Consider the following 72,089-nt stretch of genomic DNA (forward strand, 5'->3'; position numbering starts at 1 on the left):
TCATGTTTGTCCTTTTCCTTTTCCTTTTTTTTTTTTTTTTTAAGGAGAAGCCACAGAAAAGCAAATTAGAAAATTTATTTTAAGTAATAGCTTCATTAATTTGTGTGGTCGTTGTTGCCTCTTAATTTGAAAATGTTCCTCAGATGCTTAGTCAGGTCACACAAGCAAATAAAATCTGATATGCACAAATGTCTGGAAAAAAAACTGGGAAAAACTCTGATCCTTTTATTTTGTTTTCTCTTTACTCTTCCTGTCTTTGATTAGCATTGTGCAATTATAACTCCACAGTATTTCCTCATCCCTGGATGTTAGTTGATTAATCTTGATGATAATGTATCAAGAGGTGGGTTTAAAAATGGAATATAAGAAGTCTTTTATTCAAGAGGGTATGACTGATCTTTTTAAACATCCTTGACTTATTTGGCAATTATACTGTTTCTGGGAGGTGAGTACTTAGCTGTTGCTATTAAAAACTGTGGAGTAGATGAGTGAGGGTTTTTTACTCCAGAAAGTATCAGGCATTTGGAGTCTGCAGGTGAGGGGTTCTGTGTTAAAACATATCTTCCCTGTTCAGTGATGAGAAGGAATGTGATTTAGTTGGCTGGAGTTTGCTCTGCACCAAACAGGAGACAGAGGTGCACCACCACTGACTCAGAGGACTTTGGATGGAATTGTCATTAGCCCTGACGCATATTTTTGAGTATCTGAGGGGTAAAGAATTTCCCCTCCTGTTTTTTCTGGACTTATGTGAAGCAGGAAACATAGGAAAGTGAGTTGACTTTTCAACATTTTTCACCTTAATTATGGCTCCTTTGTAAGAAATGAGAAAAGAACCTTGAAGTGGCTGAGAAATTTGATCCACCCACCATATGTATGTATGTGCTTAACCACATTTGAATATTGGAACTGTTCTGTCCCTCCTCCTTGTCTTTTTAAAAATGATAATTTCTCATACAGGAATTTTGCAAGGCCTGATTCAAAGCCCACAAATAACAGTGGGAAGTCTGCCCTGGTGATCTGGTATCCCAGTTCATGATATATTAAAATGTACATCCGACAAAAACTTCATCAAATTTCATTCTGAATCACAAAATCACAGAAACATTCAGGTTGGAAAAGACGCTCAGGATCACTAAGTCCAATCATTAACCCTACTCTACAAAGTTCACCCCTAAATCATATCCCTAAGCACCACATCTAAATGACCTTTAAGCACACCCACAGGTGGCAACTCAACCACCTCCCTGGGCAGCACATTCCAATGCCTGACCACTCTTTCCCTGAAAAAAAATGTTTCCTAATGTCCAGTCTAAACCTACCCAGTTGCAGCTTGAGGCTGTTCTCTCTTGTTCTGTCACTAATTCCCTGTGAGAAGAGACCAGCAGCAGCCTCTCCACAACATCCTTTCAGGCAGTTGTAGAGAGCCATGAGGTCTCCCCTCAGCCTCCTCTTTTTCAAACTAAACAGCCCCAAATTTGAACATTTGGGTTTTTCTAATGCACAACAACTAAAATTGAAACAAATATCTGGTTACCTTATTTATGAGTTAAATCCGCAGGCAGCTGAGTTATTGAGGTGGGACACTATCTTTATTTTAGTTTCTTATGGTTATTGAATTGTGCTAACTTGCAGGGAAAGATGTAATGCATCTTACAGTTGTTATCATTTCCGTATAGGTGTAGAGGGATTCTTCACAAGTTAGAGCTGAATTCATATCCTCACAGGCAGCATCACATTGCTGGAAAGCAAATTGTACTTTTTTTTTTTTTTTCATGTATCACAAGGTTTTATGAGTTTGAGAGACCTAAATCAGAGTAAATTGATTGAAAAAATCACAGAATAAAAATAATAAAAATTATAATAATTGCTAACAATTAGGCTAATAATCTATGCAGTAGGAGTGCATCATGCAGCCCAGTAATTGCAGGGTTAAAGCGTTCATTTTGCACATATCATGAAATATCTGCAATAAATTCAAGTAATTATGCTATTAAGCAGTTCCTCATCTATTGAATTAATTAAACTTTATGTTCACTTCATAACCTCTTTAGACACCCTCAGTAACTGCACATTTTAATCCTCTTTGAACCTTTCTATATTTAGTTTTCTGAAGACTGAGTAAGACCAATCATTCAGAGCTGTAAGGAGGAGATTGTTTTCTCACTTCATTTTCCTATTCTTTTCCCACAGGTGTCACCTCTTTTTTGTACCTTGGGTTGTGAAATCAGAAAACTTATGTCAAAATCTCCCAAAGGTCTGTAAATGGCCAATCCATATGTATAGGAGGTTTTCTCACATTGCAATCTATTGTTATTGATTTGAGTTTTTTCCTTTTTATCTTTTAAGGGCTGTGTCATCTTCTTGCTTAGCATCTTCCGAGATTAATCTCAGTAGTGCGGTTAATTGGAATTAAAAAAAAGAGAATTAAAATGAGCTGTGCCTTCTCTTCTAAAAAGGCAACAAAGCATAGATTTTACCAATAGTTTGCTGTCAGTACAGCTTGCTAGGACTATTCAGTACCTAAATGAAAGCTGTGTTTGTGTTTATACCTGATGGAATCAAGCTTATTTAGTTGCCTGACTTTCAGGGCCCAGGTTTTCACTTGCTGGCATCCATGAAAGAAGTAAACATCGTTTTGTCTAGCCCTGAAAAAAAAAAGAGATTATGATACATTGTCTGAAGGCAAACAAAGAATCCAACATGTAAGTGACCTCTGACATTTTGCTGTCTTGACTCTCTACAACATTATTCTTTTCCATTACCTGCTGCCCTGCCTGAGGAGAAGAATCAGTGCTCGTTATGGAGGGATAAAGATTTCTGAGACAAGAAAACTGCACAATCTAAGTCTTTTTCCAAAAGAGAGAGGAATTCTCTCTGCATCTTTTGCAATATGAAGGCCACAGCTACTTCTCTCTGGTTCATTGTGTTGGAAGTAAGAGTAGGCATTCAGCACAAGTTGCATAATTACTTTTATTTGGGAGGAAAGATGGTGGCTATAAAACTAAACAAAAGTTACAGTACTGGAAATAAATAAGTGAGAAACTGAATCTGATACTGAGTTTCTAAGTACAATTAATACAGTCATACTGTAGTATCCCTAACAAAGAAATCAAAACTTAGTCAAATAGCATCTTTTCCTGTGTCCTTCAATCTATCTTTATTCAGCATTCTGCTAGAATCATGCACATATATTAAATATTGCAGCATAAGAATAGAAAGCTGACGTCCTCACAAGCTCTGATTTGTAACCATTCTGTATTTTCAATTCCCTAGGAGCAAAGCACATACCTTAAAATGTGCTGAAATGAGAAGGAGATTTTTATTTGCTATACTGTAATTCAGAGATGACTGAAGGACAAAATTCAAAAGTCCTGGGTAATCAAAAAAAAAAAACCAAAACAAAAAAAGGCAATTAAAGACTTTAGAGAATCTTCACTATTAGTGGCAATAGATTTAATGTTCTCTTTATTGCAAAGAGAGCAAAAGTGACCCCACAGCATGCTGTTTCCTTCACTAGCCACGTTACAAAACTCTTGAGTTCTTTACATCAAGCTGTAAGCAAATGGACAGGAAACACTTAAGAATACTTTTTTTTTTTTTTCAGTTTCTAGAGACTGACTCAATATTTTAATCATTTTGCCTAAACTTGTGTCAGTAAAGATTTACCAGATGCCAGGGAGAAATTTTAATTAAACACAGAACTGAGAAATATAAACTGTAATCAGTTTTTGGCAAAGTGTCTCATTTCCATAGATTGTCTAGCATTTCATTTTTCTAAAAACTTCACTCCTCAGGCCTTGAGGACCATTTTTTATGTCGTAGAACACTATTTCCTGACACCTTCTAAATCCTATGCTTATCAGGTTTGGGTTCGTTTGCATTAAAACTGTTTGTTTACATCTATGTGGTGATTAGTTCCTGCAGGCTTTAGATAACTTCATGGCATGCTGTCTACTAATTTATTGGATTCCAGTTTGGGCAATTTTAGTTACTGAAGATGTTGTAATTCTAGAAAAGAGCAAAGCAGGCAACAAACAGTGACCAACTTGTATGATCTTGGAGAGATACAAACTCAATGCCGCTTGTATCTTATGACAATTTTCTGTGCTTATTGTGGCTTCTTTCCCAGCATTACATCAGAAATGGACCTTGTGACAGCCCTGGGAAAATAGGGTCACAAAATCCTGCTTAGCCTATGATGTTCTCTTATTGGGAAAGGTATCACAGAATCATAGAATGGTTTGGGTCGGAAGGAACCTCCAAAGGTTGTCTAGACCAAACCCCCTGCAGTCAGCAGGGACATCGTCCACTAGATTAGGTTGCTCAGAGCCTTGTTGAGCCTGACCTTGAATATCTCCAAGGGTGGATCCTCAACTGCCTCCCCAGGCAACCTGTTCCAGAGTTCCACCACCCTCATGGTGCAGAACTTGTTCCTAACATCCAATCTAAATCTGTTCTTCTCTCATTTCAGAACATTGCCCCTCACTGCATGCCTTTGGAAATAGTACCTCTGCAGCCTTCTTGTAGCCCCCTTCAGGTACTGGAAGATTATTAGGTCTCCCTAGAGCCTTCTCTTCTCCAGGCTGAACAACCTCAACTCCCTCAGCCTGTCCCAGCAACAGAGAAGCTCCAGCTCCCTGTTCATTTTTGTGTTCCTCCTCTTGACTCACTCCACCAGGTCTGTGGCAAGGCCATCAAGTTGTACATTAAACAAGAGTGGGACATGTTATAGGAACAGGCAGTGCTGAAATAGCTGCAGCTTTGCACAGTTACACAAGTGGTGAGTTAACACCACAGATCTTCATTTCACATCTAGTATCTTAATCAATATGAGAGAAAAATCTCTAAATCATGGAGTTTTCTTGTGTCTAATTAACTTCACTAAAGCAGGCACTTGACAAATTGCTGGTTTTGGGGCAGGATTTCTGTATCCAGATGACAGATCTGAGTCTTCAAATGATCACATTGCAACCACAATTTAATCAGAGAGGTCCTCAAGGAGACTGAGTATCCAGGCAACCATGCAGAAAAGAAGCAGCAAAGGAAATTGCTCAGCTCTGTAGTCAGATAGAGAAGACCTTTGGAAAGTTGGAATTAAAGCAGCCAAAAAGTCAAACTGCAGCTTTTCAGCTCTATTTAGGTGCAGGAGGCTGTGTGCAGGAGCTGAGGGACTGCTTCCTGCCCAGTGTGCACAGATCTCTGCTAGAAGGTGCAACGTCCTCCCTTTCTGCCCATGTCTTTCAAAGCCCATAAGGTAAACTTCCCCTTGCTCTTACTCAGCTCCTCTGAACTCAGATGTCTTTAATCCCCTCTCTTTATCCAGAGTGAAAGCTGGAGCAGAGACCTGTGGCATACTACCAAGGTCTGTATCGTCAGCAGCACTTTGGTAATTCCCTCACAGTTTAATGGGAATTAGGAAATTCACAGCCATGTGTGTCTTTGGTAATGTCTCTCCACGATGATCACAGTAAAAAGGATTTCACACACATACCCAGCTAGCATCTGGAAATGTCTAATTCCACAGTTAACAGAACTTTTTCTAGCATGGAAAAGAATAATTGTCCTATGCTTGTTGCCACTCTTAGATTTCCAACAGTGACAGCAGTGGAACAATTTCAGGTTTACTTGAGCGTTATTTTAGGGAATGATTTAGTCCACAACACCTGAGAAATTGTCTCAGAATCTGCACTGATGGATTAAATCCTCAAAGTAGAATATAAGCCCTCTACATCACAGGAAAGTATCCCTTAGTTAAAAGGTCTTCTTCAAAGCTTTGTTGGGAGGTAGGATATTGAGTCAAAATATTTGCTGCTGCCAATATAAATCCTCTGTCAGTATCACTGTTAGATAAAATTCTTTCCTCTCCTATCTGATTTTCTAATCTAGGGAACTGCCTTATGAAATGCAAGGTACAAGACTGACCTAATAAAGGAAATTAAGCTTATTTTAAAAAAAATCTAAAAATTTAGACCATTTGTTCTGTGTTCACAAGGGAAACTCTTGATCTGACATAACACAAGCTGTAGACCTGTAAAGTCTTGTAAGGGGTAACAGTAGAAATATGCACTGCAGCAGGCTGACTTCCCTTGCTTGGTGACATTTGCAGCTTTTTGAGAAGTAAGGTACTGAGATTGTCTTTCCAGCTGACAAGAAATCGTTTCAGTGGCAGACACCTCCAGAGAATCAGTTTATTCCTGATCTCAGCTGGGGACCATCCATGCCAATTTGTACCTAAGCTTGGGATATTTGTAGTGTCTATGTTAATCAGCCCGGGAGTTCTCAACCAGTTCTTCTGTTGGCTCTTGAAATAGGCAAAGAGGAGCAGAAGCAGATGAAGAGCAGTAAAGTATGGCAGGAATGTGCTTTGAAAGGAAGATCAAACCTGTGGTGTGACAGGACTGCTCAGACAAGTTTGGGACTGATAAATAGTAAGAAATCTTGGCAGAGTGCCCCGTGTGCTGTAAAGAATCAGGTTAAAGGATGTACTTAGCAATATCCTGAGTAAGGAAAGGTGAGGAAGCTCATGAGCAGGTGCACAGAGTGGAAGAGGCACTGGGGAGAGAAGGATGTGAGGAAAGGGACGAAGCACCCATGCTCTGTGTCAGTCACAAGCTGAGGGACCTGTGTGTTGAGAGTGGCGTTTGAAAGGTGTCCTGCTGGCACTTTCTGGATTCCCCATGCTTCAGCTCTCCATTTATCAAGTTCAGGTGCAGCAGTGGGCTCACATGTTCTAGTCATGTCTCCAAGCCTGCTAGATGTGCTGAACAGTATTGTGTCCAGTGCCTTCTACTTTCAGCTGCAGTAGGCAGCTCCACACACCCAGCTGCCTCCTCTATAAACAGACAGTCTATAAATAACATGATTATAGCAGTGACAATGACAGAACTTCCATCTCCATGCCAAGTGGGAGGAGGGGTTGTCGGGATTTTGGAGAATAATTCTACCCTCTAAGGAACATGAGCTCTTTGCTAATAATTTTCATCATCAAAGATGTTTTAACATGAAAGAGTTCCCACTGCACTGTTGTATTATTTTCTAGTCTAAGTGGATCTTAATGACAGTCTGTGGTCTGAGATGTTAAGGAAACTCCACTCCGTAGGGGAGTGGTGGTGGCAAATTGTACTGTCATGTAAAAACCACCTGGGCTTTCTGCTGTTTTGTTTAGTGGAAAGACAGTGTGTAGACTGCTCATAGAATGTCAGGGGTTGGAAGTGACCTCAAAAGATCATCCAGTCCAACCCCCCTGCCAGAGCAGGGGAAACAAGAATGCATCCAGGTGGGTTTTGAATGTCTCCAGAGAAGGAAGCTCCACAACCACTCTGGGCAGCTTGCTCCAGGGCTCTGCCACCCTCGTGGGGAAAAAAATTCACTTCTGTTCCTGTGGCACCTCCTCTGCTCCAGCTTGCACCCAATGCCCCTCATCCCTTCATTGGATATCACTGAACAGAGCCTGGCTCCACCTTTCTAAACATGAAGGAGGGCATCTCTCAGGCTCCTCTGCTCCAAGCTAAAGAACCCCAGCTCCCTCAGCCTGTCCTCAGCAGGAAGAAGTTCCACTGCCTTCAGAGCATTTGTGGCTCTGTGCTGGACACATTCAAGCAGTTCCTTGAGGTCTTTCTTGAACTGAACATTAGTTCATCATCCCTGTGTACTATTTAGCAAGTAACCCCTCCTCATAATTGTAAAAACAAACTCTGTTTTTACTTTTTGCACTGAAATCCTTTTCCTTCTTCAAACACTGGTGCCATTCAGACCAGGGCTGGTTAGTAACAGATCTGTGGTGAACCAGATCAATCTGCCATGAGGCTCTTCAGCAGTGAAAGGTGTCTTCTCGTGTGAGAGGTGTCAATGTTAAATCATTAACTCTGTGCATCACTATTAAAGAATGAAAAGGCTGATTCTGTTATTCTTATCCTATAGCCCTTCAGCAGCATTTAATGGCAGAAATCTGCAATGTTATTTATTAGCTCCAGTAACCCAGGGCTTCTTTTTCATTTTAGTCAGCAAGCTGTGAATCACCTACTGGACACCTGACATGTGCTGCAGGATTTCAGGGGTTTAAGACAAATTAGACTCAGCTATTAGAGTCCCATCTTAGAATCTGTGGTTTTTTTATAGGCTACTTAGTAACTATGAGTAGAGGTTTACAAACTGAAAGTTATTTTCCATGTGCATAAACCACAACTTTACTAAAATAGATTGGTTAATGAAGTTAGCTCCTGGAATTACTCTAACTACTGAAAGGCAGAACCTCCTTAATTGTGCTAATGAGATACTTGATGAGAGTCAGGACACCTCTTGAAGCACAAGTGAGTGTTTTAATACCATGAGTATGTTTGCTAGAATGGTGTGCTCTTGAAGCAGAAATAGTTTCTCCAGGCATTTTCTGTTTGCTTTGGCTCTGCCTTGCACAGACTTTCTTTTTCACAGCATCACTTAGGGCTGTAGCAGGCTTAGGGTCTGTGAGGAAGGTTGGTGATGTGCTGGGTAGATGCTAACAAAACCAGCTTTCTTTTCATGTCACCACTTCACATTGAAGGATTGTAATGGAGGAAAGTTTTTTGGTTTTGAAAGTTTAGCATATTTTGAAAGTAGAATCAATTATGGAAATGATCATTCTTTAAATGAACATATAAAAATTAACCTGACTATTATGTTTGACTCTGCCAAACTTCTGTCCTGTGGTTATTGTAGATTAATGAGTTCAGACAGGCAGCTTTTTAGGATCCATGAGTTACCTAAACAACTGATTATTCCATGGTGTCTATCAGGGAAAGGCAGTGTTTGAAACATGTAGAATATGTGCTGCTAGACATAGCTATAATAGCTTTGTGGCAACTGAAATTCCTACTGATACACAACACAAAGCTTTGGATGAAAATCTTTCTCTCCCACTTCTAAAAGGCAAATTTTCTAACTACAGTGTTTGTTGCACAGAGGTATGCAACAGAAGATAAACACTGCCAATTTTCATTTTACTAAGCAAAGACCTGGCAAGGAACATGATTTTCAAAATACAATTACTATGATGTATATTAAACTTATGCCTAAGAACCATCATAAAAGATAGCTTTCTTCTGCTAATAACAGGTAACAAGGGACACTTGCTGCTTCACAGACCTTCAGAGGCAAGTGTCAAACAAAACATAAAAGAGGAGCTGCGAGCAGAAATTACACAAACAAACCTTGAAATAAAATCTCACCAGTGTTGAAAAGACTGCAGGCTTCTGCCAGGCCTTTCCCTAAGCAGTATTCTCTATGGCAGAAATAGCAGAAAGCCTGATGTCACCCTGGGTATGTCACTGTAGGGAGCCATAAGGAGCCTCCTTGTTGTCAGAGTCACGTTTTAGACTGATAACCATGACTGGGAAACAGTGCTAGAAGCCATGCAGAAACAGCAGATAAACAGCAAAACCAGACACAACTGTTGAGCTCTGCATTTTCATTTTGGTACATAAAGAACAGTAATCCTTCACTCAGTGTCCTGGTGACAAGATTTATTGCACGGATTGCAGGCCACCAAAACGGTTTGGGGTTGCAACATTCTGAGAAATAGCAAATGAGATGTCTCAAGTGTATGAGTGAAGTAGATGAGAGATTGGATTTAGGTTAGACATTGGGAAATAATTTCTAGCTGTAAGGACGGATGGGTGCTGGGATTCATTGTGAGCATGTCCTGTGCAAGGTCTCTCCCTGGGGATATTTCACAACAGGTTTGTGGCAGTTTAGGCTGGGTGCCCCCTGCCACTGCTACATAAGATACACCTCTGGTGTCCTGGGTGCCCACCCACAGGGGTGGACACAGGAAACGACGTATTTCTACCCATAAATCCTGCACCCTATAAGGCCATCTGCAGAGTCATTCTCTTCCTCTTTCTTCCCTCTCTGCTCCCATGGGAGATGTCCTCTCTTATCGGGTAATGCCGGGGGAGTATCCTCAAGGCCTCTTAGGCCTGTCTAGGCCTAATGCCAGGAGGAGAATGGAGGGGGGGGGGGCAGTCTCAGACCTGGCCAGCCTGAGACTTGCCTAGCAGCGGGTGGGGGAAGAAAGAGCCCTGGGGGGTTTGGGTTTACCCTCAGGTGGGAAGAAGGGAAGGATTGGGAAGCCTTTGGGAATTCTGTGAGGGGTTCTGTACGCTTTGGGATACTCTTTGTCACTATGCTTTGTAGTTTGTAGTTTTTTGTAGCTTCACCAATTGCTTTTCCATTTAAACTTTCCATCACTCTCCAATCCGTTTGTGTGAGTCTCATTCTTTTGTCCCTTTCGGGGCAAGAGATGATCTGTCTGGCCCCAAACCAGCACAAGGTTAGAGAAATGCTGCCAAGAATTGTTGAGGGAAAGCTGAGGATCCTCTTAGGGGAAAGGTGGACGGCTTAGATGATACTGTCAGGTTTATTTCATGAATGATTTTAGGCTGTGGCATGCAAAAAGGTGATAATGGGAAATATTCTGGTTTTCTTTGTGCCGTATTTACAGAAATTCTGAGTCTGTTTTGAAGATATGACTAGGCATTGCAGACTGCTTTGTGGTGCTACTAGGACTGAAGCCTTGTGATGGCACATGCCACTCATTTCACCAAGCAAATATGTTCCTATTCAATGGAACATAAATGTTCCACCTCTGCTAATTTCCCTATAATCATAAAACCATAGAATATTTGAGTTGGAAAAGACCTTTAAAATTGTCTGCTTCCAAGCCCTCTAGCATGGGTAGGGACATCTTTTCTCAGTTTTCTCAAAGCCCCATCCAACCTTGAATACTTCCTGGGATAGGGCAACCACAGCAGAATTTTATGGACAGTTTGGCAGATTCTCACTTCTTAAAAAAAAACCCTACAGGTCATGTATGAAAAAGGAGATAATTTTCTCAGCTGTAAACTCTTTCTTTCTCATCTTGAATCATCACAGATTTACAGCCCGTGATTTTCACTTCATGTTCTTACATCTTAAAGCAGAACTGAGTTGAACTGCCAAACATCACCAGCCTTTATAGCAAATTATTTTGATTCTGACCCATAAATTGGTAGTTCAAAGGTTCATCATTTATATCAAATTACTTGAAAGACTGGTCATAGATTTGAGTTTGTCAGGAAAAAGTAAAGTAGAAGTTACACAAAACTGTTTTGAACATCTCTCTGGAGACAACCTACTTATATTATTTGAAAGAATCACCAAATTTCCAAGGCTTGATTTAACTTTGGTCTTCAGGAAGGCAATATAAATCATTCAAGCAGTTCCTCTGCAGAGCTGCACTGACTTTACATCCATCTAAGGGAGACCAAAATCAGCTGTGCTGCACATTAAAAAAGTGAAGTAAAACAAAACAGCTACCAGTGGTAGTACACGACTGCAGTGTGTACAACTCATACACATGAAAATATCTTCTTTTATTCTCATAGAATAAGAGAATCATATCTTGAGTTGGAAGGGATTCATAAAGAGCATCAAGTCCTCTTCCTTGTTCCTTACAGGACTACCTAATTCTAAGCCATATGACTAGAGCATTGCCCAGATGCCCTTTGAACTCTGCTAGCTTGGTGCCAAACCACTTCCCTGGCCAGTGTTCCAGTGACCAACCACCCTCTCAGTGAAGAACCTCTTCCTAATATCATTTCCCCAATGTATTCAAAATGTCTTTGCTTTCAGAGACTCAGATGTTTCATTGTAGGAGAGGAGACCCAGTAAGATACTGCCACAGCTGGAATGCTCCTCTGTAGCTGATTTAAACACAAAACAAGATAATGACCTTTGCATGGTGAGTGTTTCTGACCTGAACTTTCTCTCCACAGGTATTTAAAGCCTGCCAGACTGAATCTTGCCACCTGTCACCACGAATATGTGGCAGACATCCAGTTAAAACAAATATCATTGTGTGCTGCACGATAACAAAGGAGGCTGATACTCGTGACAATGGCTAGTTTCTGTTGGATGCTTATAAAAAAGCAGAGCTGCTCCAGATGATATCTGAAGGCTTGCTAATGTACAGCTAATTACATGCTCTTCAGAAATGTCAGCCTTTTCTTTTAGTCTTTGCAAAAGCTCTATCAGTGGCAATATTTGTAAAAGACAAAATGACACAGAAGGTGACCACAGCCCTTTAGAGAACCCTCCTTGAAAGAACTAAAAGGACAGTCACTACTGGCATGTTTGAAGCAAAGTTAGCCAAATTTGTCCCCTTTGGCCTCTGCATTTTTTTATCCTAACCCTGCATTTTTTGTACTAACCCTATGACTTAGAGCAGAGTTGTTCTCATAATTATAACAGACCTGATCAGAGGATGTGAAGCTAATTTATTACCTTGCTTTGAATTATCTGTACTGGACTCAGAAACAGCCATTTACCTGCTTTGCACCATTTGTTTAGTGCTTAATAAATGGTAAAGCAGGTTCATGAAAGGTGCTGTGATTGATTACAGGAAATGGTTTCCTACAAAAGCAATATTAGTCTGAGGACATCTTGAGAATGAGCAATAAGTATAGATGGGGAGATGTGGGTTTGAGCTCTGTAGGGCAAATCATAAACTCCTGTTTGTATGGAGAGAATCCAAATATCAGCACCCTATTTCTGTGCAATTAAAATGAATACCCTTATCTGCTTAATGGAAATTGTATTCCATAAAACCTGCAGACTCAAATGCAATTGTAAGACTGAGGAAGAGCTGAAGATAAAGATTAAAAATACACGAACTTAAATTTTGTTACTGAAACATGGATTATATACTGCTGCAAAAATATATAATAAATTTAGGGTAGGTATTATAGAGAAGTCTAAAAATCCTAAACCCCAGAGATCATCTTCATTTTATTAACATTTTAAATTCTCACTCGTGAAAATTACACAGAATCATAGAATGTTACAGGTTGGAAGGGACCTCAAAAGATCATCCAGTTCAACCCTGCTGCCAGAGCAGGATCACCCAGAGCAGGTGAAAAAAGAATACATACAGGTGGGTTTTGAATGTCTCCAGAGAAGGAGACTCCACAATCTCTCTAGGCAGCCTGCTCCAGGGCTCTGTCATTTGAGATGGAACCTTCTGTGTTCCAGTTTGTACCTGTTGTTCCTTATCCTATCACTGGGCACCACTGAAAAGAGCCTGGCACCTTCATCCTGACACCCACCCCTCAGATATTAATGGACTTGTAGACCATAAATATGGTCTTGATCAGATCCCCTCTCAGCCTTCTCTTCTCCAGACTAAACAGTCCCAGGGCTCTCAGTCTTTCTTCATGGCAGAGATGTTGAAGTCCTGTGGCTATCCTTGTACTCTCCATTGGACTCTCTCCAGCTGATTGCTGCATTCTCACTGAATACCCCACAGGGAGCACTGGGCATAATGTCTGCTTCAGCAGGAATTTGAGGTCATGTCATGTAGGTGGGATTTGTCACCCATTTGGCCAGATCCTGTCAGTAACATGACTCAAAATACTGAGGTGGGAAACTTTGCTGCATCTTGCTGTTTAGTGAAAGAAAAGTGCAGTCTCCTATTGCATGATATATACAACAGAACAAATTGTAAGGCAGAGGGGAATCCAACTCCCTTTTTGTTAGAGCAGGCATTCAATATTCCTCTTGGCCTGTTCATTACATTGGTCTTTACAACTGGTATTTGCTTTTCTTATTGTTAAGAAAGGAGGATTTGCTCTCTGGTGATTGAATTCATCTGTCTGCATCATACAGAGTGCTCCTTGTGGGCAACAGTCAAACTCAGTGCTATAAGTAAAGTTCCATTCACAATTCCAGCTCCTCAGCAGTGGCTCATAGGTGATGTCAAAAAAACCCTTGTGATCTACATACAGAAATAATGGAGACAAGGCAAATTGGCAGATAATGGACAAATACAAATTGTCTGCAGTTTCTCTCTGTATCAGCTGAGTATAGCTAAAAAGGTTGTGGGAAAATTTATACCTCAAGCACATGTATGGACGGGCAATGAGCAGATGGAGAGCAGCTCTCTAGAGAAGGACCTGGGACTGTTGGTTGTTGAGAAGCAAAACATGACCCAGCAATGTGTTTGTAGTCCAGAAAGCAAATTGCATCCTGGGCTGCAGTAAAAGAAGCATGACCAGCAGGACAGGAGAGGGGATCCTGCCATTCTGTTCCACCCTTGTGAGATTCCCACCTGGAGTACTGCATCCAGCTCTAGAGCCTTCAGCACAAGACAGACATGGACCTCCTGGAGCAAGTCCAGAGTATGGCCACAAAAATGATCATACAAATGGAATGTTTCTCCTATTAAGACACCTGCGAGAGTTGGGGTTGTTCAGCCTGGAGAAGAGCAGGCTTGAAGGAGATCTTATAAGCAGCCTTCCTGTACCTGAAGGGGATCCACAAGAAAGCTGCAGAGGCACTTTTCACAAGGGCATGGAGTGACAGAACAAGGGATAATGGCTTTAAAATGAAAAAGGGTAGATTTAGACTCAGTGTAGGGAAGAAGTTCTTTACTGTGAGGATGGTGAGGTCCTAGAACAGGCTGTACAGGGAGGCTGTGGATAACCCATCCCTGGAAATGACCAAGGCCAGGTTGGATGGGGCTTTGAGCAACCTGACCTAGTGGAAGATGTCCCTCCCCAAGGCAGGGGGTTGGAGCTAGACGATCTGTAAGGCTCCTTCTAATCCAAAACATTTCTACAGTTCTATGATTGTATTACGTGTTTCTACATGAGAAGGAATAAAAGTCACAGATGACACCTAGCCTGTGGTCCTAGGAAACAGGAGGATGGGGAGCTCTGTATATCCATTAGTAATATTAAGATAATTGCTATTTAAAAGCCTGTGTAAAAGTGCCTCATAATGCTGTTTCCATTCTCTCTTTTCAAAAGCCAGCTGCACTTTTTACCTTACAACAAATATATTCATAGAACTAAATGGCCAAAAAGACATTTTTGTCCTCTAAAAAAAAAAAAAAAGAAGAAAAAAAAAGTGAAAGTCAGTTTACTTTTTTTTACCAAGGCAAGCTAAACCTTAATTATTAAGCTAATAAAGTTATGGAAAAATACAGGAAGTAAGAGAAGCAAACTAGTTTTATTTTTGTGTGTGCCACTTCGACACAAAAGCTGCAAGCCTAACAGTAAAATAAATGAGGGGAAGCTAATGCTATTCAGTTTTGCACAGCTGTAACAAGTCCTGCAGTCTTATTGCAGCTGATATGCTTCTTTAGGCAGATTAGTACCTTGTTCTTCTTCCAGACTACCATAAAACTGGTCTAACTTCACAGACTTCTACAGAACTGCCAACTTATACTGGATGTAACTGAGCTTGGAATTAGAAATAAAGCAGAGCTTCTCTGTCCTTCCTCCTTTCCCCCTCTTCCTACCTTGCAGTGATATTTTCATTCAGGTTAAAGGGCAAACTGGTGAAAATGAAGGATCCCTGATTCTCACTTCCTTGAGAAGAGTTGTGTCTCACAATGAAATTGAGAAGCTAAGCCCATAGCCCCAGAAGCAAATCTCTTAGTTCATTTTACTGATAGAAGTGTGTTTCTCTGTGCTAGCTTTTGAGCCCTGATCCTGTTCACAGTTTGGCAGTGTAAGGTGCAAAATCTTGTTCAGACTTGCCTTGCAGTTGGTGCTAATGTCTCAGTACCAAAGTGTGTGCTGAGAGAAGAAAGTTAACATGACTTATGTTTTATTCACTACTTCTCCAAGCATTTGGGAAGTGATTTTCACTTCGTTGTTGGTAAGTTATGAAGACACAGTCAGATCTTGTGATCATTGACTCAGTTTTATCACTTAAATAAGGTCTGAATTTAGACTGTTAAAAGAAAAAACCACATTTTTATACTCAGGGACTTCAGCAGTGGAACTACTGGTCTCTTTTCTGTCATAAAAGCCTCTGTGGCAATTCAGAAGGAAAACTTCATTAGCCTGAATTGCTTATACCCTAGTTACAGATATCACTTCCTATTTTGGTTAATGCTGAGAGACTCTGATCCTTTGCTTTTTCTCCTGGGAAATCTTCATTGTAAAGTAGGACTCGAAAGTGAAGTCAAAGTCATTGAAGTTTTAAAGTCAACAGTACAACAAGGCAGTTCTTTTATCTGTAGAATAAGCATCCGATGGTTACATTTAGGATAAATAGCAAACAAAAATATGCAAACCAGTGAAATCAGTTAAGTACCAACGTTCCTATAATCCTTCCAGGTGGATAATCCCTTTTGATTCCATGTAGATCCACCAGAGGTGGATCCATCAGAGATGATCTAGCTGTACTTTCACTGATAATCTTGCAGTGCAGAGTCAGATAGTGTTGGCCAGAGTAAACCAGGCAGTTTGCATCCCACCCTCCTCAACAGACATGTTTACAATACAATTGGCATGTTGCTTTCCTTGCTCTGAGGCATAAACAGCCTCAGTATGCTTCCTGAGTTTAAAGTTCCATGAGAGGTTAGCTACCTCTTTCTCTTTCTCAAATACTATATTCTATGTATTAATGTAATTAAATACCAATTGCTTTGAAAAATAATTTCAGACCGAGAGGAAAATTTCTTTTTCAAACATCAGGCACTCCATTATAACTTGAATTTGGTTTAGTGTGTTTGCTTCTATTATCTCTGAATGGCTTGGGTTTGTTTTCAGATGTTTTACAGAGACTTTCAGTATCTCCTTGGTATTGTTGGTGACTTTTACTCTGGATAAGAAAAGTTTGACAATAATATTCTGTCCAATTGTGCTGCTGTGGCATGATGTCACACCAGGTATTTTAGTTGTTCAAATCTGTATTTACCTTCTGCTGTATTTGCATATATACCTTTGGTGGTAAATGCTAATTGGAAATGTCAGAATTCTCCTTCCATCTAATTAGCATAATTGCACACAGAAAAGAGTAAAAATCTCTTTTAATTTAAATAACATTTATTAAAACTGCCCAGAATACCATTGTTGTTGGAGTTTCCTAGGTAACCTTAAGCATTTCAGCTGTCATCTTGCAGAAGAGCTTGACATCTGAAAATTCCTGCAAAGTCATACCACTGGAAGAAGGGCTGCCTCTGGGCTTCTTGATTTCATGGACTGCTAGAATAGCTCAGGTTGGAAGGGACCTCAGAGATCATCTGCCCCAACCACCCCGACACAGGCAGGGGCACCTCTCAACTAGACTCTGCTGCTCAAGGCTTCATCCAACCTCCCTGGCATCCACAAACTCCTAGCTTATTCTAGAGTCTCACTGCCCTCCTGATGAAGAACTTCTTTCTAAAATCCAGTCTAACCCTGCTGTTAGCTTCAAAATGTTCCCCCTTGTCCTGTCTCTAGACAGCCCTAGGAAAAGTCCCTCTCCAGCCTTCCTATAGGACCCCTTTAGGAACTGGAAGGCAGCTCTAAGGTCCCCCCAGAGTCTTCTCCAAACTGAACAACCCCAGCTCCTTTTATTTATTCCCATTTTACCTCTTCTATACAAAACAGATTAGATTTTTAGAATTTTCTTCTTTTGATGTTTCTCTCTTTGCACTATGTGCTTTTTGCAGACTGACAAACTCACTTGGGAAATGCGGTCCCTGATCCACTATAGCCACAGAGAATGAGAACCAGTTCCCTGTGTGCTGATAGCAGAGGCAATGCTAGGTGGATGTAGCTGCTGAGCAGATTTCTAGTTCTATCAAGTAGATCTGTCAGTGGAGTTTTCTCCCATCAGAAACTTAGGAAGCAATTGGCACTGGTGCTTCGTGGCATGTGTATGAGTCAAGTGAAGAATGGTTAAGTGTGGATTTCAGCAATGACATGTGAGGTAGGCTGGGAGGCTCTGCTGCAAACATGTATGAGACAATCCTTTTACTCAGTGGCATGCATTCTGCAGACTCCCTGCATGTCCCACTTTATTTTAGGTAAGCTGTTTCTCTTCTGCCAAATTTCCTCACACACGGCATTCGGAAAGAAATTCACAGGATTGTACAAGAGGGAAAGGTTCTCCCAGGGAGCATGGAGAAGCCATAAAACTTTCCTTCCCAGTTAGTGCTTACCTACCAGAAATTCAGATCTGCAACAGAAGATGCACAAGGAAGACTAAATCATACAGTGTCTCCAAGACCTTTACACCTTGAATTATACTTTCAACCTATGTGCTATATCACTTTAAAGGAAATTAAAAGGTGTTTGCTGAAAAGGTTTGGCCTCTACTGCAGGTTTTTCTTTTTCACTAGTAATAAAAGAAAAATATTGCTATACAGCCTATGTTGTGAGCTAAAGAAATTAGCTACTAAAATTTGATAACATAATGAAGCAATAGGTTCTGCTGTTGATGTCCCTGCTAGGAGATAATGGATGGCCAGGAGTGTTATATGTACTGAAACTACATTTATGGCACATAAAGCTGCAATGTCCTATTGCTGTTTGGTAGAGCCTTCAGAGGAATGGATCTATTCATGAAGCACAAGGATATCTTTGTTTCCTAATTAAGTTAAAAAACTGTCTCTGATGTTTCTCTTGCTTGAAGCTTTATGATGCTTAAAGTCTGGATTCCCTCAGAACAAGAAACCAGAGTAGGACAACATGCAACTCATTCCATGTTGCTCAGAGCAGAGATCATAGAGCATCTGGAGCTTCCAGAGCAGGTATCACTGGATGAATTTCATCAAGCAAATTGATAGGAGCACAAATGTTTTATGCAATTTCAGTGATTTAACAACAGGAGCCATGCTTTCAAACCAAAATTTGCTAAAAACCTTTTGGATCAAAGAAGGAAACAATGAAGATTCCCAGAGAAATTGCTAAAAAACCTTTGGATCAAAGAAGGAAACAATGAAGATTCCCAGAGAATTTGCTAAAAACCTTTTGGATCAAAGAAGGAAACAATGAAGATTCCCAGAGAACTTTTATTTCTTTATGCTATGGAATATCCAGTTCTCTTGTGAGGCCTGATGCACTGTTTTGTTTTAAATTTATTTTAAAATACCAACCAACCAAAAGACATTAAAATGACATCTCCTTGGATGTCAGTGCTGTTGTTTGAGATCTTCTCTGGATCTGAAGTAGCAAGAAGGCCATAAATATCTTTCAGGATGTGTGTGGTGGACATAGACACTATACATCACTAGAGACAGAGCATTTTGATTAGCCTGCTAATGTTTAGAATCATAGAATCATACAGTTGTCAGGGTTGGAAGGGACCTCAAGGATCATCTAGTTCCAACCCCCCTGCCATGGGCAGAGACACCTCACACTAGATCAGGTTGCCCAGAGCCATATCCAGCCTGGCCTTAAAAACCTCCAGGGATAAGGCTTCCACCACCTCCCTGGGTGGGTGTTTAAACAGTTACGGAGGATTTTGTCAAGAAAGCAACATTCCAGCAGCCAAGCAGAAGTCCTCTTAATCTTGTTCTGCCTGCAGGTGAGGTTGAGCTCTCTGGTAGGACTGAGACATCTTACCACCATCAAGAAAAACCCAACATACTTTGGAGTGGAGGCTGAGGAAAACCAGTGCTGAGGCAGCTGGCAGTGGTACTGCAGATGGACAGGTTTCTGGAAGAAGAAAGGTTCTACCTTCCAGAAGGTCTGATTTTCACAAAATGGTTTATCCCAGCTGGAGAACACTAGAACAGAATCACTTCAGCTGATTCCTTTTCTTGAATCTGAACTTTTTCTACTGTGTGTCATTTGGAGTCCCAGGAAGACAGAACAATCCCTTCAAGCAACATTTGTGAAGGTTCTTTAGCTCTGGGGCTAAATATACTTCCAGAGAGTTTAGATCTATTCTTTCCTTTTGAAATAATTAAAAAGAGGAGTCACAGGAGTATGTTTCTGGAATAGTCTTACATTACACATTCAGTAGGCAAAGCTCCATTTTTTATATCCAAAAACATGGTAAAGTTTTGTACAGAATTGCATGATGTGGTTGTGTTTGACAGCTACATGGAGGAAGGCAGAAGAGCCTTTTGAAACTTAACTCTTCACTTAATTCTTAACTCTTTAATTGCATCAGGGACTGGGTTACCTGTGGTAAATGAGTGGGTGCAATAAACTTAATCTTGAGATTAAATACTTAGTTTATAAAGGATTTGGGGTTTTCTCCATCTTGTGTATTTTCTTCGTGTCTATTTCAAGATATGATGGGAACAGGAACATGGGAAGGTAACAGTGTTAATGTCATGTTGAGGATATGATTCATGACATTTTCATGTCTAGGAAGCACATATGAAAATTCTACTTTAGATTAACATTAATGTTCCCTCCCAATATTTGTGGTGGCATATGTTGATTGTGTCTAAATAATTGAGAAAGTACTCAAAAAAAAATCAATTGGGAGTTCCAGATCCTTAGTGCAGGGAAACAGCTCTGAAGGGAAAACAACAAACCAAACCAAACGAAACCAAACCAAACCAAAACAAACCAATCCAAAACAAAACAAAAAAAAACCCAAAACCAAACCCAGTTTTAACCCCCTAAAATAGAAACTGATTTTCTGGGTTTAGTAGGGGTTTTCTTGGCATTGCTTCTCTGTTTCTTCAATAGATAGACAAAAATAATTAAGAATATGTATTCCAAATCCTCTCATGTTACTCATTTTAATAACAGGAGATACAGTAGCATATCTTGCAATTATTAACTGCCTTATCCTTATCATTTCGTTTTCATGCTGAGCAATATGTTGCTGCGTGATTGCTAAAGGCAAAATAGAGTAATATTTTTAACAGCATGTACCAACTTAACTGTAATATTCAGCAGCCAAAGGGTCATCCAGAAGAGATGCCTTTGTAAAAAATCTAAATTATCAAGAATTGGTTTATTATGATAATGTCCTTTCTAGGAAAAGGACTATTTTGCTCTGCATTTGTGAGGTGCATGGGCAAAGGAAGGTGTTGCTTACATCAGCTTGAATAAGAAATAACTCCTCTAAAAATATTTCCACATATTACCAAGGTTTCAGATCATTCTTCAGCTCCAACAGGCTGTCCAGATCCAGGCTGTAGCTCAAACAAAGAAACAGGTAGAAGTGGGAGAAAATAGCACAAAATATGTGAAGAACTGTGGCAAGCTAAGCACTGAAGATTTCTTCTATCCCAGTCTATTAAGTGAGAATTAGTTGTGCCCTGAAAAGCTGAGCGTAGGAAATGCGTGGATGCCACTCAACAATTCTTCCAAAACAGCAGCAACTATCCAGAGCAATGTGAGGTCTCCACTATGTCTAAACAGTCAGTAAAGATACCTTTGTGCATGCAGGCAGCTTTCAGATCCTGGGAAGATGCACCCTCACCGTTCTGTAAAGAGGCTTTCCTTTCACAGATGAATATCTAACAGCTTTTGCCTGGGAAGGCAGAAGCTCACAGGCTAGTGCAAGCATTTGGCTTGTTGCAGATGAGTTAAACACTGAGAAGGCAGAGAATTTCTCATTCTTGAGTGCATTATAGAGACTCAGAGACAACTCATAATGCACAAATGAGATTTCAAGAGTGCTGGTATTGATGGGACATTAACCACTGACCAGAGAAACAGGATCCTCCTCAGCCATATGAACTTATCAGGGGACAGAGTAGAATTTATGGCTCAGAGCTGAGCTATCTTAAGCCTGGTGACTGGGCAGAGACAAAATTTTCTTTTGCTCTTGAACTTGTACCCTTCAGTTTCTTTCTTAATTAGAGGCATTGTACTGTACTGTACAGTACACTGGAGAGTCTGTCAGTCTCACCATTTCCCTGCAACCTCAAGCTGTTATTTTTGCAAACAGCACACTTCAGAAACAGTCTGTATCTTTATTTTAAATTGGTAGAACTTTTCTCACTTCAGCACTACCAAGATGGGGCCTGGCATGGCCGTGAAATGCAGAGAACTCAGATTCATCAGTGAAATAGTTCCTAATGCTTACACTAACAAACTGGAAAATGAATGAATGAATAAATAAATAAAGACACAAACAGAAGTAGACCAATTCCTATATTATCAAGCTCCCACTAAAGATCATTTCAGTGACAGCAACTTCAGATCTTAATTATAAAAGAGCTGAGCCCTTGAAAATCTGAGTAAATGTCTGCTTTCTGAACTTTTCAAGAACAGATACTGATCAGAAAAAAAGTTTGGCAGAATCAGATAAAGGATTAAAAAGATGTGTTCTTCAAAAGCCTGCTACACTGGATGCTCCAGACTGAGAGAATCCTAAATGTTTTTTTTTTTCTTTTTCCTTTATTCTTCCAGAAATTAGCTTTTATAGAGCACTTTGCTCTTGGTATAATTTATAAATCTGAGCCAATACAAGTAACTGTAAACCAGCCTTTACTTTTCATGCAGCAAGGAAATAATTTCTTCCAGATTGCTTTCATAAAACACCAGGAGATCATTAGTGGAAATGCAACAAAGATGAAAACTCTCCGTTCTTTTTTATAATTATAAACAAGTGGCTTTATTTTTGCAGATTTTCTCTTTGCAAAGATGTGTAATTTTTATTGAATTGCAGGTCTGTGTGGGCAGACAGATTGCCTTGAATTTTCTAACAGATTCTCCACATATAGAGAAGTATCCTACTCCCCCACACCTAAGAACAGAATATTTAGTAGCAAAGGTGTTCCATAGGGTGTTGCTTAGTTAAGTTTAAGATTTTAGACTCCAACTGCAGAAATAAAATCATATCTTTTGCTGACCCGATACGCAAGATTGTATACATTTAATATAATTTGTGTACCTTTAAATTAATGATGCTTACTGATGCTGGGTGGGTAGTCTTATCTACCTCTAGTTAGAACATACACATAAATATCCTTTAAAGATACCCCTTTTAAAAGCACTTTGCTGCATACTTTTTAATAGCTGGATTTGAATAGGACACAGAGCTGCTGGAGCAAGTCCAGAGGAGGACCACAAAGGTGATCTAAGGGTTGGAGCACCTCTGCTATGAGGATAGGCTGAGGGAGCTGGGGGTGTTCAGCCTGGAGAAGAGAAGGCTCTGGGGGGCCTTAGAGCTGCCTTCCAACACCCAAAGGGATCCTCCAGGAAGGATGCAGAGAGGCTTTTCATGAGGGTGTCTAGAGACAGGACAAGGGGGAAGGGTTTGAAGCTGAGGGCGAGTAGAGTTACACTGGATCTGAGGAAAAAGTTCTTCAGCAGGAGGGTGGTGGGACTCTGGAATAGGCTGCCCACGGAGGTTGTGGCTGCCTCCTCCCTGGGGGTGTTGAAGGCCAGGTTGGATGAGTCCTTGAGCAGCTGAGTCTGGTTGAGAGGTGTCCCTGCCCATGGTGGGGAGGTTGGAGCAGATGATATCTGAGATCCCTTCCAACCTGAGCCATTCTGTGATTTTATGAAAATGATTTAAATAAAGCCTTAGAATAGAAGGTTCAGTTATTTAATATGGGAGGAGCATAGCTCTTTTTTCCCCTCAATTTTTTTTCCAGACATTGTTGGTTACCATCTAAAATTTTTTACCCCTACAACTGTGCTTATGATTGGAAGCCAAATTGTTGGCGTGGTCTGTTCAATATGGAACATGAACATTTAAATGATTTTTTGGGAGATTTTTTTAAAGAAGAATTTATAGAATTGGTTATTTTTACTCATTTGGGCTGGAGGCCAGTATTGTGTCAGCTAATGTTGAGTGTATTTCCCAAAATGCCAGTACCCTATTGACACTGCAGAAGTTGTGCTCTGTGCAAAAATCCAGGCATTGCCTTCAGGTTACACTTCTAGTTTAGCTAACTGGTGTACAGTCAAAACAAATATCTGAGTTTTATGGGTTAAGATCATGAAATTTGGCCAGTGCATGAATACTTTGCATTATAAAGAACACTGATTTTGAAAAGAAAGTTGCAGGAAAGGCTTAGTCTGAGTGCCCTTTGGAAATGTCTGTCCTGCAGTGTCGATTTCATCAGTGTTAGAAATGCTTTTGCCCTGAGTGCTTCTTCCAGTCCTGGTTCTTAATTGTTGTTATTTGACAGCGTGAAATATTGATGACATTGGTCAAAAAGATTGACAGCTGCATGAATTGTTATTAACCAGCCTGTTGGTTGTGCTCAGAGTTCAATAAACACTGAGATGCAGTAGAAGCCTCAGGGAGTCTCTTTTTCTGCACAACTGGAAATTAACTCTTTGATGTCTTTATAAGCCATTTGTCTTTCCCCCAACGTCCTCCCAAATGATTTTTGACACTAAAAATAAATGTCTGCTTTGGTCATGCTCACTTCCAAGTACTCTCTCATAACTGGGGATCATGCCCCCTTCCCCACCCAGAGGGAGGCAAACACCAGACAGTACAGGATTTGTGACTAACCTGTCCACTGTTCTTACTGGAATTCATCACCACAATAAAGAGAAGGCAGTTCCAAGGTCCCCCCCCAGTGTTTTCTTTTCTTTAGGCTGAGCAACCCCAGCTCCTTCAACTTATCCTCATAGCAGAGGTGCTCCAGCCCTTGGATCATCTTTGTGGCCTCCTCTGGACTCACTCCAACATCTCTGTGTCCTCCTTATGCTAGGGACAGCAGAACTGGACACAGTATTGGTATGCATCTAGTTAAAGATCATCTAGTTCCAAGCCCTCTGCCATGAGCAGGGATAAATAACGTTATTTACAATTTCTGATTTTTTTTTCACTTGGGTATCCTTTTAATAAAACAAGAAAATTAATTGTATGCTAAAAAGAATTGATAAGTAACTTGTTTAACCAATGGTTACAATCTCCCTGTCTTTGTTCTCAGCATCTGTAGCAATGGAACCTCCTGCATTTCCTTGCTGACATTTAATCAATGCATGTAAATCACCTTGCAGGCCTATTATTCTTGTATTCATTAATCCAGTCATGCAGAATGTGAGCATGTGGGACAATTATCTACAAAGTTTTTGCAGCTGAGGTCAAAAAATGGTGTGTGTAGGCTTCTGCTCTCAAAGTTCCAAAGTGCTTCTGGCAAATGGCATGGAATCATAGAATCATAGAATCACTCAGGGTTGGAAGGGACCACAAGGATCAGCCAGTTCCAACCCCCCTGCCATGGGCAGGGACACCTCACACTAGATCAGGCTGGCCAGAGCCTCATCCAGCCTGGCTGCAAACACCTCCAGGGATGGAGCCTCAACCACCTCCCTGGACAACCCATTCCAGGCTCTCACCACTCTCATGGGGAAGAACTTCTTCCTCACATTCAGCCTGAATCTCCCCACTTCCAGTTTTATTCCATTCCCCCTAGTCCTATCACTACCTGATATCCTAAAAAGTTCCTTGCCAGCTTTCTTGTAGGCCCCCTTCAGATATTGATATATATATATACACACATATATATATATATATATATATATATATATATATATATATATACACCACAATGTATCCAAACAAAATCAATAAGACTGGTGAATTAAGTTTATTTAAATTAATTTTTGGGTTAGGGTTAAGGGTTAAGTTTAGGTTTAGAGTTAGGCAAGAAGCCAGTCCAAATAATTTCCAGTCATAGAATGGTATCTTCACATTTTCAACTCTGTGTGCCCTGAGAATTTGGAGTTGCTGGTCTTTGTGAACATTTATAACCCACTGGAGGTGAGAACTGTGTTTATATTTGAAGGGAGAGCATCAGAGAAAATAGTGAACAATGAACAATAATGACCCAGCAGATGGGCATGTCTGGTACACATCTACATTTCTGCATATGCAAGAGTTCTCTGTATCCCACCACCTTGCAACAGAGTTCCATTTATGGCAGCATCCCATTCTCAAAATAAACATGACATCTGGAAGCTACCTAAGACACAACCAGTTTTGGCCTATCAGTACTGGGCAGAGAGTCCAGAACTTGAAGGTGTCCTGGTACCAAAGGAGCAGACATAGGAACACCTGAGGGGCAGGCAGAGCAGTGTGATGCTCACCTGCCTCTCAAGTAACTTCCTCCATTGAATGGTAACTATGGCAACCCCTGGGAGAAATCTGGAAAGGAGAAAACACTGAGAGCTGCAGAAGAGATGGGCTTTCTGTTCTTCATTAGCATCCAGCTTGCCATTCCACTTTTGTTTTCCTTCATTTCTCATGAATGATCCTTTTAACACAAAATTTCAGACTGAAGCTTTTTAAACCTTCAACAGAAATAATTTTGAAATACTTTATTTTATCTGTTAAAATGCAAAGGTATTGAATTCTAAGTGAAAAAAACTTCAGAATTCAAACAGGAGATTGGTAACTCTACATTTTTCTTTTCTTTTCTTATTATGTGAACAAGATCTTTTTCTCTGACAATTTCCACCTTAGGAACTCTTTTTTTCTCAGTTTTTATTTGTTAAACACTTTTGCCGCAAGAAATGTTAAGTGTTAAAATTATTTGGGAATGGTTTGTTCTGTGAGAATAATGTTTGAGAATTATTATTTGAGAATTATTTGGTTTATGTCTACCTAATGATGATATACTAATCCTCAGTGGCCTTAGGATATGCCTAGGATATATTAAGTCTTGTGTTGCTCTGATCTATAAACAATGAGAATTCAGCTGCAGAGGGGCAGTCAGTTTTGATCATTAACCAGGACTCAATAAATCATATCATAAAGTAGCCAAAACATGGAGTTCTAAACCATTCAAACTTCTGAATCATAGAATCCTAGAATGGCTCAGGTTGGAAGGGATCTCAGACATCATCTACTCCAACCTCCCTGCCACAGGCAGGGATATCTCTCAACTAGACTTGGCTGCTTAAGGCTTCATCCAGCCTGGCCTCAGGGAGGAGGCAGCTACAGCCTCCCTGGGCAACCTATTCCAGTCTCTCTACCCTCATGCTGAAGAACTTCTTCCAAAGATCCAGTCTGACCCTGCTCTCCCTCAGCTTCAAACCATTCCCCCCCCCCCCCCACCCCGTCCTGTCTCTAGACACCCATAGAAGAAGTCCCTTTCTGCAGTCTGCATTCAAGTGGATGCAGACATGGTATCTTTTTCACACAGGGATTGTGTTTAATGCAATATAGCTACTGTTTCTGTGATCTGAAAGGTCAGCTTGCCATCTACCATGGGCAGGCACATCACATTTTATGCTGCTTTGCCCTGCCTTTGCCAAGAGAAAATGTTAATGCTACTCTTACCCCAATACCTGTGCCCCACTCATCATCATTCAAATGAGAAAACACAGGCTTAGTGTCAGACATAAGGAGGTCCTGTGGTCACAGGCCCAGGTTATGCACCACTCTGTCAGCTCACTGTCCCCAGACATACCACTTAACTCTATGAGGAAAGATAGAAATGTCTAACATTTTGCTGTGCTTTTTTTCCTCTGCTGGAGACCCAGGTAGCAGAGATCCCCAGCACCGAGCAATCAGCTGAGAGGTTTTCCCAGTGGTACTGGGGATTGAATCCTTTTTGCATGGTGCAGTCAAGAAAGGGAGATTTAACCTGCAGAAAACTCTAGCTTCCTCACAATGGATCTGCTTTATGTTATCTAAGCTCAGGCTGTGATTCGCTGTGGGGAAAAGATTGTGAAGTAAGGAGAGGAAAGGGTAAACCAGACAAAATAAATGAATAAAATGGAAAGGGATTACATATACAGTCTGGTGATGAGGTCTTTGCCATTACAGAGCCTATGTGACCTTTAAGACAGATTGACTTGACTGGTTGCCTGAACAAGTTTCCACCCTGCAGTTCTGAGTCCACTTAAATGCTTAGTAGCTCATTTTAAAACAAACCTGCCATGCCCCCAGCCTCTGAAGCTGGTGTGCATGCTGGGTGAACAGACTGTGCCCTGGAGGCACCCTTGACAGTGACCTGCTTTGCAAGCAGGTCAGAATAGTTACCTGCCCAAGAGGCACTGTCTCATTGATTCATCTGCCTCTAAACAGATGTACCAGATATCTGTTTGAGAAGCACCTGTTCTTCAAGCATTGAAAACTGAACAGATATTTAGTTCACCTGGGAAGCAGTCAGCCATGGATGATGACTTTAGCTTCCAGCAGGTAGGAGCATGTGAATCTCTCTGAGGAGCAATGCAGACAAAGAATCTACTCCTTATGGGGATCTAAGGCAATTATTAGAGACACTTCTAAAAACTATGCCCTCCAGGCACCTGCCCACACACAGGCCTCATTTTTCTGTTTTGTTTCCAATGTTTTCTGTTAAAATGTTACATATATTAACATGACACTAGTGAATGTATGCAGACATTAATTTTCATAACTAGAAACCCACATCATTGTTTTTGTTTTGCTGATCTTTTGCTCCTTGGGCTTCAAAGATTGTATGATGATATATGAAAGAATTTGCCAGCTTCAAAGATGCACCCAGATATTCCAAAGGATCTGGATCCTACTGGGCACACAAGATTCTGAGAAGAAAATGAAACAATTGAATTAGAGCCTATGAATGGTATTAGCTACAGCAACATTTGTTCTAAAACAAAACCTGAATTTTACTTTGGGAAAGCTGAGACACTGAGCCTAGGTAGCAGAGATGTAAGAGTCTGCTGCTGCTGTGGCATGGAGGATAAAGTCAGAGGATTAACTACCGAGTGTGAGTATGGCAGAGAAGCCCAAGGAAGTGTCATGCTTCCTCATACAAAAGAGGCTGAGTTGCTGAAGTTTGAACTACTTTCTTTCAGAAGATTATGTATTTCACAGGACCAAAACTGGTTGTCTCTGCTATTTACTGAAGAGCAAATCCAAAGTCTGAGTGACTTGAGAATTCCTTTACTGAAGTTAAGAAGTCTTTGATGATCTGCAGCTAAAGGATTCAGTGTTTAGCCATCAGACTTATAATAGTCTTGAAAGAAAATAAGTGACAGAGGAAGCCAAGCTAGACTTCTGTTCTGCTTTTGTGATCTTCCACTAAGGTTTAGTCAGCTCACATTCTGCCTAGGGCAGCCCTTGGAACAAGCCAGCCACATCCAGATGTGTTGCCTTCTTTTCTGTGGCCCTGAGCACAGAAAGGACAACCCAATTCTAAACCATTTATGAACTGCTAAAAACAGCTGGCAGTTTGACCCCTTTTATCCTTGGCTTTTGGTTTCTGCTATGACAAAGGGCAAATAGAAGAGGAAGATTAAGTCACACACATTTATATGTGGGCTATATGTAAAATGAGCAAATGAAATCTCTGAACCTAAGGTTCTTCTGGCAAATGATGACTGTTCTTTGCAGAATCAAATGTGTGCAAGCTGATTTAAAGAAGGCTTTTGTTAAAACTTAAAATGAGAAATTGTTGAAAAGTCCAAATCCTGTACATAGAATAGAGGGTAAAACATCAAGCAAATTGAAGTAGAAGCTTCTCATTTATAATCAGTTTTAATCACATCCAATACTCTAAATCAGATTAAAACTGGACATTAATGGTTTCAAATTAAACTATGCTTCCCTCCATCCCACATTATCAGGTTTGAAATGTCATTGTTTTGGTCACACAGCTGTGTGCTCTATAAGAAGGGAGATCATTCTGATGCAAAGAAGGTCGTTCATTAATAACAGTGATTGCAAGGGACAGGATCAGCAGTCTCTGTTGTTGGAAGCATCAGAGACAAAAGGATGCAACAAAGTCTCTGTTTCAGAAGTAAGAGGAATATACCCAGCCAACAAATGCCTCAGTACCTCTTCCCATGGCTGTTTCTTGGGACAAGGCTATACAACCTAGCACAAAGAGAGCAAAATATTTTGACTAGAAGTATATGAAATAAGCTTTGTCCCTCTAGAAACAAACATGTTTGTGTCTACTCTGCAGGTTTAGCATTTCCTCTTGCTGCAGTTATCATAGCTTTGGTCTAGAAAAGAACACTAAAGTGAAGAAAAGCCTTCCAGTGTCAGCATAGGGGGGAAAAAGGTGGATCTTGTTCATGTTTAACATGGCAAAGATTTTTTTCTCATCTGCTTTCACTAAATCAGCAGCTCTGCCATGAAGCAAGTAGTACCTAACACAGGTTCTGGGTGCTGGCATGCAAAGCTTCTCATGGTTTCCACACTGTTCTTGCATCTGGCAGAAGCAGTCCTGTTGATTATAGAATCATAGAATTGTTTCAGTTGGAAAATACCTCCAAGATCACCCAGTCCAACCATCAGCCCAACACCTCCATGGCCATTAAACCATGTCCTCAAGTGCCATGGCCACAGCTTTATTGAACACCTCCAGGGATGGTGACTCCACCACCTCCCTGGGCAGCCTGTTCCAATGCCTGACCACCCATGCAACAAAGAATTTTTTCCTAATCTCTAACCTAAACCTCCCTTGGCAAAATTTCAAGTCATTTCTTCTCATTCTATCACCTGATACTAGAGAGAAGAGCCCAGCCCCCACCTCACTGCAACCTCCTTTCAGGGAGCTGTACAGAGCAATGAGGTCTCCTCTCAGGCCCCTTTTTTCCAGGCTGAACACCCCCAGCTTGCTCAGCTGCTCCTCACCAGCCCGGCTCTCCAGACCCTTCACCAGCTTTGCTGCCCTTCTCTGGATGCACTCCAGCAACTCAATACACCTCTTGGATATTGAGGGACCCAAACTCAATCAAATATTCAAGGTGCAGCCCTGAATTGCGTTTTATTTTCTGAAGTGTTGATTGAGTTTGTTCATTTTTGCGTGAAGGCCAAGCAAACCATGAACTGCAGTTGTGCATTATGAAAGATTTATGGAAAATAAAGTTATTTTAAAATCCCCTCCTTTCACCACCACCTCCTCCCCTTTCCCACCCACTCTTTTTTCCCCTCAAATCCCAGAGCACCTGGGCTCTGTTGGAGTCTCCTCCCACCCCAGGTGCAGCCACTTTGCCCTCTCTGGCCACTGCCTTTTTTAATCCCTGTCAGGAGAGGCAGAATCTCCAAGCTGAGCCCATCTGGGCTGAGGATCCTCTTCTCATCACTGGTGAGTCCCCATCTGACTTGGGGGGGGGGGGGGAGATGACAAAGGCTGGGGGGCCTGGTGGCCCCCCAGCTAGGTAGGAATAGGGTTGATGATCCATCCAATATCATCAATGTGTGCTGGCTGATCCTCCTTACTAGGGCTGAGCTCCTCTGTGTGCTGTCTTGGCTGGTGGAGGGTCTTGCTCCTGGTTCTGGGATGGGTGTAAAAATGGTGGAGTTGGAGCCTTCCCACAGCAAAGTGCTACAGGGGGTCATTTGAAATGAAGGGGAAAACCATGCCCTGTGGTTTGTCCTGTAGTTCCAGTTACAATATATGTGTGCTGTAAAAATTCCCGAACCACAACGCGGGAGTGTTTTCCTCTAGGCTCTTTCTTTAGTATGAGATGTCAAAATTGCTACCAACCAAAAGTGAAATTTATTTCTTTTAACATATTAGCTCATTTCTGATGGACAGCTTGCCTTTACATTGAGAAAATTAAGATGACAGGGACAAATCTCTTCTTCCTTCCACTTTTTCTGCTCTACAGAAGGTAAGAACTGAGTCCTTCTTGCTGCCACCAGGACTCATGATCCAGTAAACATACCTGTTGCACACATTCACTGAACAGTGATGTCCAGATATCAAGAGGACTTGGGCACTCCATCTTTCCTGTAAATCAAGCCTTAATCTTCTACAAGTCATTTGATGCATCTCCAGTATTGTGCACTGCTGCCAAAAGACAGAATTATTTCCCAGGACTGAAATGCTTACTGCAAAATCTATTTTAATTTTAGTTGGGGATCATGGAATAGTTAATCATTCTCTTTTTCACTTTCACAAAACATTTTTCTTATTTCTTTTTTCAAGTAATGTTCAAGAATTTCGCACCTGGAACTTCCTGAAGAAACAAGAATGACTAAATTCTTTGTATATTGTTTTATTGGGGTAAGTTTATTAAAGCAATCTAGACTCTCCAGTTTCAAAGGTCTTAGATGACAACAAATATTGTCTTATCTCTTTGGCCCTGCTGTCTAGAACAATACATTTCTTTGCAGGGATTATACACTGTTTTCTATCTCAGTGTGAGAGTATCACCCAACTTCATACAGCACTTGTCTTAATCAATGTCAAAAGAATGAAAACATAACAGAATCAATGACTTGTCCTTCCTAAAGGGCTCTCTTGTTTGTGACAGTGTTTCCAGGCATATTTATTCTACCTTATCTGTGAGTCTATGGCAAGAGTCAAGAGAAGCATTTGTCAGGAACAATTTATTACCATTAACTAAGTCAAAGCAATAACAAGAAAAATATCTACGGCTGTTGCAGAGATTCTCACTGGCATTTTGATTCCACAGCAGTTCAATGCTTTCCAACATTTTATATATTTTTTTTTTTTCCTTTTCTGTGAATATTGTCTTACAGAGGCAGTTTCTGTTGAGTTTCTGTATGAGAGTGGTGGGACTCTGGAACAGGCTGCCCAGGGAGGTTGTGGCTGCCTCCTCCTTAGGGATGTTGAAGGTCAGGTTGGATGAGGCCTTGAGCAGCCAAATCTAGTTGAGAGGTGTCCCTGCCCGTGGTGGGGAGGTTGGAGTAGATGACTATAAGGTCAAAACATAAGTCAAAGCTGTAGGAGAAAGTGAATGGCCCAGCTTCCAAGTCAAGGAATTCCAACATGACTACATCTCTGAACTGAAATATCTCCAGTGAAAGGGAATGAAGGGAAGCCATCCAGCTGATCTGCAGGAGATTCAAATGGAAGGTGCAGGTTAAAATCCCTTCAGACTAATGAAGGTATGGAATTAAACCCTGCTGCATGCTTGCCAAATACTCTGACATTGAGATAGAGGAATGAGAAGGAATGATTTGCATGTTCTAAATGAAACCATTCATTGCTATTTTTTTTTAATATCCTTCTGATCATAAATCAATGGATTCACAGACAAATAAATAAGTAGAGCAAGGAGAATATTCGTCCAAACACAACAGGTTCTTCTTTTTTAAATTATTTTTTTTTCCATTTAAGAAAAATATGAGTGGAAAAATAAGCTTAGTTGCAGTCAAAATCATTTTTTGGTCTTTTTCTGGAAGTACCTGTTAAGTCTGACTATTGTTATGAAAACACATCAATGGACCTGCCTGAATGGAAGCACTTTGCCCTGAGCAGCCTAAGGCTTGCTATAACAGGGCTTCGAAATGATGCCACTTTGGAGAAATATTGTCACAAAAGACCAGCCTCAGCTCTGAGAAATATTCACAGGACATGAGATCTGTCACATTCTTCAAAACAACACAAAGGACAGGGTTATTTTTTGAGACATTGTAGGCATTAATATTTTCCATATTTTCTGTTTTTTTTCGTTTCCTACAGGAAGAAAGTTCTCTAAGGTGGGCTAGTGTAAGAATTGCTTCTGGAAAAAAAAAAAAAAAACCAGCCCTGAACAAAACAGAGTCCTAACTTACAATTTTTTTCCTACCTTGTTTCTTTCTCTTTCCCCCCTCCTCTTTCCTTCCCCCTCCTTTCTGCCCAACCCCCCCCCTTCCCCTCAATGAGGAAAAAGGTTAGGATTTGAGTTAAGAAGCAATTTTGCTTTTAGAGTCTGTTTCAGCTCCATACTGTGATAGTGAAGAAACAGATGAGGAAGCAAGCAAGAAGAAAAGGAAAAACCTGAAAGAATGGAGAAATTTGAAAAGCCAAAATGCACACAGGCTGGAAGAGTTGGTTGGCATTTAACAGAGCTTTAAGATGAGCACAGGGGTGCCATGTTTGACTGCCTTCACTCATTTATTTGTCACAAAGGCATTACATTCTTCCAAGAGAGCTTTGCCTTCCTAACAGGTTGCATCCCTAGTCCATTTAAAATGCAACTGGGTAATGACAGCAATTGTCTCCACCCACCTGTTCTGCACTTAGGCCACAGGATCCATCCCCCTCTAGAGGCACTGCAAATGGCAGTCTGTCCATTCCTCAGATCTCATAGGTTGCAATTTGACACATTAAATTAAAATGCCATCCACTTCAGTCTATGTTAACACAGCAGGCTGTGATGTGTGTGACTCAGAGCCCTACCATGATGATGATGCTGCTCTAAGCCTCAGCTAGCAGAGATTTTATTTTATACAGCTTGGAACTCAGTTCTTAAAATGGCCATTTCTATGTCAGTTTTACTGGGCAGCTTAATTGAAAAAGCATGAAAGCTTTGTGGCACGAAGCATGCTTTTTTAACATCCATTTCATATTCCCTTCCTTTGCACAGAAGTCAACTTATCTGCACCGTGCACCCAGCAGTGCTTATGAATGGCAGAAAGCAAACAGCTGACATCAGCCACCAGTAGCTGACATTGTCAAAGATACCAGAGATCATCAAAACATAGCATTTCCCTGCCAAGCCCCTGCCAAATGCCTACTTGGCTTCTTATCATCTGTCCTCCTTAGATGTTCTCAAACAGGATATTGAGGTGTTTAAACTCACTGCATGCACACAAGCTATTTTAAAGAGGAATAGGAAATTCTGCTTCCAAAGAGGTTCTCGCTTGTGCTGGAATCCTAGTAGAGCCCTTTCCACCTTCCCTTGTGAATATTCTGCTATTCCAGCTGAGGAAACTGTGTTAGCTCCATTCCGCCTACTCTTAGAAAACTACAGTGTTGAAAGGAGCTTGCTTAGATGTACACTGATGAGTTGCCTCTATTTTTGAATTTCTGGAGTATACATATGCAAGGTTCAGTAGCAGCATTTAGTGAAGCTTCACTTGCTTTGCAAATGAAAAAATCTTTCCTTTAACATGGTGTTGAGCTTCAATGCAGAAATACAGGACAAAGGAATATGTATTACAGAGTATCTTATTTGGTAATTATATCATTACACACAATCACAGGATGCCAGGTTGGAGGGGACCCCAAGGATCCAACCTTTCCAGGAACATGCAATCATCTTAGAATCCTAGAATGGCTCAGGTTGGAAGGGACCTCAGAGATCATCTACTCCAACCTCTCCACCATGGGCAGGGACACCTCTCAACTAGACTCAGCTGACCAAGGCCTCATCCAACGTGGCCCTCAATACCCCCAGTGAGGAGGGTAATAGTACAGAAGAAATGAGCTGGCTCAGCACCCTATTAAAATGAGTCTGAAAACTGTCCAGTGTAGGGGAATCCACCACTTCCCTTGGGAGAGGATTCCAGTGTCTGACTGTCCTCATGGGGAAACATGTTCTTCTGGAGTCCAGTGGGAATCTTCCCAGCAGTAACTTGTCCCCACCAGCCCTTGTCTTTTTCATGGGACTCCCTGTAAAAAGGGAGTCTCCATCCCCTTGGTATCTACCCTTTATGTACTGGTCCATGGTAATAAGGTCTCCCCTAAGCCTTCTCATCTCAAGGCTGAACAAACCCAGTCTTCAGTGACATAAGGTTGGACCTTCAGTTGACCTTAAAGTTGACTCATTTTAGACAATGGTTCAGTAACTTGTGAAATGGGCAGCAGAGATTGGGCATGTGGAGTTAAGAAAAAAAACATGCACTCTTGAGCTCTTCACTGAGGCTTCCCCCTTAAATCCAGCCTCACATCCTCCTTAGTGTATTCACAAACAGTCTCAAGTTGCAGGCTAGCTTGCTACTGCAAAAAATGTATTTATTGGTTTCAATAGCATATTCATTTTAGCATATTTATAGGGCTTCTTGCTATACAGGAAAGTGTAATCATGGCTGTATATGCATAATAAACCAATAAGAATATGCAGTTCATCATTTGGCTAAGATAACCATTGCTCAAGGATAATATTCATTGGTTATCTTAAACACCTGTCTTGCAACAAATTCATTGTTTGCATATCGGTCCCCTGAAGGTCACTGGGCTATAAAACTAAGACCTCACACTCTACAGGGGCATTTTACAGCAGATATTCAGCACAGTACAAAATGACAGGAGGCTCACAGTGCTCACACAACTCACCTGAATATGCCCTGTGAATAAAAATGACAAACCTGAAACAAAATAATGGCATAAAGGTCTTCTAAATAATATCCTAAAAAGGTCTGAAAGCAAATTAAAGGTTTTTTTTTATTGTTTCCCTCTTCAAGATAACTCTACCACTAGAGCTGCTCAACTGAGGCAGCTATGTTAGCACTTATAAGCTATATAACTCTGAAGACAACTCCTGGGAAAGCTAGAAGACTTCTGCACTCAGGGCACAAGGATGAGACCTTTTTCTGCTGTAGACCTCTTAGAAATATAGAATTCAGCACTCCAAACGTTACAAGAGTCAGCAGTAAATAGGTAGCTAATATAAAATGTCTGTGCAGACTGACAAGGTCTGGATCCTGCTTGCTGTCTGCTTTTGCTACTACCAATGCTCTCCTCCTTTCTTCTCTCTTCTTGTTAAAAGGCTGTTTAAAAGGCTGTTTAATAGCTGCAGAAGGAAACGACACTCTCACATCCTTGGATCTACAGCTGCCTCATTTCAAATTCTCCAGCAAAGAAATTCTTAACTGTTCTCTTCCAGCTGCTTTTATTCTTCTTTATTATGCTAATGCTCTGTGAAAAGATGTCATGCAGGATCAAAGAATTCTGTGCATACAATTTATACTAAAAATAGGTTTTTTTTTCAACTTGAAGTTTAAAGTAACTTTCCCCTTGCATTAATGTACAAACTTAAGAGTGAGAACAGCTATGTGACTGCATGTGGGTGAATCCAAAAAAGGGACAATGCCACAGAGGACCAGAGAGGTGCTTCTGGTTCAGGTTTCAGCTGTGGCAGAATTGTTACCTAAAACTAGCAAAATCTTTGATTTGGATAAGGAATCTGAAAATATTTCCTTAAACCATAAGGATCTCCTATTAACCAGCAGGCAGGGATGGGAAACAAATTTGTTATCCTGGAGAAAAACATGACAGTGGAAGCCAAGAGAATAAAAGCAAATGAATCCTAAAGATGGCAAAATGTTGCTGCATGATAGTTGACATGATGTATTCCAGAGGCAAGGTAGTGACTCCAATCAAAAAATATATTAAAGAATAATTGAAAAAAAGAAACCAAAAAGAGGAAAAGATAAAACTCTGGATTTCTTGACCCATAGAAGCCAAAATTTTCTTTGCCATGTTTTAAAACATTCTATGGAATAATCTCCCCCCACATTGGAAATAAAGATATCTCTGGAAGTTATTGTGATTGCAGATTATTGTCACTGCATAAGTGGGGAGAGTTTGATCACTGAGAGCTCAGTCTCATGCTACTATCACATGGAACATATTAATCAATTTTTCTTTTTTTTTTTTCTTTTTGTGTGTGTGTGTGTTGGTTTGGCAGAGGGTGGGTTGGGTTTTGATTGTGTTTTGTTTTCCTTTTGTTTGGGTTTGGGAATTTTTTGTTTGTTTTTTTGAAACTAGTGAAGAACTTCAAAAAGCTTTCAAATAAAAGGAGAAAAGATGATGAGGAAGGTGGAATCAGAGAACAGAATTGTAAAATTGGTTGGAAAAGAACTCTAAGATCAGAGGCCAGAATATTTGTCTTCTGTGTGTTGAAGGAGGATGAAGGGAGCTGATGGGGGTGGACAATAACTGCTAACATGCATTGCAATGAAATAATTGTGGCAATAAAGCACTTTGGTTGTTGAAGAAGTCAGTGGTGAGGGTCGGCTTCAGTATTTCTGCTATGAAGGAATGTGCAATACTGACAAAGGGAGTTTGCAGCAGAGCTCATCCAATCTTTGCAAAAGCTCTGAAGGTGCCACCATTGAAACACCACAGCTGCTTGAACATTGCTATAAAGGCCAGGTTTCACTGCCTGAGAGCTGTTAAAAGCAGATCTCTCTGGAACTCAGCCACTGTAACGGTCATAAGAAGGCTCAGTCCTTCCACAAGTATCGTATTAAACCCACAATGATAAGTCATAACTTAAATTTGATATCACAAAGGGGCAATAAAAAAATGACAGCTCTGAAATCCTGCCTGTGAAACAGGTATTTTTTTATGGTTTAAGAGAATGAGGCCAGTAACAAAATTACAATAAACATCTGATGGCTACATTATCTTTACACAATAAGCATGGGACTATTAAAATTACCTGAGGGCAGGGGAACCACCTAGCTTCAGGTTTAGAACTAATTTTGATGTAAAAATAATGTTACACTGGGTAACCTTATAAAAAGTAATACATATACAATTTACTCAGGGTGATACCCTGGGGAATAAGTCTATTATCTGCATCTCTGTAAATATCAGGAGTCTGTGGTTTAAACTAAAGTGCAGTGTCAGATCAGTGACAACCCTTCATGAGAATAAAATTAATCAAAAAACTGATATATATATATATATATGAAAGCATCATTCATATCCACCATAAAATTCTGTGTCTGCAAAATCTTGTGGATATATATGGGAAAAAGTCATAGATCTGATGAGGACCCTTAGCAAAGAAATTTGGACTACACTGCTCTTAATTACTTTCCAATTATGATCATTGCACAAAATGAAATGTGTTTTTTTCTCTAATGGTCTTTTCCAATGTTCTTTCCCAAATATGTTAAATCATAACACACCTACCCACAAGATCTTAATTAAACTCTTGACTATTTACTAGAGGAAGGGAATGTGCCCAGAGACAACTATGAGAAAGATTTATTGTGCCAAAAGTCATTCTTGTAGAATGGCTCAACTTGGAAGGGACATCAGGGCTCATCTCCTCCAACCTCTTAACCAGACTTGGCTGCTCAAGGCCTCATCCAACCTGGCATTCAGCACCCCAGGGGAGGAGGCAGCCACAACCTAGGAATTTTTTTTACTGTGTCTAATAAATGGCTGCAAGAGAAGCTGAACATAAATTTTGTGGATGCGTGTGAATGTTTAAAGATCAAATGAAGTACACTCTTTACTTTTGTGTAGCTTGTGGGAAGGAGTAGAGGGAAATGAGAAATGAGATAATAGTTAAAGATAAAAGTTGTTATAGTTACAAAGTATTTAGCAAAAATTTGCTAAGACTGATTTTGTTATTAACGCAGTGGAGTGGTGGTTAGGGGAATAAAGAAAGGCAGGGCCCTTGATTTATACAAATGTGAGCTGAAATGTAGCTCTGAGATGATCATATTTCAAGACTTCAAATCTACCTTAGAGGGTTGCCTGCCTGAAGTAGCACATACACATCTCAAAGCTTTTTGCACGCTCTAAAGGAAAAGATGCCTCTTTTGCTATTTCCCTCATGTTCATTGCTTCATAGATTGCTTTAGATTGGAAAGGACCTTGAAGATCATCTGGTTCCACCCCTCCTGCTACGTTCACTAGACCAGGTTGCTCAATGCCTCAGTGTTGTTGGGAATGTTGCCCTCAGTATTGATAGGAATCAAACTCAAAGTTTACTTTGTTTATGGAAAAAAGAGCCACTACATATATTGAGCAAAAGAACTTGCACTGCTGTCACCTATGACCAGTAACTAATGTTAAAAACCCTTTTTCTTCTGTGATGTGCAGTCCAAATAGATCTAACAAGTTTTGTCTAGCATCTGTCTTTTGGAGACTTGCTCAAACCAGATCTACAAGTCATTATTATATGCTAAATTATCTGTTAAATATGACATGAAATCAGCATCTGGGGAGAACCTGTGACTGGTGAAGATTTGCTAGACTTTGTTGAATGTTCCTTGCCAAAGATTCAGTTTAAGACATTGACAGAAAAAAAAAAAATAAAAATGAATGAACTCACTGTCTGGCATCCATTATTGCAGATTATGAAAGTCACATATTTTGTGTCTATTCTGTAAGCTTAGATTTTCACAGAGTTTAATTACTCTGATTCATCTACCCATTTTCACTTGGTTACTACCAGATGCTATCTGTCTCTAGATCAGCTAGAAGAACTGTGAATTAAAAATTCAGAGGGAATTGGATAATCATTATTTTCACAGTTGTGGCTTGAATGAATTAAAGCAGATTGGCTGCTATTTTTACAGTAATTTTTACATATCTTTCATTTTGGTAGTCTATATAACTACCAGCACTACTTCTGATTAGGAAATAAACATTTTTCCTCTCTCCATCTTTCTACCTGATCTAGAGCAATACTTTAACATCTCCTTGACTTTGTGAGTATAGAAAGAGGATTGAGTATGAACACTTTGGATTTGTAATTCAAGATGTGTCCCTATGGTTGGATTTTTCTTCCATTTTGCCAGATTACTGTTGAAGCAAGGGTTCATCTTGAAATAAAATAGTGAATTGCAGGATGTGAGGCTGACACATGACTTGTGCTAGATCACACAACAGTCATTCAAGAGATTGCAGAAGGCATTAGCCTGCTCCACACCTCACCCCAAAGTTATTGCATGGTGCTGTCAGCAGAAGGGAATGACATTTGTCCTTCAGGCACTCACTTCAAATAAATCCACTCATGATTTTGGATCATTTACTGAACTGAGTGAGGAAGCAGAAGACAGATTGACATCTCCTTGTGCTGACTGCAGTGGGAGGAGGACACAGCCTGATGAGTGAGTCAGTCTCTTCTAGAGGAACAGAGCAAGCAGATAAGAGTAGTTACAACCTTGCTTCTGTCAAAGCACTTATTTACCAGATATTCAGTAATGTCCAGTACTTGTCTTCCTTCTTCATCACTATTCTGATGAATTTCCATGCTCTCTGCAAATGCCACCTTTTCCTCATGTCTGAGACACACGGAACTAGAAAACTATGGCACTAAAAATATTTTACACATATGTGATACATGATACTATACCATTTTTAATTGCTTGAGCAGAGGAAGGGGGTAGAAAGCACAGGTTGCTGGATGAACTTTTCTCTTCAAATTCTATTGCTCATTGCTATGGTGTTGCAACATGTTGAGGTAATCTGGTTAGTTCGTTGAACACAAAATTCCTGTTCACTTAGGGATAGGAAAACCATTGCCACAAGACCTATTTGCTAGTTCCTGGGCACCAACCATGAGCTGCAGGTGAAACTAAGAAATAAAAGTGTATAAATTAGCCATCTCTAAGAAGGACAGCCAACTTTTCTGGTATTGTCTTCATTAAACCAAAGGGACTGCATTACACCTGACAATAAACCATGTTTTAAGGAATTAATTGCCCATATGCTGAGTTGCACAGAACTAGCAGAGCTCTCTGCTACAGCACCATCTGCTGACAGATCTTTTACCCAGTTAAAAAACAGTAAATGGAGAAAAAGGAAAAAAAAAAAAAAAAAGAAAGAAAAACCTCTCAACAGCACTGCATATGTGTTCCCAGTAACCCTCACAACACTGTGTGACACATTTCAAAAGAGGATCAGACATTTATAAATTAGACTATCATGCACAGTTCCACTGACTAGGATAACAATTACAGGGACAAGTAATGCTCATGCTTTGTAGCATTAGTTGAGCAACAGACAGAATCAAAAAGCAATTTCCTTCCATGGTTAAATTTTGTGTGCATGCCAAGGACTTCGTGCTTTCCTCTGAAGCATGCAACCATTGCCTCAGGCAGGATGCTGGATTAGATGGGCCATTGGCTCTGTTCTGTTATGGCAATTCTATTGTTCTTAGCCCCTGTGCCAATGAAATATGGAAGCACACCATCTAAATTACATTTGATATATACACTGTGTCACACTTCAAACCAGTGAAGCAACACGGGCAGGGTGATTCATGTGGAGAATGTGCTTGAGTTGCTTTAGACATGAGGAAAACAGAATCAGAGCTAGGTCTACAACCTAGTGCACACAGCAGGATTTGGCAGCCTGTGATGGGTTTTGTCCATATGGAAGGGAAAAGAGTACTCGAGTGCTATCAATAAAAACAACACAACGTGTCTGTTTCTGAGCAGCATGCCTCACCAAGCTGCTGTTCCTGGGTGCAAGTGTAAACACAGAAGCTGATACTCCCAGTAGAAAAGATATTCACAGACTTCTTTGTTGCTATTCAATGACTAAAAAGATTCCGAAGCTTCTCAGAGGCAAAATTTCCTTCTGATTTCATGAAGCATTCTGTTCTCCAATGGCTTTGTAAAGATGCCAAAGGAAAAAGAAAAAAAAAAAAAAAAGGTTAAAAAAAGCAGCAAATAATCTTAGGCAATTCTTACTGATTGTAACGAAAAGAATTCTCCCCGTTGTCTTTAGAACCTGCAAAACATATATATATATTTTAATTTTTGGAATATGGAGAACCTATTGGAAGATTTTACCTTAAAAAAACTAAGATGATAAACTGTATAGACTTTAAGAGGTGAAGTAGAGCCTGGAACAGGCCTGACTTGTGTGTTCCTAGCTATTGATGTATAAAATATTGATAGAATTGGCCTTTGACTTGTGTGTACAGACATTTAGACCTGGTGGCAATAATGTTTGAGGTCTGTGACTCAGTAATCATTTGTTTGTCTGCCACAGCATGAAAACTATTTAGAAGGCTTTCCTTACTGGGATTGCTTTCCAAAGAGATGAGAAACCATAAAATGGTTTGGCTTAGAAGGGACCTCCAAAGGTCATCTAGTCCCACCCCCCTGCAGTCAGCAGGCACTTCTTCCACTGGATCAGATTGCTCAGAACCTTCTTGAGCCTGACCTTGAATATATCCAGGGATGGGGCCTCAACTATCTCTTTGGACAACCTCTTCCAGTGTTCCACCCACCCTCATGGTGCAGAACTTGTTCCTAACACCCAATCTCAGTCTGCTCTTCTCTCATTTCAAACCATTGCTCCTCATCCTGTCCCTGCAGGCCTTTGGAAACAGGTCCCCTGCAGCGTTCTTGTAGCCCCCTTCAGGTACTGGCAGGCTGCTATTAGGTCTCCCCAGAGCCTTCTCTTCTCCAGGCTGAACAACCCCAGCTCTCTCAGCCTGACCTCATAGTAGAAGTGCTCCAACCCTCTGATCATCTTCACAGTCCTTCTCTGGACCCACTCCATCAGGTCCATGTCCTTCTTATTGTCTGCCTTTCATCACAATCTTGTGGTTAAATTTAGAGGGAGGAATACTTTTTATAAAAGATATTATTGGTTGAGTTTTGGTTTCATAAGCTGTTATTCACATAGGTCAGTTTCCACTCAGGTGGTTACCAAAATCAGTAGCTACAGTGCAAGGATTCTCCTTCCTGACATTGTTTGTATAACTACAGACCTGTAATATGAGAAGCACTTTGAGTTTTGAGTATTATTCACTACCAGTGTTAGCAGCTTAAGACATGTAAGGCATATTAAGCTAGCATTTTATCTGTAACAAGAAAACTTCAACCATTATTCCTCCTGAGGAGACAGAAGTAGCAGCTAGAAATAGAAGCAAGTTGTGGGTGATGGGGTCAGAGAATCCTGATAGTATTTCTTAGCTTGCCAAATGCTTAACTGCTTCAGCTGGTTTGGGCCATCCAGCCTCCTCCTGGTCTAGAAGTTGGCAGTTACCTGTGTTTGATATGGTAAAGTGCAAAACTGCAGATTTCCAAGGCAGGGATCAAGAAAACCATAGCTCTCAGGGAATATGGGAAACATGACTTGCCCCAGACATATCTAAAGGGAATTTTTTTCATCTAATTTTCCTTTAAATCCAATTTTTTTCCAATTACCTTCTTCAGTTCAGTGATTGTAGGTGAATGCCTCTATTAACTCTTCCTTACAGTCCAGCACTTGTTTTTTCAGTGACCTTTGTGACTGTAGTCTCAACTACAGGAACCCACCCTTTCCAGTTGAAACTGATCTAACATTCAGTTCAAAGTTCTTCACATTTATAGGACATGTTGCTAATTAGGAAAGAAAGAAAAAATACTTTAAGAGAGATTGTGCTTGATTTTCCTATATGCCATCTTGTCCCACACGTAACCTAAAGCAGTATCTTTGTAGCTGGAGCTGTGGAAATAGATTCCTGATGAATCATTTATTTCTACCAAATCAGTCTAAAAGAGAATGTATGACTTCAGATTTATTAAAAAGTTTCCTGATTCTCTTTCTTTTGTATAAAATTTCCATCCACTGCTCAGCAGCTCCCAGTGGAATGCAACATACCTCTTTGCTCTTTTTTTTTTTTGCTGGTCCCCTGCTCACTTACATGGCAATTTTCACCTGTTTCATTTTTGAATTGAATTTGTTTATTAAAATGTATCCCCACAAAAATTAATATCCTGCTTATGATGACTATGTGTAGTCACGGCTCTAAAAAATGCAGCATCAGATTATGACATCAAGAACATCAGAGTCATGAATTTTGTCCTTGCAAAAATGCTAAAAAGCAAGCAAAAACTACTCCTAACAGAGAATAGAGAAAAAAAATGCAAATACGTTTGCCTGCAGATACACAGGAGCTGAGTTCTGCCCCAAATCCAAGTTTTGCTCTCAGCAGCACATCCTTCTTATCTATCTGAATCATCAGAGACAGCTAGGACTTTGAACAGGGAGTCATCAGGTCTTTCAAGTAGATGCTCTCCTTTGGCTTGCTACAAAGAGGTATTGCTGATGCTTAAAAATTCTCCTAAAAGTAGGATGACCCCAAATAACTTGCTCATTACTATATTCAAGTGAAAATCAGGATGACAGTAATTCATTAGGCTCACTGGAATCAAAAAATAGGCCACTGCAATACTTCAGCTATTCATCTTTGGTCTAGACCTAGTCAGACAGTGGAGGAAAATATCCACATCCTTCCCCACTTCATGTTGATGAACGGAGTTTGATAGCTTCAGCCATTGGAGATGGGAAGGAGCTGTGTCAAGGTATCTTATCTCTGGGGGCTATTAGTCTCTGACTTGACATATGCTGCAAGGGATAAAAAAACTAGAAGAAAATACTAAACAATGACATTAGAATCATTTATCACCTACTGCTGTGTGTGGAATAAAAGGATCCTCTTTGAAGATAGTCCATCATGTGCTTCTAGCTGGCTTCTCGCTGTCATATTTTCTCATGACATAATAAATTTAGGAAGATCACATTATGTGAGTAAGTACTGTTATATATCTAAGTATCTACATTGTTCTTTTATTTACAGTCACTTCTGGCCATTTCCTGGAAGAAATTTTTTTTTTTTTTGTTACATTTGCTCTTTGTGGTTTCCTCCTAGCTGTTGTTTTTCCCACTCAGGTACAGAAATTGGAGTTGGTAGTGATGGAAGACTGGGATTATAGAAAAGAAAAGGCATGCAGTATGTTTCCTCCTTACTAGACAAATTCCAAGGAAAACAATATAAATTTCTGTTCTGTAAGGCTACAAAAAAGGTTTAAAATAGGAAATGGATATATACATGTCATATACATTTCCTGTCTATGTATGTGTATATAGATGCACACACACCTGGTTGTACATAGCTGTGCACATATGTACAGCCATCTGTATGCATATGCAGAAACATAGGATCACAGAATCCTAGAATGGCTCAGGTTGCAAGGGACCTCAGAGATCATTTACTCCAACCTCCCCACCACTGGCTGGGACACCTCTCAACTAGACTCATCCAGCTGGCCTTCATCACCCCCAGGGAGGAGGCAGCCACAACCTCCCTGGGCAGCCTGTTCCAGAGTCTCACCACCCTCCCACTGAAGAACTTCTTCCTAAGCTCCAGTCTAACCCTGCTCTCCCTCAACTTCAAACTATTCCCCCTTCCTGCCTCTAGACATCCTTAGGAAAAGTCCCTCTGCAGCCTTCCTGTAGGAGCCCTGAGATGATAGGATGAGTGGCAGTGGTTCAAAATTAGAGAAAAGTAGATTCAGGTTGAATGTTAGGAACAAGTTCTGCACCATGAGGATGGTGGAACGCTGCAACAGGTTGCCCAGGGACATAATTGAGGCTCCATCCTTGGAGATATTCAAGGTCAGGCTCAACAAGGCTCTGAGCATCCTGATCTAGTGGAAGATAACTGCAGAGGAGTTGGACTACAACTTTGGGGGTCTCTTCCAACCCAAACCATTCTGTGATTTTATGTAGACTTATGTATTGCTTTATGTAGAGGGACGTACTGATGTGATGTGATGATGTTATAATATATTACATTGCATTGTATTACATTACATGGTATTATATTACATTGCATTATATTACAGTATCACACTATCACAGTATATCAGATGTTAGAAGGGACCTCAGGAGATCATCAGGTCCAACCCCCCTGCCAGAGCAGGATCACTTAGGGTAGTCCACACAGGAATGCATCCAGGTGGGTTTCGAAAAATCTCCAGAGAAGGAGACTTCACAACCCCCCTGGGCAGCCTGTTCCAGTGCTCTGTCACCCTCACTGTAAAGAAGTTTCTCCTCATGTTGAGGTGAAACCTTCTGTGTTCCAGTTTGAACCTGTTGTTCCTTGTCTTATCACTGTGAACCACCAAAAAGAGCCTGGCCCCCTCCACTTGGCACCCACCCCTCAGATATTTATAGACATTGAAGAGATCCCCTCTCAGTCTTCTCTTCTCAAGGCTAAGCAGCCCCAGGGATCTCAGTCATATGTATCTGTGCATACACAAGCACAACTCTTTAGGAATACTCTTAGTGTGACAAAAATTCTATGAAGTCAGAAAGAGACATCCAGAAGTTTCCTCTGTGCAACAGATTGTATCTGTAGCCCATTTAAAGAGTAGTAAATTAAGAGTTCCCCCAGCAAGACTAGGGGTAGCTACTGCTTGCTTTGCATGTAATTTTCCTCTCCCATATACAAAAAGAAGTGTTTCTGCTCAAAACTGTTGGTGTTTTCTGTTTGCACACCATTTGTTTTTTCAACTTTAGTGCTTGAAGCAATCAGTAGGCTGTGTGGGATTTTAGAGGTTAGTGGAACCAGTCTCACCTGTGAGCAACATTGGACTCAGAGCCATTATCTGGCAATGTGTGGTTAAAATGAAGGTTTGCCTGCTAAGTTTCACTCTTGATGTTATTGTGAATCATGACATTTGCTAGGTGTTGAATGTGCTGGCACTGAAATGACACATCTCATTTTCTTCTCTGCCTCATTTTACATTAGAATAGTAGATTAATTGTCCCTTTAATGACAGGTGCTTGCCTAGACAAAGCTAAGATCCGGGTTAGAAATGTGTCAGGTAATTCAGGGAGTCAGCAAAGCATGAATTTCACACTGACAATACTGCAGGCATTAATCCCAGATATTTTCCCTTTCTTTCCATGCAGTCAAATAAACCATTATGTGGGTTACTTTAGGACAATAGATCCCTCACAAGATGGGTTTTGTTAGGTGCATTTTCTGTGCTCAAGCATATGCCTGGCTTGGACTTACCTTTTTTTTTTTTTTTTTTTTTTTTAACCCAAAGACAACCCAGGACCTTATTTTATTGTTTTGGGTTTGTTTGGGTTTTTTTGTTTTTCCATGGGTATAATTCAATCCAGCCTAAATCTTAGGCCAGAAAAGGGGATAAGGAAGCTCAAGCTCCAGTGCTTGGGTTGCTCTCTGACAATACACAGGGCAATAACATATGCTAACACGTGCAGTGTTGCATCACTGCAGCAATTTTGCTCTTGCCAGTTCAAAATTATTTTCATTAGAGTCAGCAGAGTACAACAGAACTCAGTGCTGCGTGGATAATTCAAGAGACGAACCTGAGGGATGCCACTGCTTGGTTCCAGGGTCAGATGGCTGACTGAGAAATGAATAGGATATGGGTTTTTTGGGCATGTTTCCAACAAATAATCCTCAGGAAATCAGGCTGTGAAGAAAACAAGATTTTATCCTCAGCAAAAACATTGCTAGATACAACTTCAGAGCAGTATCCTCAGAAAGGCTTTCCCCCTCATAGTCCTGCACTTTGTTCTTCATTGGCAGTGCAGCTGAGCCTGCTGTGTCCCTGCTTTGTGGAAGACAGTTGTGATCATGCTCCATCTGAAGGGTGGTGCTGCCACTGTTTTCAGCAGAAAGAAGAGGCATTTACTTTAAGTGGCCATGTTAGCTCCCAAGTACAGCAGCTGATGTCCATCTCTTGTTCTTGTTGATCAAAATGTGGAGCAGACAGCTCCTTCTTGAGGCACTTTCAAGGGTAAAGAGTCAGGAAGACTAGATCACTCTTCAGCTCTTGGGAGAGGTGGTGTTTGAGCCAAATACCCTGCAGAACTAAACTTGGAGGCAATGCAGCTACACATGCCCCTCGACCAGAAGTGTGTCAGGCACAGGTTGTATATCCAGAGCATTTCAGCTACTTGTGTTCCTTGACCAGCCATGTGTCAGACACAAGTTGTATATCCAGAGCATGGGCACCTTTGAGAAGTGGCAGTGGCACATTTCAGAGAGGGGGAAAATCCTCTGAAGTGATCAACATCAATTGCAGGGTAATTTGCTAGGGAAATAAAACTTTCTGTCTCTATAGTCAAGTGAGTCTAGGTTATCAGCCCTGCTGGACAATTGCAAAGTTTGTTCCAGTTGTTCTCCATAGCCTTCAAAAAGCACAGTTGTATCATAGAATCAATGAATGGCTTGAGCTGGAAGGGACTTTAAAGCTCCAACCCCTCTGTTATGGGTAGGAACACCTCCCACTACATCATGATGCCCAAAGCCTCATCCAGACCGGTTGTAAACACTTCCAGGGATGAGGCATCTGCAACTTCTCTGAGCAACCCATTCCAGTGTCTCACCACCCTCATAAGTAAAGAACTTCTTCCTAATGTCCAATCTAAACCTACCCTGCTCTAGTTTAAAACCATTATCCTTTGTCCTATCACCACAGGCCCTTATATACTATAATGTTCTTCTGGAAGATCATGGTCACAAGAGACTTCATGAATGCAAATCATGTGAGCTGACATGATGCTTGAGACTGTGGGGATGGAGAAGAGAGGAGAGGAGAGGAGAGGAGAGGAGAGGAGAGGAGAGGAGAGGAGAGGAGAGGAGAGGAGAGGAGAGGAGAGGAGAGGAGGAGAGGAGAGGAGAGAGAGGAGAGGAGAGGAGAGGAGAGGAAGGAGAGGAGAGGAGAGGAGAGGAGAGGAGAGGAGAGGAGAGGAGAGGAGAGGAGAGGAGAGGAGAGGAGAGGAGAGGAGAGGAGAGGAGGAGAGGAGAGGAGAGGAGAGGAGAGGAGAGGAGAGGAGAGGAGAGGAGAGGAGAGGAGAGGAGAGGAGAGGGTTTGGTTCTTCAGCTCTTCTACATGCTGTGGAGAAAAGCAACACAATTTGTAGTCTTTATTTTTCAGAGTGCCTTTGATCTCTTTTTTTTTTTTTTTCAGCAGAATGTACATAACTGCCATTATGTTACTTTTGGAACACTTCATCATAAACTTAATTATTACTTAATTCAAATGATGGAGTACACAGGAGAAGGAAAATAATTTGTATGGTTACTCATGCATACTGTTGCTTTGGTTTTGCTTTGGAGTATTTATTGTGGCTCATGGTTTGTACAAAACAGACTCTAGTTTTATAGGTTTGATAGAATTTGAATATCACTGTTTGGACTTCTTTCCTGAATGTGTTTATCTAAAGCAATTCTGCTTTTCCTAGCACTCTGAGAGAGGACACTGATGTCCTAAACTATAGATGTCTTCAAATAATGCTTATTTGTGTTCACAAAGACTCAGCCCACCACTGCTTAAGCTCTGACGAGGAAAGATGTCATTAACTCAGTACTATTTTGTGTTTGCAAAGAGCAATAGATTGGTGGAAAATAAATCAGATTTCATTTCACTCAGAAAAGGTCATTATTCTCTTCCAGTACTGAGTCAACACAGAAGTCCATATGCAGGTCTCTGCCTTCCTCTGCTTTTTTAGTGGAAGGATGAATTAATTTTATTCTTGGAAATGTTAGAGGACAGCAAATTTTGGGAATAATTTTCCCAGCTATTAGAATTTGTTTCTAATGCTGGTTTTTCATTTGAATTGTTAATTGTCTTCTTATTTTAAAATGAAGGCTGCCAAGACTGGTAAAGAAAACAAAATACAGGACTTGGCCATATGCAAAGTCACTGCCCTGGTGTGCCACTTACCATCCTCCCATCTCTCAAAGGACAACAGGTCTCTTATTTGCAAGAAAGCTGACTGCTGAAAACATGCTCTTTGCTTTTCTGTCTGCTTTTTGCACTTTGGCTATTTTAACAATATTTTGCCTGTAAGTGAAAACTTCTTTAGAAGAGAAGGTAGAAGTCTGCCATGGATTTGCACACTAAAGAAAGAAGAACACTTGCAGGTCTGCTGTACAAGCCTTAAATGCAACATCCTAAGCAATACAGCAAATTATATTGGGGGCTGGGAATGCAAGAGACATCTTCAGAATTCACTCCTGCATCTTTCTTTCATGTCTTCATTGCACCCAGGCATCACTGGCATGGACTGCCATGGAAAATGAAGGACACGACACAAAAGCTTTTTTGTGTCTTGTGAATTGCTCTAACTGCTTGGATGTCTCTAGAGATATGATAATTTCCTTTGCTTCATACTTTCAGGATGAAAATTCAGATAAGAAACACAGAAAATCATAACCCACATCCATCACTGGGGTAACTCTGCTGCCTTTGAGGGAAAGTTATCCAGAGCAGCTTTGGCCCATCCTATTAAAACAGGAGCTCAGCTCCACCTGGAACTTTTCCTTGAAGTTGAAAGAAATAATAAATTCAGGACCTTTAATACAAATGCTATTATAATGCCTACTTAATCCTTTTTAATGCATTTCAGTTTCATTAGTTTGAAAGGTCTGATGCTATCAGGACCCTACTTATCACTGGTCCCCAAAGTAGTTTATTTTGCCAGCTGAGAATGCAGTGTCACTAGCTACCACCTCTTCATTTGCCAGCTCTATTTTTCTGCTTCATCTTATGCTTTCCCACTTCACATCAGGATGGTATAATTGTGCCATAGGTGACAAATACATTATTCCTTCTCCTTATACTGAACTTCCTGTCTTAATTACCAAACTCATTTTTCCTTCACATCCCACTCGCTCATTACTCAATTTCAATTATGATACAGATTTCCCTTAGACTTTAATTGCTTCTTGAGCTTAAAAGGATAAATTAGTTTTCTTATTAACCCTTTGACATCTCATTAAGGTCACTGAATAGGACAATTCTCTTTTCTCATGGCATGCTGTCCAGATTGTGTCAGTTTGCAGGAATACTAGGAGGCTTAAAAGGAATTTGACACAAACATTATTAGTTTTTGCTGGTGTGACATCAGCATCTGTGGCATATGATATTTTTTGCCTTCACAGAACTATCTGATAGACACAATGTCTGTCCTTGTGCGACATGGAGAAGATACTGGTTTCTAACATGAGTGCTGTTGGTTTCACTTCGTTCACAATGTTCACATTCACTTTGTCTTTTGAAAACATTCACAGGGATGGAGGAGAGCACAAATGATCCCCTCTGTGTAGCTTGAGCCAGCCTCTGATATGATGACTTCAGACAGAATGAGAGTTCAGGTTTTCCCTCCCACCTGCACACAAAAGCCTGCAGCCCTGGTGTGTTTATGAGCAGCAGCAATAATATCCTTTACAAGGCTTTAAAGAGAAACCACATTTCAATTCCTCCCTAGCTCTGCACTGTGTTAGGCCATTTTGTCACCATCAATTTGATAATACAAGTTGTAAAGCCCTGATTTTTTTGTTTCTCATTCAAATAGGTACTGAAGGTGTTCAGTGTTTTGCAATATTCCTAGCACTCCTTGCTGCTTTAGCCCTTTCAGTTTGCCCATGGTTTACAGCTTTGTCCATAGGCTATGAGCTCTCTGTGTGCTGTGCACACCAGCTTCTGCCTTCTGCTTTCTCTCTTTCCTGTGAGCTCTGCATCAAGGTAGCACATCATGATACTTGTTGATTCACCAAAGGTGTCTGTGAGTTGCTGATGCTTACAGAAGTCTCAAAGTAGCTGGGAAAAAATCTGAATCCCTGATGTGAAAGCAAATCATGAAATGAAAACCTTGCAGCAATTAAAATCTAGTTACTTTATAGAGATACCCTAAAACTAGAAACAGTAAATATTTCATATGTCTGACTGCTTTTGGTGCCTAGGGCAAACTGGATGTTTTTCTGCTTATCAGCTCTCCACTCATTGGAGGCTCTCACATCTATTTGCTAAGAATGAGCTGTCCCACATACAAGTCACATATTGGTTCTGCTGAATGCTATTAAGCATCCTAAAGATGAACACTGATTAAAATGAGCAGATTTGGGGCTAGAATGGGATGAAATATGCATGGACAAATTGTTTCATAGATTAAAAATTTATTTTGTAAGTGTCCTCCAGAAACATCTGGCCTCAACTGGGGAAAAAAAAACCCTATATTATTCACAGATTTTCTTGTCAGATGAGCAGCTGTCATTTCAGATGAAAAGTTCATGTTTTTTTCTAGCAGTATTTTTTCCTAGCTCATCCCCAAAAGATGTATTCAGAACATAAGGAATCATCACATCTTTTTTGTCACCTCAGTAACAATCTGCACCTTGATTACTCTGATAGCCATAACCTGAACATTTTGCAATCTGAAGAAATTTTTTTTCTTTAAATCATGGAGATAATCCACTGAATCTCCATAAAAAATCACATTCCTGTGACATGTTAAACACAGTCTGTAGATAAGTAAGGTGATATTAACCTTAGAGCTGCCTTCCAATAGCTGAAGGGCTCCTACAGGAAGGATGCAGAGGGACTTTTCATGAGGGTGTCTAGAGGCAGGACAAGGGGGAATGGTTTGAAGGTGAGGGACAGTAGAGTTAGATTGGATCTGAGGAAGATGTTCTTCACTATAAGGGTGATGAGACTCTGGAATAGGCTGCCAAGGGGAGGTTGTGTTTGCCTCCTCCCTGGGTCCAGGTTGGATGAGGCTTTGAGCAGCAGAATCTAGTTGAGAGGTGTCCCTGCCCATGGTGGGGAGGTTGAAGTAGATGATCTCTGAGGTCCCTTCCAACCAGAGCCATTCTGTGATTCTCTGATTTTCAATACATTTTCCAAAATCACATTTCCCTTGCCCTGCATCCCTAGGTTCCTACAAACACCTTGTAATGAGATGTAGCTACTTTTTGATTAGCACAGGGATGAACATTCTTCTGTTTCTAATTTTTCTTGCACCGATGTGACATCTCTGCTGATTACTCACATTATGGTTAATTTGCAACTGATAATCAGTCCTAGTTTCTTAATAAACTTCTCATTAAACGACTGGAGCTGTCACTTTACCTCCTTGTTACTCTTCCCAAGAATAATCTGTGACCATTATGCAAAAGGAAAGCCTGCTGGACGTCACACATGTCATTTGCAATCATGTACAAAAGCTTCAAAAGGAGCTTGTTAAATAAACACCCTTCATAATTCATTACTGGAAGATAGAAAGGTAGAACTAATCACCACATTGCCCCTCTCTGTTGCCATATTTGGCTTTTTTGAAGTAGAGGTCTGCTCAGCCAGGGCATATTTTAAAAGCCCATTGCAAAATAGTCTCAGGAAAATCCCTGGACTTCTTGTGCTTTGTTTAGACCACAGTAAACCCAGCAGCTGATTAGTACAGAGGCTCCAGAGGAGGAAGACTCTTGGAGGTTTATTCTGAAAGTGTTGCCTTCAGGAATAAGTGATACAATTAAGTCTTGATGCATAACAACTTATCTTGATTTAACAGAGCCAAAGTAAACTTCCAAAGGAACATTTTGAGCCGGTAGTGAAAATGTGTCATTCAACACAGCATGAAGAGAAGAAAAACCTGTAGCCGTTTGTGTTAGTAGCAAGAAGTTCTTTGGTACAAGTGTGGTAGGACTTTGGGAGGTTGTGAGGCTGCTGAGGGAGGTTATGGCTGCCTCCTTCCCATGGCTGGTGAAGGCCAGGTTGGATGAGTCCTTGATCAGCTGAGTCTAGTTGAGAGGTGTCCCTACCCACGGTGAGGAGATTGGAGTAAAGGAGCTCTGAGGTCCCTTCCAACCTGAGCCATTCTGTGATTCTATGATAACCATAAAAAGGAACCAAAATATGCTTACGGCTAACTGCCCCACTTTAGAGGGTGTGCAGTAGCAGTTAGGTTACACTAGCCTGCCAGGATTGCCTGTATTGCCAAATAAAACAGTTTTTGATATATCATTTTCCTGGGGATGATCCTTCAGTTTGGCCTTTTGAGCAACTGAGAGACTATAAGGATTCTTATAACCTCATCTCAGGTTCTACCAATCATGTGCTTTGACAGTTTTTCATGAAAAACTAAATATTAAACCATGAGAGTTGGAGTAAGATTTGAAGTTAAGATTCAGTGCTTTGAAGGATTTATCTTTTCTTTTTCGACTGAGTGGGTTTCACCTTGACAGGGACAGCATAAGTAATAATAATTGCAGGGTAGTGCTTCAAAAGAGGATAAGAGATGAATTCAAGAAGGCAAGCTTGCCACAAATAAGCTAAAAACCTACCTCTTCTGGAAGGCAGCTCTGCCTGTGGTTCCCATGTATACATTCTATATGTTCATAAACCCTCAACAATAGCATGCCAGTATTTTATCCCAGGGAAATGTTTGCTGCAGTTGCTTCTGAAATACAGATTCATGCAGTTTCCTCATTGTCTTGCTTTTCCAATCAGGATTTGTAGGACAATCAAAACATTCTGAAGAGTTTATGCCATATGGTCCTGCAGCAGCAAGTTGCAGTAGCTCTATCTCAGCTGTGACTGAACAAGTGGAGTCTGTAGGACCTACTTATCCACTGCTTTATGTGAATCTTTTTTCCTTAAATTATGAGGATGATCAGAGGGCTGGAGCATCTCTCCTATGAGGACAGACTGAGAGAGTTGGGGCTGTTCAGTCTGGAGAAGAGAAGGCTCCGAGGTGACCTTCTTGTGGCCTTCCAGTATCTGAAGGGGGCTACAAGAAAGCTGGGGAGGGACTTTTTAGGGTGTTAGGTAGTGACAAGAACAAAGCTGGAACTGGGGAGATTCAGACTGGATGTGAGGAAGAAGTTCTTCACCATGAGGGTGGTGAGACCCTGGAATGGGTTGACCAGGGAGGTGGTTGAGGCCCCATTCCTGGAGGTTTTTAAGACCAGGCTGGATGAGGCTCTGGCCAGCCTAATCTAGTGTGAGGTGTCCCTGCCCATGGCAGGGGGGTTGGAACCGGATGATTCTTGTAGTCCCTTCCAACCCTGACTGATTCTATGATCTAGAGAAGCTTATTCCCAGTGCACTCACATAAATTAAATGTGCTGCATCTCTGTATCTAACCTACATTTGTTCTCCTTTTAATGTGCTGCTACTGCTATCTCAGAGATAAACATTCATTGCTTCTGAAAAGCCTCTTCTTTTACTGTTTCCATATCATCCTCAGGAAGCTAAACTTAACAAACAAAAAAAATCCCAACCAACCAAAAAACCCCACAAAAACAAACAAACAAACCAAAACAAAGAAAAGAAAGGAAGGGAGGAGGGAAGGAAGAAAGGCAGGACAGTAAGGCAGTCAGTATTTATGACAAGTTCATTGGGTGTTTTCCCTCTTGGGATTTATGCTGACTTTAGGGAAATTGTCAGAAGTGATGGCAGCAGGAAATAGAGCTCTGCTCATTAGGACATAACCTATGAGCTAATGACATTCTATGTTTTCAGGGACTATAAAACATTCAAAACAGAAGTGCCTTTCACCACCTCTCTTAGTGTGTCTTGGGTATTTTCACGTGCTGGGACACCAGTATTCATTTTTAGTATAAAGTCTTAGGAGCTTTCTTTAGGCTTTTCTTGACTTTTCTCAGGAGTTATTCTCCATATTCTACCTTTACATTGCTGTGCACTGGCCACTACAGGTGTGCTTTATTCTGCACAGCTTAGTTTATTTTTTTTTCCTGTGCTTTTATCAAATATCCTTTAGGGTTGTATCACCACAGACACAAAACCTGACTAAGGAGTGACTGTAAAATATTAGGAGGCACTATTTCCCTTTACTCTATACATTAAAATGTTTACCTTAGGAACAGGACTCTTGTCTAGTTCCATATGTTCTGTGATTGTAGCTATAAAATAAGCTAATCCTTTCCAGAAACCAACTGCTTTTCATTAAGGAACAATTACAATGATCCAATTGTCTGTGAGTGTGCTGCAAAGTATTTTGACAGGATTAAATTTTTAGTTACACACCATCATCAAGTTTCTGTCACATTTCACCATTGCTGACTTGAAACAGAAGAGGAGTTTTGATATCATTTATTCTGCACTACATATTGTATAATTATTCAGATGTTTCATTTCATTTGTGCTTTCCTATTTGTTTTAAATGTTATTACTTGCTTCAATGCTTTTTCATTTTGGTGAATACACTGATAAATATTTCTATCAATTGCAGATATGATTTTTGCATAAGGAACCGAAATCCTACTACTGTGGTTTAATACAATATTAGACACCAGAAGACCTTGTAGAAGCAATTAGAAAGTCTGTGCATGATTCTGATTATTGAGTTATTAAAAAATGCTCTTAAGGGATTTCTTGAGCTAAAAAAAGAACATTAGAGCTGTTAGTTTCACTGGCAGAGTTTTAGATGTCCTCACTGTGGACAAAGGACTATCACAGTCACTCCAGTTTGCATATAAGATTCAGTGAGGATGATTCCCAAGCTGCAGTTTCCTTTTTATCTTTCCAGGGAAGGAATGAGCATTTCTGTGTCAAGGCAGCTCCCTCAGCCACTTAGGAAGGGCTGTGCCTCAGACTGCACAGTGGAGATGAGATATAAACCATCTCTGATCTAAGATCATCTTTTGGATGTCTTCACGCATCTGGTGCTTGTTTCCTCATTGAGAATGGGATTTTAAATCAGGACTATGACCTTGCTCCATGAGCAGCCGTTCTAAAACCAATAGGAGTATTTGAATGTGAATGTGGCAGACTCAGTCTTCCATCTAGAGCTACTTCTTCCTTTGCAGATTCAGGCACAGAGACATTCAAACAATTATGCCTGAACAGTTGTGGGCAAACCTTTTTATTATTGTTGTTGTGGGTTTGGTTTTGGTTTTTTCTTTTTCTCACTGCTGGGAATCATCCTAGAATCATGGAATCACAGAATGTCTCAGGCTGGAAGGGACTTCAAAGATCATCCACTCCAACCTCCCCACCATGAGCAAGGACACCTCTCAACTAGACTCTGCTGCTCAAGTCCTCATCCAACCTGGCCTTCAGCACCCTAAGGGAGAAGGCAGCCACAACCTCCCTGGGCAACCTACTCCAGAGTCTCACCACCCTTGTTCTGAACTTCCTAAGCCCCAGTCTAAATGCTGCTCAAAGCCTCAGCTTCAAACCATTCCCCCTTGTCCTGTCTCTAGACACCCTCATGCAAAGTCCCTCTGCAGACTTCCTGGAGGATCCCTTCAGGTACTGGAAGGCAGCTCTAAGGTTCCCCCAGAGTCTTCTCTTTAGCCTGAACAACTCCAGCATACAACAAGTCTTAGTTAATGCTCCTCAATGGTGACACAGCAGAGTGTTTGTGGTAAGTTTTATGTGTATCATGATGCTCAGAAATTCTCTGGAAGCAGTGGCATAATACAGAACATTTCCTTATGGATTGGACTTTTTCAATATCATACTTTAGGATATTATAGATCTTACATCTATGATGTTTTAATTAGTTATATAACACATATTAATCCAACCCCAAAGTATTACAGCCTAAATACTTATTGCCTATGTAGAGGGATTCTTTCTAATGAGGTGGCTGGCATCAGAGTGCAATCCCTCCTACCCTTTGCTTTTGTCTTCCCAATAGGAAGTCTTCACAGCCAGCAAGGAAGAACTGCTTGCAGAACATTGCCTGGTAATATTTTTCATTTCCTGTGCATATTTTAATGCAATCAACACAGCTTACATCTGCAGAGCAATCAAATTACAAAGTCAACATAATCCAATGGGATGCTGAAGAGAAAAATAATCAAATTCAGATTAGTATTAATTGCTGTAGTCTCTGCACCCGGATTTAAAAACAAAAACAAACCCAAGAGAACTACAGCATAGAACTTCCTCTCTTTAATTGTAACATTTTGAGTGGGAAAAAAAAAAAAAACACAATCAAGCAAACCACCAACCTTCCCCTAGAGAACCAACCCCAAAACTTCAGCTGCTGTATATTCTCCTTCTGTTCCTGTCAGGACTTGTCAAAACAGAGATTTAGATACGTATTCCTCAGACATCCCAGTGAAATGATTTATCTTTTTTCTTTTCCCTTGTAACTTTTATTAGTTAATTACCCATCTCTAAGATGGAAATATTATCCTCATTTCACACAGCCAAGGATTCCTATAGAAGATTTGGAGTTCTGGTTCTGGAACCAAATTAAGATTAACATGTCCATTACTAACATGGGCCCCACTGTCAAGAGTGGTTTTATTTTCATTTGTTCATGCAGCCAACAATGAATGCAAACCCAACAGCTAACAAAAGATAAATTACCATTTCCAGAAGTCCTCCCCAGAGGTGTCTTTACCCCTCCATTAGAAAGCAGCTGCACATACAATTAATTCAACACTTGTAACTGGGAGGGGTGGGATTTTTAGTACAGGGAGAAATGAGCACTTGGGGATGAGGACAGAAAGCTAGCAATGCAGATTTATTAGCTATAAATTAAGAATATTACTATTCTGTCAGCAACTCACATGCTTTAGTTCCCCTCCTGCCCCCTCCATTCATCTCTCTTTTTTTGGTTGCATCTTATGCCAGACACCCTGTATGTGTCCTTACAGACAATGAAAGCAAAGCTTTTTAGTGGTAGTGTCACAGGAATGAGGTGTGAATGGGTAGCTGGAGAAGTGGCACATTTCTGAAAGCAATAATAAGGACAGAAACATTCTTGTTAGCTTGGACCACGACCACTGGGCTTGTTGTGGTAAGTTTTGCAGTCTAAGAGTGCTCTGACTTGCCTGCCTTTCACCCAAAGCATGGAAAACATAGAATCCTAGAATGGATCAGGTTGGAAGGGACCTCAGAGCCCATCTACTCCCACCTCCCAAACATGGGCAGGGACACCTCTCAACTAGACTCAGCTGATCCAACCTCATCCAACCTGGCCTTCAACACCCCCAGGGAGGAGGCAGCCACAACCTCCCTGGGCAGCCTATTCCAGAGTCTCACCACCCTCCTACTGAATAACTTCTTCCTCAGATACAGTCTAAACCTACTTTCCCTTGACTTCAAACCATTCCCCCTTGTCCTGTCCTCATGAAAAGTCCCTCTGCAGCCTTCCTGCAGGATCCCTTCAGGTACTGGAAGGCAGCTCTAAGTTTCCCCCAGAGTCTTCTCTTCTCTAGCCTGAACAACCTCATCTCCCTCAGCCTATCCTCATAGCAGTGCTCCTGGCCCTCCTCTGGACTCACTCCAGCAGCTCTGTTTCCTTGTGCTGAGGACACCAGAACTGGATGCAGTATTCGAGGTGGGGGTCTCACAAGAGCATTGTTTTGTACATTGCTCTGACACAGTTTACTGCCTAAAGAAGATGGAATTTAAAATGGCCTGTGCTGATGAAGAGTGGCATTTTCACTATTAAATATCTTTCTTACAGAGGAAGGAGACAGCAAATGTAATTAAAAACATAATTGGATAGATAATGCTGCTTAGCCAGACAGAAACGTAAGACATAGGACCAAGGCTTTGTTTCTGTAGCAATAGCTTCCACTAGGCATTTAGGGGTTCCCTTGGAACAAAAAGCAATGGCTGCACCTATAATTACATCTTCTCTCATTTAATTACCTGTAGAATTCAGGCAAGATGGCAACAAGTAAATGAGAAGTTATCAATTACTACATTAGCACACTTGTAACCAGTGAGATCTCACAGATGACTCTAAATTGGTGGAGTTTGGGTTTGAGCAGTTAGTCAATCATAAGGAAGTGCTCAAAACTGACTGCAATATGTCTGGCTAGCAGCAGAGAGCTTCATAATAATAACCTGTACAGTGGTAAAGTGCAAAATTAATTTCTAGATTGAATTTCATCATCAGCCAGAGCTGTCAATGGTCAAGTGGTAAAACAGATGTACTTGCTCCCTTGTCATTACAGGTTAACCTTCTCAATTACACACAGCACACATGAAGCAAGAGAAGTGCAAATAATGCAGTGATCCTTTCTTTCCAAAGAATGACTAAAAGTGAAGAGAAAGCTTCCTAATCAAAGCAGAAGGATCTGATTTTGCATTTTCAGTGGAAACCCCTGCCCCTCAACATTGCCACTGAAGTTTGAACATAAGCAAATCCAGTACAAGAGAAACAAGAGTCTGCGCCTTGAAACAAACAACCTTAACACACAGGGCAAATACAAACTGACTTTCAGTGCCAGCTGGTACCACACTTCTAGGACACAGAAGTCCTTTTTCTTTATGCTTGAGGAACTTCCAAACCATCTGACATTGCTGCACAGGAGGTTCCACCTCAACATAAGGAGGAACTTCTTCACTGTGAGGGTTACAGAGCACTGGAACAGGCTGCCCAGAGAGGTGGTGGAGACTCCTTCTTTGGAGACTTTCAAGACCCAACTGGATGTGTTCCTGTGTGACCTGTTCTAGATTCTATGGTCCTGCTCTGGCAGGGGGTTGGACTCGATGATCTTCGGAGGTCCCTTCCAACCCCTAACATCCTGTGAGCCTGTGACAGAGTTGTAAGTAAGTACAGGGTATGGGTTCAACATCCTTCCTCTTGAGGTTCTTCAGCTCTCTAGCCATTTTCATCTGGAGACAAAAAGGAATTGGAAGGATTAGGAGTGCTGGTTTCTGACCTAAACACACACACACACAAAAAATCCTTAAGTCTATTTTATATGCACTAGCAATGGAAGAAAGGTTTTGCATGATAGAAAGAACATAACAAATGCAAACTCTTATCCATAAGGTGTAAGCCAAATGTCAAGTTAGTAATGGGCGTGCATTAAAAAAGCATCTCTAAACAGCCAGGTTAACCTAGAGGCAGAAACCACTGCCTACAAAGTTTAGCAGCTTTGGGATTAAGTTGTAGCTCAGTCTAGACTCTTGGCATCATGGCTATAGACTAAGCACCCAGGATCTCCCACAGATTTTAGGCTTCTGCAGACCACCTCATTGTTAGATGCCTCACAATTTCAGTATTGGCAAAAGGATGGGAAGCCAGGAGCACCATTACTCACATCAGTACTATAGTGCCTGCAGGACTGCAAAGAGCCATGAAGTTAGACAGCAGTCACTAAAGTCTTATGCAAAATCATAGTAACAGAATTTTAATCTTATTATTTAGAGTTATTATTTTTTGGAAATTATTATTACATCTTTAAAAAAAATAAAAGGGAGTTCCTCCTTCCCATATTAATGCCAAATGCAATATATTGATTCTTTCATGTTAGTACAAAGAAAAATAAATTCTAGTTCTCAAGGCAGGACTAAAGGTAAACTTTTTTCCCCCCAGATCTAGCAATTTAGTAATTATAAATGTATTCATGTAAGCATGGGTCTGTATGTTCACATGCATCTGAATAAACTCGACCTCATTTGACAGCTGGAAAAATATGGTTCTGGTTTGCTTCTGTTTGAAAGGAGTCTCTCTGGATCCCTGACAACTCTTTAGCAGACGAATTTTGTTTGTTACATTCAGGGAAAGTTAAGAATCTTCTGTTGTAAGCAGAAATGGACCAAGTGGCCGCAGGTGTTATTCCCATGAGTGCTCTGTGTTGCCTTGTGACCCCATAAACACATTGCCCTTGCTAGCAACAAGCCACAGGCTTTGTGGTAAACAGAAAACACATTCCAGGACTTGTCAGATTTTGTTTGGATCTGTCTTGGTCTGCCTTAAGCTTTGTCTTAGGTGGTTTAGCTGCAATTGTCTATCAGCCAGCTGACTATTACTACGGTGGTTCAGCTTTTGCTGAGCTTTGCAGGACATGTTGTGGTATAACACAGGCTGGGTTATGTTTGTCTGTAGCCAAGAAGCAAAGAAGTACTTGTTCTGTACAGTGTGGACTGCCTGTAGCCCTTGAGAAAAATTCTAGTTTCCAAAGGACTGCAGGCCTGGGAGCAGCACTACCAGCACTAAAAGCAGCACTAGCAACACCACCAATTATCCAGCCTCTGTGAAGCTCACCTTGCCCTGCAAATCCAGATGGAACCTTGCAGACCACTGACAAAAGAGTGAGGCAAGAAGGTTGCCTTGCTCTTTGCTGACTCAGCCTTCTCTCTTATCACTGTGAACTTCTCTAGCAATCAGGACTGCTGTGTGGATCTGGTCTATGTGTCTGGATGCTCTGCTCCTCTGGCCTGGGCACCCTGTGACAGCTTCCCTGCTCGGTGAGGGTACTGCCTGGCTGTCACCTCCAGCCCAGCTCACTTTCCTCTGTGTAGCAGCCCAGTCTTGCTGCTGTCTGACAGAAATGACATCAAACACCTGCTCTTGCTGCCTGTGGATGTGTAAATCAATTTGTACAAACATAATTGTGCCTGCATAAGCAGTTGGTGGCTTTCTCCTGGGCATACAAAACTCAAAGGAACCACATGCAAGAGCAGAATGCTTTACACTGCAACATCCTCCCTGGTTAGACTGCTGAACAAATTAATTTTTAAATAATCTTGCTAGCTGGCCTGAAGTGTAAGGACAATAATTCCTATCCCCTACATAATGCTTTTCATTTTGAAAATGGTTTAAATAAATGTAACAACTGAAACTACTCCAGATACCCTTGTAAAGCAACAATTAATAATCCTTTATACTTCCATGGTGTCTGCCAACTGATGTTCTTGTAGCATTTAGCACATTTAATATCTAAAGGCTCATGCAGTTTCTGTGTATCAAGCCTTACGGGGCCAGGTGAGTTCCCAAGCACTAACAATTTTAAAAGAAACAGCTTCTCCCTTGCATGACAAATGGAAATAAAGGATGAGCTTCCTGAACCTCTTTGGAGATATTAAACTCTACATTTAGCACTTAAGTTTTGTTCCTTTTTTTTTTTTTTTTTTTTTTTTTAGGACAAACTGAAACATAGAAAGATGAAACAAAGAGTGGATGTCTGGAAATAAATAGACTTCTCACTGACCCTCACTGCCTTCCCATGAGGCACATATGTCTCCCAGAATGGAGGGGCCACAGACACTGCTGTTGTTCCCATCAGTCTCTTCCCGTGAATTCCTGGAGGGCTGTGAAACTCAAGAACCCTCATGCCCCACAGGATGTTATCAAGCAAAACCCAACACATGCTGCCTCTCCTTGGCTGTGATTTTACCATCAATATGATAGTGGGTAGGTTTCTCTAGCTCTTGCAGCTTTTCCCCATATTATAAACAATGTGATGGCTGTAGACATCTGGCATATGTTGCAACTCCTTTGATTAATACCAGCTTTGGAAATGCTTAAATGAAATACACTGTGTTAAAGACACTTTCTGGTTCAAAATGGCAAAATATAACTGGTAAACAGTTTCCAAGGAATGTTTTGCTCTTTAAAAGCAAATACAGAGCATGCAGGAAATCTCTGAAGCTGAAGACACAGATGGTAGTGTGAAACCTGAGGAAGTGCCAGGAATCCACCCTTCTCCTGTAGAACAATAAAACACTTATATGAATGTGAAACATTATAATAGACCCAACCTCAAAGTGCTGACTTTGCTGAGAGATTCTGTGCAACGTGGGGATCTACCAGAACCCTGCTGATAACATGGCAAGCCCACAGATTGCTTTGCTTGTGCAACCCAGTTCTATCAACAAAAGAAGACTATAAAACCCTTTTCCATGTACTTAAATCCTCTAGGGCAGCTTAACCAAGCCATTAGAAACTTCCCAGGCTTGACGCATGGCCGGCATGGTGCACCATGCCTCATTACACTGTGACTCTGTGTCAGCAGCACAGCTTGCCACCAGCCTTCTCCCTCGTGCCCCAAGTACAGCTCTGCAGCTCAGTAGCACTGTTTCCTTCCCAGAAACTGAAGAAGATAAGAAAAGGACAGCAAAATCCCCAGGTGCACTGGAAAGGAAACTTTCCCTCCTCTCCTAGGATATACAGTTGAAAAGGTTTCATAAGCAGATATCCCCAAGTTGTATGTTGCTGCCCCAGTCCTGGTTTTAGATACACCTCTGTAAGACAACTGCTGGTTCACCCTTCACACAGGGCACAAAAGTAGCATAGGAGCACTGCAAGCCTGGAAGATAGGGTTGAGGCTGACACTTGTCTTACATCCATCTGTCTAAGGCCAGACTACCTCTCAGGTCCATTTTGTAGACTCTCCCAAAACCTGCAAGTCAGGAAGGATGTAAAGAATCTCTAGACTGTGAACTTCGGCTCATAGCTTTGGTTTTTCTAGTATTTTTGCATAAGCCTACCTACCCTGGAGCCTGTTGAGCAGTAGTCATTTCAGAGGGGCTGGGAAGCAGCTGGTGGTTTACACCTGCTGGCTCCTTCCCATTTTGAGAGTGGACTGGCAGCAGAAGGGACACCAAGGGAGAGACTGGAAGGACATGTGATGTTGTGAAGACTTGCAGCAGTTGAGACCCCCTTGTGCTTACATCTGAGCACAAGGAGATGTGGCACTTTGGGGAGCTCACCCACCACACACTAATTAAGGCAGGCACTCATTACAAGCATGTGAATAACCAGTGACTGCATTTTAACTAAGATACAAGAAAAAAGAAGAAGTTATAATTATTCCAGTAAGAGCCATCAGTTGATAGTAGTACCAGAACCCTTTGTTCAATGAAGACCTGGTTAGCAAAGCTTGAGCTAGGACCAGTTTTAGTCATTTGAGGTTATCGATCTTAAATAGTGGCATACATCAGACACTTGAAGCTCAGAAGTTGTTCAAGCAGCCTGCTGAGCAGGGCTTTGGATCACCAATTCCTCTGGTTAGCAAACTGGGATGTGACCCAGCTACAACTATCTGAAAGCTCTCTGATGGCCTAAAGTCTAGGAAATGAATTCCTCTGATGTCCAGCCTTACAACAGGCCATGCCTGCTTGCTGTGTACAGAAAAGGCCTCCAGCACTGGCCTCTCAGAGTAGGTCCCAGCGGAAGCAAGCAGACGCATAAAACTTAGAAGACATTCAATTATCAAAGGCTATTCATGTCAGCAACAAGGTGTGTGGATAATACTGGCACACACATGTACCAAAGTCCTGCAGAAGTTCTGAGTGCCCTTTCAAGCAAAGTCAGAGCAGTCTTAAGGAATTCATGTGTCTCTAGCTTGTCTACTTTTTAGAGTGCTGGATCCCTCTTACACTGCATTGAAAGTTGTGTCGGTGTGAGCTGAAATTCCCCCCCCCCACCGACAATAACCAGGCTAGCTCAGTCTGGAAGCAAATGAAAAGCTGTATTTACAAGCAGATGAAATGCAATGAATATGTACAAATATACAAAATTCACAACATTTACAAATATATACAATCAACAGAAAAACACAACCAATCTCCCTTTGCTTCCCCCCAAGCGGACCCTCCCAAAGGGGGCCTCCCTCTCCCAGGAGCTTCCCCCCCCAGACCCCCCTGGACAGAGAAGCAGAGTTAGTTAAGCAGAAAGTTGTTAACTTAGCTGCCAAGGTCAGTGTGTTATCTTCAGCCAGAAGAGAAGAAGAAACAGCAGCCAGACAGCCCAGCAACTGCCCCCACTGCCGAACGCAGAATGTGCCGAATGCCTACTTTGTTTTGGGTAATAGTTCTTAAACATTTCTATCTATCCAATGGAAGTGTTTAGAACAATCAGTATTTTGCTTTCTTACACCCAATAGTGACTTATTTACATTCTTTCACTTTCTCTGTTTTGAACTTTGCAAGGAAAAATTAAAAAGACAGTTTCAAACCATCACAAAAGTACAATCTCTTTGGATTTTGCCCTCTGCCAAATCTCTGTTTCCTTCCACTGCCAAATTTTCCAATGCGTTTGTGAGCCTCAGTGAGCTGTTCCCTCCTTCTCCCTGCCAAGATCAATCATTAACACCTATGTCTTTGTTCTTCACTTGAAAGATTTTCCATTTCCAAAGCCCTAAATAAACATACACTTGCTGTTACTATTAGTAGGTCAGAGATACCAAAGCATGGAGCTGAAAACATGTACCTAATAACTGAACATTTCCCCAAATTTTCCTTCTGATATTAATTGCTGAATAGTATAAATTAATTTATTTTGTTCTATGAGATTCCTTGTCACAGAGGAAAAAAAAATGCTGAGTGACTTAGGGCAGACTTAGAAATCTGTTCTTAATGACATGGGAAACAATGCAAATGCATGAATTAAGAAATAGCTTTATACTTGAAAGAAACCATTTGATTGTACGAGCCTGGGGCATTAGAAGACATAAAAGATGCAGTGAAGTTATTCCCCTGCCTCCTTTTTTTCTTGTTTCTTTTTTTTTTTTCCTGTCATGAGGAACTGAAATGCAACATATATACTTCTAGCAGACATTTATCTCTTCATCCTGTCAAGCCTTTAAAGGAGTGCTTGACCTGAATGTCAAAAACTTGGCTATAATTTGTAACTGAAAGACCAAACGGCAGACGTGTTTCTAAGATAGTCATTCTTAACTTTTGTGTTAAGAAGGAAAAAGACAAAGCCAGCATGTTGAAACCAACCCAATTCAAATGAGAAACCTGAGGTGAGAGAATCTGATCTGCTTCATTGACACAGAAGTGCTGCTGCACTCCAGGGCAGTGCCTGAGCACTTCCGAGAAGAATTTACCCTGAGGTGGCTGCCTGCTGGCTGGTGTGTGCCATTGGTGCACAACCTCCCTGCAAAACAGGCAAGCAAATGAAACCAACAAACCACCCACAACAAGTTTGGTCTCTGTTAGAGTAGGAAGTTTTGCCTAACTTGCATTTTCTATGAATTGCTATTTTACCATGCAATTTCGGTGACTTCTGTTTAGTAGAGACAACTTTGCTGAGCCTAAGGTGAGGGATCCACCTAATTACAGAATGATAGTGGTTGGAAGGGACCTCAAATGATTGTGCAGTCAACCCCCTGCTAGAGCAGGATCATCTGGGTCAGGTCACATAGGAACACATCCAGATGGGTTTGGAATCTCTCCAGAGAAGGAGACTCCACAACCTCTCTGGGCAACCTGTTTCAAGGTTCCATCACCCTCACTATAAAGAGTTTCCTTGTGTTGAGGTGGAACCTCCTGTGTTCCAGCTTGCACACCTACCTTGTAATGTGACATAAATAATCACCCTAGTCTAATAATGAGTTAAGCTTTTGTACACAAAGAGGATACATTTCCAGGTTCCCTTCATCTATCTACTTTAAAATGAGGTGAATTGTATCTGCTTTTTTTCCAAGGAATAAAAGCAGAGTATAAATAACTGGATCAGATATTGATACCTCTGTCTTCTCAGGTGCATCTTCTTTCTGCATGAGAAACCTCAGGGCACTGCAACACTTCCCACTGGGACGAAGCACAGTGTATGTGTATGTGAACAGAAGTATTAGAGCAGCTCAGTCTGGGCAAAGCAGACAGGTAGATCATGTAAAACCTACAGTTGGCTTTAAGGTGACTCACTAAGGCATAGCAGAGAACATAAAGGACAGCAGCATTTGTGGCTTTACAGCTAATGCTGAACTGAGGTAGTATGTCCTTTTTCTTTCCTTCAGATGTGAATATCCATCCAGGTGAGAATGTCTGTGCCCCAGCAGAGCCTGGATACACAGACATACTGTGATGGTAAAAGTCCCATGCTGTAACTGAGGCACTTCAGACACAGGTAGCTGAGAGCTGCATATGTTTTCTTTTTCAGTACATAGTTTCAGCTAAAAGTGGTGAGCTGTAGTAGGCTGTGCAGTAGTAGACCAATTAAGATAATTTCTCCTTAAGGTTACTTACTATTTATTTCAGTACACAGACCAGTCTGAACTACATGCAAATGCAGCTGGAGTCACTAGGGACTGTTTGGTTAGAAGTGATGATCAACCTGAGCATTACAAACATGCTGCAGGCTAAACGAGTTGGCCTGTAGCACTACAAGAGCTGTTTTGCTTTGAAAATCCTCATCATCCTTGACAATGCAACTGTATCACAGCAAAGAAGAAGAAGGGGGGTATCATCAAACCAAGCTGAGCATGTAAAGAATCATATGGGAGATAAGAATGAGCAACCACTTCTGTACAGTGAGTGGGGATTTCTGTTTGCAAGCCAGATGTTTTACTGACAACACCTTCAGATGTTACATGAATATTTCAGTGCAAAATGAGCCTGAGCTACAAATTAATGAGCTCCTTTTTTTTTTTTTTTTTTTTTTTTTCCCAGAGCCACTTAGATATGCTATTACAGCTTACAGCATTCTCCCTTTCAGATAGAGATATTTTATCTGGATAAAATAGAATGCCTTATTCAGTCCAGGAAAAATCTCTTGTAAAAATGTTCTGTACTGCATAGAAATATGTGTAAGCATTTCTAACAAAGACTGGTAGATGTATAGAGTCTGTCAGATGAAAATACCATGGCTCAACAAATCCAGGACAAGTTAATGAAACCCACAGGGTAATATGGTCTGAAGTTGCAGCCCTTTCTGAGTAGTTGCTTTATTCCATATCCATATTCCATTGAATTTGAAAACAAATGAAAAATTTCCAATGCCTTTTTAATAAATCAAGTTGTATGTTCCTGTTGGAAGTCTGGATTTAAAGTGCTGAGCTGTGTTAAGATCTAACCCTCCTAAGGCAAGTATTAGGACCACAGACTTCTGTTTTCTTGTGCATATTGCAAAAGTTACCTCTGTTACTGAGAACAGAATCACACAGAATGTTAGGGGTTGGAAGGGACCCCAAAAGATCATCCAGTCCAACTGCCCTGCCAGAACAGGATCACCTAGAGCAGGTCACACAGGAACACATTCAGATGGGTTTTGAATGTCTCCAGAGAAGGAAACTCCACAACCTCTCTGGGAAGCCTGCTCCAGGGCTCTGGCACCCTCACAATAAAAATGTTTTTCCTTATTTTCATGTGGCACCTCTTCTGCTCCAGCTTGCCCCCATTGCCCCTTGTCCTGTCATTGGGCATCACTGAGCAGAGCCTGGCTCTGTCCTCCTGACACTGCCCTGCACATCTTTATCAACATAATCTTGGCCATCTGAACTCAGATATTTTGGGTTTGAATGTCCCTGTTGCAATATTTTGCGTAAGAGATCAAATGTTAACATTTTTTGGTGGTAGAATTCATTTTGAAGAATATAATGTTTTAGGACAATCTGGTCCAAATAGATGTTTAAATTAAAGATCTTGGCCCTGATTAAGAAAAAAATGCAGTAATCATCTGCCCATCAGTGACACAGCATTACTTGCTTCATGGCATTTATTTGTACAGCGTGTTTGAAACCAGCTTTTAGACAGCCTCACAGAAATGGCATTGGCTTACATTTTTCTGCATTCTACATCCATTAGTGAGCTACACTTGGAAGACATTTTTATAAATGAATGAGTTTATCTATGCATCTTAGTGGAAAGCATCAGCTAAATTTCATCATGAAGAAATCTATGTTGTGCCTTTCTCTCTACTCTTGCCTTTATTATGTCGTTTTGTGAATGAAAATCAAATTTCATTGCTTTAAAACAAGACCTTTTATTAGTAAGCCAAAACAAATCAAGTTTCTGTGATGTGATCTTTGAGAAACTAGATGTTAAAAAAAAGATACTTAGACCTGCCTTCCAATAGCTGAAGGGATCCTACAGGAAGGCTGCAGAGGGACTTTTCGTGAGGGGGTTTAGAGACAGGACAAGGAGGAATGGTTTGAAGGTGAGGGAGAGCAGGGGTAGACTGGATGTTAGGAAGAAGTTCTGTAGGAGGGTGGTGGGACTCTGGAATAGGCTGCCCAGGGAGGTTGTGGCTGCCTTCTCCTTGGGGGTGTGGAAGGTCAGGATGGATGAATCCCTGATCAGCTGAGTCTAGTTGAGAGGCGTCGCTGCCCATGGCTGGCAGGTTGGAGTAGATGATCTCTGAGGTCCCTTCCAACCTGAGTCATTATAGGATTCTCTGATGATGATAAACCACTGCAGATTTACCTGTGTTTCCTCATGCAAGATACCAAAAATACTCTTTAAGAACCTTGTCCCTGCCAGGCTAAGCAGTACCCCTTCAGGCTTTACCTGTGCAGGGCTGGCAGCAAATAGTCTTCTAAAGCTGGTGTGGTTTTTGCTGTTGTTGGTGGTGCAGAGTTGCTTGGGACAGAAGACAAATTCCCCATGGAGACCATCACACATCCAGAGATAGGGACTGTTGAAGGTTGTCTAAGTCCTGTCATTTTCTCACAATGTAATGTTAGAAAGTTTCTTGTCCCTGTCTAACCTTCCACATCTCGATTGTGTCTCTGCTTTTCAAACCCTGGCTAATTAGAGAATTTCTCCCCATTGTGGCACCAGACTCTCATGGTGAGCATGCAATTACAAAGACTACACGGTGTTCTGTTAAGTGTGGAGTTTTGTTTCTTAGATTGGTGGGTTAATTGGCAAAATCTGCATTCAACTTTTGTTTTCAAAATGCTTTACACTGTATTAATTAGCCATGTAAGCATGACAGCCCAAGTTATCATTTATCATCTCCTTATTTCATCTGCCAGCTTCTGTGAAGATCTTGTATTTGGCATTCTTGCTTATGTTGGGAAAAGTGGAGTATGGGGAAGTACATGTCATAAAGTGTACTCATCCTTGGAGAGAAAGCATCTTCTGATGTACTCATGACTTTTCTGCTGTTAGACTAACCAAATCAATCAGGTGTTTTAGTCTTTTTTAAGCAGTTCTGCTTATTTCACATTTTTAACTGTGTTTGGATCAGTTCTGGTGTCCCCATCATAAGAAGGACACAGAGCTGTTGGAGCGAGTCCAGAGGAGGCCACAAAGGTGATCCAAAGACTGGAGCACCTCTGTTATGAGGACAGGTTGAGGGAGCTGGGGGTGTTCAGCCTGGAGAAGACTCCAGGAAGACCTGAGAGCTGCCTTCCAATAGCTGAAGAGATCCTACAGGAAGGATGCAGAGGGACTTTTCATGAGGGTGTCCAGCAGTGGGACAAGGGGGAATGGTTTGAAGCTGAGGGAGAGTAGATTTAGACTGGATCTTAGGAAGAAGTTCATCAGTAGGAGGGTGCTGAGCCTCTTGAATAGGCTGCCCAGGGAGGCTGTGGCTGCCTCCTCCCTGGGGGTGTTGAAGGCCAGGTTGGATGAGGTTGGATCAGCTGAGTCTAGTTGAGAGGCATCCCTGCCCATGGTTGGGAGGTTGGAGTAGATGATCTCTGAGGTCCCTTCCAACCTAGGCCATTCTAGGATTCTATGAAATATTGTATATTTAATACTCTCCTAGAAGAAGGAAGACCTTATCACTATATCTGCTCTTCCACAACCAAGCAACATAAAATAGCAAAATACATTTCCTTTATAAGCTTTTTTTCTCTTTTGTCCTTGAATTGGTTCCAGTATGGATAAGATTTTCAAATCTCCAATTCTCTTTGCTTTAATTTAACAGAAATTAACACTTCCATTTGAGTCTGTCACCCCTGGAAAGGCTTGCCTTTCTGGGGTGATAGTAAGGAGGTAAGAATTATCAGTCTAACTAACTTTTTAAATTTTATTTTATTATTAAATCATCCTTCTGAGGGCAGCTGTTGTTATGCAGGGGCATTTCACTTACAAGCAAAATATGAAATTAGATTAGCTTAGAGAACCCATAAACATGTTATGTCAGTGTGTTAGAAGAAAGATAATAGAAGCAATAACAAATAGAATTTAGAATCACATTTTAATTAGTCATATGAACAGTTCCACACAGAAATACTGACAAAGCAGAACTAACAGTGTAATGAAGCTGCTTAAAGGTGTAGATAGGAGCCATCCTTGCAATATAAATGTAGCATTTAATAAGAATTCTTCCTTAAAATAATGATTTCACTAAATCACTATAACTACTAAAAGGCCAAATGAGAAGTATGCCCTGTTTGACTTTACCTAGGGGAACAAAGACCTTTTTTTTTCTTTAATATGAATCTTACTGTGAAAATAATATATGCAATGCATGCCTAATATTACTCATATATTTCTTAGACTATCTGATTTGTAGTTCTCATGAAGAAAAGTAGCTGAAAGGAGAGGTGTCAGGCTGGCCTCCTCTGTATAATCCCTTTATGTTTTTAATTTGAATGGTCTGAGTGATTGGACTGTGTAACCCCTTTAACTCTTTCTGCAGTGGTCATCTGACAACTCTATTTGCTGTAGATGGGTAGATTGAGATTGGATGTTAGGAAGAGATTCTTCACCATGAGGGTGGTGAGACACTTGAACAGGTTGCCCAGGGAGGTGGTGGAAGCCTCATCCCTGGAGGTTTTTAAGGCCAGGCTGGATGTGGCTGTGAGCAACCTGCTGTAGTGTGAGGTGTCCCTGCCTATGGCAGGGGGGTTGGAACTGGCTGATCCTTGAGGTCCCTTCCAACCCTAACAATTCTATGATTTTAATTATTATTAAATAGCTAATCCAGCCAATGTCCAAACAAAATTCAGCAAATAATTGAACGAAGCATTGAGTTCTTATCACCCAACAATGAAAACAAGAGCAAAGACTCAGCATTTTGTAAAACAATAAGTGTGAAATCTTTGAAACGCCCACAGGAGAAATGGTACAAGTAGAGAAAATATAAATTAATTTCTTGA

The sequence above is a fragment of the Indicator indicator genome, chromosome 20 (assembly GCF_027791375.1).
Source record: "Indicator indicator isolate 239-I01 chromosome 20, UM_Iind_1.1, whole genome shotgun sequence".
Lineage (NCBI taxonomy): Eukaryota > Metazoa > Chordata > Aves > Piciformes > Indicatoridae > Indicator > Indicator indicator.